The sequence below is a fragment of the Xenopus laevis genome, chromosome 2S (assembly GCF_017654675.1).
Source record: "Xenopus laevis strain J_2021 chromosome 2S, Xenopus_laevis_v10.1, whole genome shotgun sequence".
In the NCBI taxonomy this organism is placed as follows: domain Eukaryota; kingdom Metazoa; phylum Chordata; class Amphibia; order Anura; family Pipidae; genus Xenopus; species Xenopus laevis.
Genome location: NC_054374.1, coordinates 67,694,569 through 67,766,657, shown reverse-complemented (window position 1 = coordinate 67,766,657; position 72,089 = coordinate 67,694,569). Strand labels below are relative to the sequence as shown.

Genomic DNA, 72,089 nt, shown 5'->3' with positions numbered 1-72,089 from the left:
ACGTCCAGTGCTTTGATTTTGACTTTAGCTGAAACTTTAAATTGATTAAATGAAATAAATCTTGAAAAACTAAAGTCCTGTACTTTTAAAGGAGAGCTAAAGCTTAACTAAAAAAAGCAGGCCATAAATCTTGTACATTATGATTTGTGCTTCTCTACCAGCCCAAGGCAACCACAGCCCTTTAGCAGTAAAGATCTGTGTCTCCAAAGATGCCCCAGTAGCTCCCCATCTTCTTTTCTGCTGATTCACTGCACATGCTCTGTGCTGCTGTCACTTAGGGACCCACTCACAATATACAGAACACATAGAATAGAAATTTTACAATAAAAGGCCGATTAGTAATTAATACAGATAATTACTACATGGCAGCACAGAAACCAGTGCAACTAGCATCAGAATTTAAAAATCAACCTTTTGCAGAAGCTTATATGACAGGCAAACTAATTTTCTCCTGAATGATTTGCAATAACCCCTAAGCTTAGCTTCTCAGCAGCTGCTCAGAGCCCACTGAGCATGTGAGTGTCACAGACACTCCTAGCACAATCCAAGATTGGAAACTCCTGTGACAACTTTGAAGACCTGGATGATTACTACTATGAGATTCTAAACCTGTAGGCTGGTTCAATAAGTTCAATATATAAAATCTAGCATACAGTATCTAGCCATATTCATTTTTAGGGTTTAGTTCTCCTTTAATGTAAAAAAATTGAGAAAAGTTGTTCGAGTCATATTCAACAGTTCATCGAATCTTATGTATTAAAAGAAATAACACAGCTCATTTACGTAAAAAAATACCGAAATATGTGTGCAACAACATTTTCTGGTGTTAGATAAAATACGCTTATAAAAGTGTGCAGTGGTTTAAAATCCCAGACTAATGCAGACTTTTTTTTTTTTTTAATTAATTGTGTACAAATCCACATTTAAATTTAGGAAAATTTCTATTAACTGTAAAACACTTGCCATGGAAAACCATAATGACATAATCTACAGTTTGGTCATTTCCCTATGGGACCAAACTAGTGATGTGCGACCCTAACCCGTCCTCCCTCTGTCCTTGCCCGCCCACAACCGTCTTCCGGGTTCCTTTTATAGACCTGCGCCACCCCACCGATGTCACAAAAGGGGTGGGGCGAGCAGGCGCGTGGCTATAAAGCCAGAGGCCAGAAGTCGGCATTTGAAGGTGGAGAAGAGGGTAAACCCGTGGGTCCTAGACCAAACTGTAAATTATATCCTTATAAACCGTGCATTCCTACGTCTGTGTGTGCCGTTTATAAGACAGACACGACACTTGCAGCTGCTGCTCTCTCCCTGCAGCATTCCCTCCACTCGTAACCCCCTCCCACCTGACTTCCACAAACAGCTCTCTTACTTCACAGGCACGCTGCTTCTGTACCTTTCAGCTATTGGTTACTTTCCTTTTAGGTCTCTCTCCCTCCAGCTCCAGTTTCCCTCCACCCTCCCATGATGCCTCTCCATTCTCTTTCCAGCTTCGCAGGATCTCACTCCGGTCTCCCCCCCCCCACCAAGGCAAAATTTCTTTCTCTCCCCCTGTCATGTTCAGCTCCCCATCCTCCGTATCCACAGTCTCACTCATTATGTTGCTTTTCCTCATCTTCCGTTGGAGCTGATGATCTCCCCTTGGCAGGTAGAATTAAAAGAAGCTAAACAAAATCAGAAGCAATACAAATAAAAGGAACAAACAAGGGAGTACAGGCAAACACAATTTAAAGGGGAACTCCGGCTTCCAAACCAAAATTTGATAAAGAGGCCCACATACCACAGAAACCCCTAATATATCCATCCAGGGGTGCTTCGCCAATGCGGCAGTGCCAGATACGTTTCCAGGGGCGTCAAAAAGCCGCTCCTGGTACTTTTAAGAGCCAAATTTCCAGTTTTGAAACCGGAAATTTGGCTTTACTAGTGCAAGAGGGCGTAGTTTGCTCTCTGCACTAGTGTTCCTCCCTCGGATGGCTCCCCTCCTGATAGGTAAGCCAGCGAAGGGGGGCGGAATTTGAAGAGCCACCTCAGGCGGCTTTTTCATCAGAATCGGCGCTGTATCCATCAGTTACCAGTTTCTTCAAAAAGTATGAATAAATGCAATTTCTATGCTGTAATCCAGCTGTTTAACAGTTCTCTTTCTGTATCAATTGAAATCCTGGCAGGGAAGGAGGGACTAAAACACTGATGTTACAAATTGTAACAACTTCTCCACAGTTTACAGACAGCATGCAGGAACTACATAATCCACAATGCATTTTGATGTTCCTTTCCTTATTGAATTCATGTGTACGGAACGCATTTTAGGACATCATCAGGAAAACACACACTCCTGCATGCGCTCCAGCCGACGGGTGCACGCCTCTGATTGCACGTGAAAAGATGCTATGCACATCGTCGCATGCGTGATGAAATCACGACATGCGCGGTTCTGCATTTTGAAGCGAGCGTCACCGTCTTTGTTTTAGGTTATGTTATATTTTGCCCTTACTTCCTATTTCCTGTCTTTTGGTGCCAAATTTAAACCCGATCACTCATTCATTACCCAAGCTGGCTTCTGGTTATCTCAGATCCTGCTCAAGCGCTATCATGTAATTTGTTCCTGGTTTTTGACCTTGGCCTGCCTTAAGACCTTGTAAATTGCAGCCTGTCCAGACCTCTGCCTGTTTTTGACTCCTCTTTGCCTTACTTGAGACCTGGGCGCTGAAGGAGGGACCCCTCTTTGCTGGTGGCATCAGTAGCGTAACTGGAGGGGGGCGGGCCCTGGTGCGTGACGCGCAGCAGGGCCCGCCCCCCTCCGTACTGCCTGCATTTGTCAGTGGCGCACGGGCTGCCAGGGGTCCCTGGCCCGCTCGCACCCCCTGCTCCCCCCCCCCAGTAGTTCCGCCACTGGGTGGCATTGCAAGACCAAGTTGGTGGTTTAAAACATTTGAAAGAAGGAAACCACTGTCTGGCTCTGCTTATGTTTGTAGGACAGTGGTAGAGATGGCAAGTCAGTATTGTGCACTGCATCTAACCTGTCCTTTCCTAATCCACAATTGACCTGATAGTCCCTTTGTGACTTTTGTACCTGTGGGGGGATATGGGTGGTGGTGTAACAAGTTGAGAGAGGCCAGTGATGTCAACAGAGGGATGGGAAGGTCGGTGGGTGAAGCTGAGCCTGCTTTCTGCATATATAGTATTTTGTTAGCCCCAGTATACCTGATCTCAGGTTTTGCAATGGTCTAGGTTAGAAATTATGTTTGTCACTTTTATTTTATAATAAAGTCATGTGGTTATTTTTCATTATTCTATCATTAATATAGTAGTCAGACAGATTACTAGTCTTGGGGGTATATGAACTTTCACCATTTGATAAATACTCCTTTAAAAATCCCATAGAAATGAATGGAGAGAGGCGGAATTTCACTCTAGCGGACTGTGGTGATCTCTAACTTCACTCTTTGATAAATATACCCCATGGAGTTAACATAACACCTTAATACTATTTAATATCCTTTAATATTAACTATTTATTGGCCTATCCATAAAAGATGTAAACTGTACATCATCCACTACAATTAGCATAGCTTATGTCCTTTTTTTTTTTGAATTACATGGAACTAGTGCATTTGTTAAGAAAGTATTAACATCTAATTAAGTCTTTTTTATGCGACTCCAATATTGTTCCAAATAAACTTTGCCACACAGAGACCAGTTCTCTGGATATTCAAGCAGATTATTGGGCATATTTGCTGAGGTACCAATATTCTCTCCATGGAGTCCTCAGGCATATTTTCACTGGGACGTTGCTTATTTACTAAATATATAAATGATGCTTTTGTGAGTGCAATGTGCTTACATAATGTGCTATTTGTGTGGAACTTTCCTTAAAGGAGAACTAAAGCTTAACTAAAGAAGTAGAGTAGAAATGTTGTACATTATGGTTTGGGCTTCTGTAGCAGCCAATGCATCCACAGCCCTTTAGCAGTAAAGATCTGTGCCTCCAACGATGCCCCAGTAGCTCCTCATCTTCTTTTCTGCTGATTCACTGCACATGCTCTGTGCTGCTGTCACTTACTGAGCTTAGGGACCAACTCACAATATACAGTACACATAGAATAGAAATGTCACAATATAAGGCTGATTAGTAACAAATACATATATGCAGCACAGAAACCAGTGTAACTAACATCAGAATTTAATAATCAGCCTTGTAGCACATCTTATATTACAGACAACCCTCATTTTCTGCTTGATAATTTGTGACAACCCCTAAGCTTAGCTTCTCAACAGCTGCTCAGAGCCCCACTGTCGCAGACACTTTCCAAGATGGTGATCCCCTATGACAAGCAGAAGTCTTTGGTGATTGTTGCTATTAAGAAGCTGACACTTTTGGCTGGTGCAATAAGTTCAGTATATAGAATATGGCATTTTTAGCCATATTCATTTCAAAGGTTTTAGTTCTCCTTTAATATGCTCACATTGAGCAGGACAATATCAAGCTGATCTGATTTTTTGGCCTTCAGGCCAAGCGAGTGGATCACAAGGAAGGTAAAGAAGGCTATTGTGGTGCGTGCCAAATCACACATGAAGCCAGTGTAGTCCTCATCCCACTGAGATTTTTAAATTTGCCAGATATCAGTTAGACAGGTCTGTTTGAGAGCCTCACGTGGGCTAATAAGGTTTGATCAGCCTATGTATGGCTACCTTTAGCCAATTAAAAAAATACATTGTCTCCCATCACTTTTTGTAGCTAGAATCATCACAATAACAGCATACCTGAGAATATGGCCTTCTGTTTTTCAGGTAACAATGCGAGGTTTAAGGCAACCACATTAAGAAATGACTGCAGATAATTCAATGTAATTTATCATTACTTTCTCATTGAAAAGTGTTGGAATTAAATACAGACTCTACTAACTGGCTTAGGATACATATGTAAATGAATAGCCTCAATGACAACAACACAAGAAAGACTCGGAAGAGTGGCAAAATAAGCATTTATTTTAGGCTGGGACAAATACAAATGCCATGTTCATTCCATATAGCGATTGTGTATTCAAAAGTAATTTAAGGCATTACCATCAATATAGCCAGCACTGTGACATTTTTCCTATCCTGACATCAGAAGCAAAGTAAAGGGTACAGAGCAGCAGCCCTGAACACCCAATCCTTTGGGTACCGTATATTGTAAATGCTCCCCCCATAGACAACCAAACAGCACTCTGTACTCATTCCTGTAGCTCCACTCTTTTGACTAGAGCTGAAAAGAGCTGCTTGCTTTAACCCACCTTTCTTGTCAGCTTTAGCCTGTATTTCTGCATCTTTTCCTAGCCTGCAACTTATTGCCAAGATTTTGACCCCTGTCATACACAAAAATACAGACTGCAAAGCTGGTTATTAAATGTTTCAGAGATGCATTGGGCACACTGCACGGCTTAAATTTTTCCTCTAAAAAGGTAATACATGATTTTCACAGTGCATTGATTCCCTACTTTTCTTTTTTTTATACATAAGCAATATTCTCATTTTCCTCCCTCTCATATAAACTATGTGAGGTTGTTACCTAATCTCTTTATAGGTACATGACCATTCTGGCACATCAGCTTTTTGCACACTTTACACAGGGGTGCACCACCAATTAGGCAAGGTGAAAATTATGGCATTTCCCCGGGTTTTAAACTGGAAATGCAATTCCACTCTGGCACTCTCCACTCTCCTCTGGCTTTTTCCCCTTCCTCTCTTCCCTCCGGCGCTCTCCGCATGTGTGAGTTTGAGGGGGGAGGTGTGCGCACGGTGGGGAGCATGGTGGCTGGCCGGGTGGCCTAGGGCACCTGGTCGGCTTGGCCTGGCACTGGTAATAGGCATAAATGCTGTACAAGTATTTGACAGGGCCTTTAGTTTTATATCTCAATTTAATTGAATTGAAAGGCCTGAAATAATGAGTTCAAGTCCTCCTAAGCAAAAGCAGATTAATTTTATCTGCACTAGTCCTTTATTTCTAGAAGGTCTGTAAAAAATATCCAGGCTTAAGCGCTCAAGCAGTTTGGATGGTAGGGAGGACACAGTGTTTTATATATGGTGCTACTACTTTCATTTTCAAGTAACATTAACCTCCTTCCTGCTGATGACATATCCTCTGCATTGTTGGCAGGCAAAGTGACAGCTTCCTAACATCCTAGAACAAATATTTCTGAATTCAAGGTTATGCTATATAAAATCAGACAGATCACAGGAAGATAGGGTTGCCACTTGGCTGGTATTTTACTGGCCTAGCAGGTGAAATAACAGCCAGGGCCAGAACCTGATCTGTGTGTCCCTTTATATATTTGCTATTTGATAGCATTGATCCACCCCTCGCAGTTCTGCAGCCCCTCTATACTGAAGTAGCCAGAATATTACAAGAAGAGATGTAGGGTGGCAACCCTACCAGAAACCCCTGGGGTTTACGACCAGTGCCATTCCTGGGGACAGCTGCCACCTGAGGTACCATCTCCGATGCCACCCCCCCTCTTCTGCTCCACGCTTAAAATTTTAGCATCGGAACGGGTCACCTTGCCTTATGGCAAGATTGGCCCTTTTTTTTTTTTATAACAAATGCCTTTGCCTAGCCAAGCAATATGTTCCCTGTATTTTATTATATATATACAGTATATATTTGCCCCTTATTTTCTCCCCTTCCCTTTCTGTTGTCATTTAATTATGGCCTAATGTTTTTTCTTCTTTCCCATCCCTTTTTCTGTCTCTACTCCACTGTATCTTTCACTCAGTCCTTACTCTCTTAATGCAGAAATGATCTGGGTTATTCTAGGCATATGCATGGTTGCACTCAGTTTTTTTACACCTAATATTAGACAATTTTCTTAAATATTACAGTATTACATAGAAAGTTCAGTTTTAAACCACCATCCCATTCTCTTGGATTTATGCATATTCTTTTGTGAGTGGAAATGCAAATGCAATTCTCACACATCTCCTCTCCCTTTTGTCCTCTGCTTACCCCATATCTTTTAGTGTTCTCTCTACTCTTACATATTGCAATTAGAAGGACTTAAGCAGATAATGAAAGCCCCACAAAAGACATATCATTATTCATTCATCAATTTTCCATGGACAAACACAATGATGCTATTGTGTAAATTTTGCCTGAACTCGTTTGAGAATCATGACCTCAAATAAGGTTATGGCTGACAGATACTATCACAAAAACAAGGCACATTGATATGTAGTGCTGCTAACACAGAAATATCCTCAGCTGCAGCCAACTCAAAGGCAAACTAAATAGTTAAATGCGTTTTTACCCCACAGTGATCAGTCCCGAGGCTGGCACTACACTGAGAAACCGGTTGGGCTGGAGGAATTACTGCATTAATGCCATCTTCTTCTTCTTTCCAGGAATCGTTGCTGCTGCCCTGGTCTGAACAAATGCGCAGCGGAGCAAAACTTCAGCTTTTGGAGTCTTAGTTCCAACTTTGCTCTACTGCACATGGACACGGCCAGGGACAGATGGAAAGATGGCAGTGAAGCACTCACTGGAATTGTAACTCAGGCCAACAATTTTTTAGTGAATTTAGTGCCAGCCCATTGTCTCAGATAAGCATTCATTATCACTAACAAGTTAACACTGAACTGTGATTAACTATTACGACACTTTAAAGTACTGATAATCTATTGCCCAGTATCCAAAAAAAAAAAGGGTTACTTGTGCTGTTTAGGGTCAACATGTTCTCCTTTAATTGTAGGAAATTTCTTCTGACAGCATAAAATAATATATTTGGGTCATGAAGCTGATTTTGATTTAAAATTAAAAAACAGAGACATTTCTGTAACATTAACCCCTTACAGCAGACTCATGTCATGGGAATTACATAGTGCTTGCTTTGGCTAAATTAGATTCCATAGACTTTTACAAAACATCTGTGTCTAATTTTCACTTGGTGTTAAGGTCTATGGAAGATACCCAAACCATTAGCTATGCCCATGGTTTTAGGAAGTATAAATGTGTATTTATCCTAGAAACATAATAAAATATTTGGGCTGCGACAAAATCCCCACACATATACATTCAGGTTGCTAGTAATAATGGCTAATCGAATACATAGGAATTGTTGACTAGATTTGAATATATAAGAGACTTAGCATTCGGTAGTACTATTTCTGTAAATCTTAAACCCTTAACTACATTTTAACTGTTGAACCTATTTTGTTCATAATTTTACCCCAAGCTAGACACCTAAATGCCCATTTAATAGAAACGAATAAGATCTCTTCTGCACATGCAGCAAACGATCGCCAGACATATGTCTGGCGATCGTTTGCTGCATGTGCAGAAGAGATATAGGGAGAACCCTCTCCCTATATGTTGTGCTTCTCTATGAGCAGTTTAATCTACAGCAGTTATTTTCAACATGTTCCCTCCAGTAATAAGGACAAGTAGAACGTTAAAAAAAAACAACTATCTTTACCTAAAAATATAAATTTGCTTTTTTTGGTGTATTGTTATTATATTTGCTATTCTATAAAATCTAATTTTACTTAAATACTTTGCAATTTTTATTTGCAGACCAGGTTAATCCACACTAGAAATGCCACGTGATATGTAAAATAATGGTCAGCCTACATGGAAATATTGGACAGTACTGAACTAGAAAACCCACCATCCTTTGTTTTTTCACAAGTTCTGTGTAGACTGGCCATCCTCATATAGGAGTGGAAACAACTATGACTACAATAGAAGGCATGGCAAAATGTAGGTCTATGGGGGCCTGAACAGCATGCCTTTTTATGCAGTCCTCATCACATGGCAACAGGGCCCTTTTGAGTCTATTTGCCCTGGCCAGTGGGCCCTGACCCTAAGGCTGAGCATACCAGAGCCAAACAGTGCCATTAGACACCTTTATTAAACACTTGTCTTATTTTAGCTATATCAATAAATTCTATGTAACATGCTACCCAGGCTCCCTTTGTGACAGCCCAAGACATTACTAGGGGTAGGCAGATTGGAGAAGGGCTCTCAAATTACTTCTCTGGTAAAGAAGTAAGATATGTTACTTATGTTGCTGAGTAACCATAAAATATGGCTGAGGCTTTCATATTTTAATTATTGACAATAGTATTCCCTTATAGGATTGCTTTGCTGAGCTCAGGTAAGTAACAGATGTGCTAAATGACCTATATACAGTATATATATATTCAGCCACGGTCACCATCAGGCTATTGTCCAAATGCTGCAGGCCCCCCAAAGCATTATATCTCCAGGTTTTGTGGGAAGTGATTTGTTTTGTAATATTTAAAATATGCACCAGTAAGGCCCACAGAATGGCTTTCCATGCTAATAATCAGTCCCTGTATGTCTATATTTTCACACCCTTGGTTATCGTTAATATCTAGCCTGTACTAATCCAATTAATATAGTTCCCATAAATATACATGTTAAAATATCTTAAATAAGTAGTATGTAGATTTACAAAAAATCATGCTCATATATAAGAATCCCATGTTGCTGCATGCTCTCCCACATATTGCAAAAATTTGTGAACTTCTTGTTCCTGATGTACTATTTACCTTGCATGCTCCTCTACCTTCAAAGGAGACAGGGTGGGAATATTACAAAAAGAAAAACACATAAAAATGAAAGTCATACAGGCTGTAGAGGCAAAATGAAAGATTGTAGGGGACAGAATGGAAAAGGCAAGGAGAGATGGGCAAGGAAGAGAAAATAGAATAAAGGGGAAATGATAGAGTAAGATTTGCTAAGTGGTTTGCTGGCATGCAGTACATACTGCAGAAAACAATCATCTATAGTTATAAAAATATGCCTAATGTAAAAAAACATAACAATAATACATATAAAAGAATAATATCCTTTTTCTCACAGCTAGCAGCTTTCACTGATGATTCTGCCTGCATTTCCATTTCCGGAGAAAAATGAATTCTTCTTACATAACGGTTTTCATTATCATCACAAGGTTATTTCTCTGTGTGTGGGTCAGATACATTCATTTCCTAATTTTAGGGGACAAATTCATTTACATTCAGCACCATTAGAAATATAGAAGTGAGTTTAGTGGCAATAAGATGCCATAAAGCTCTGATAGTTCCTTTTCAGTCAATAAACAGTCTTTTACATAAACCATTCAAAATATAGATTTAAAATGGAAAAATACACTTTTCAGTATAAGGCTACGCTGTAAAAGCCATTTGGTTAATGCATAAATACCCAATCACGCCTATAAAGGTGTACATAATATAAATAAATAGATTTAACTTAATCAAGCCTCTTCCTACACTTCATACAGTACTACCTTTCTTTCAGTGCATGCAGATGCCACTTGGCCCTGTTTCACAACAGTTCCAGGTACTTTAAATAAAAACTTACATTTTGTTTTACGGACATCATGAGTAAAAGCAATTTGAGGTGCTCAGGGAAGAATATATTCTTTTAAATGATGACTGAAGTACCTTTTATCATTTTTTTAACTACAGTGACACTGCAGCATCCTCCACCCACAAGAATGATGTTAGGAGAAGCAGATTACAAGGCTGTGGTTAAGCACACAAACTAAGCTTCAGATGATACAGTCTGCTTTTGACTTTCAGACAATCCTGAGCTGCAGGGTTCAAACACCAGACACTAGAAGAACCATATAATAATATTGATCAGACTTTCTTGTGTGGAATACAAAATAACATTCTTTAGTGAGCAAACTTAAACTGAGACTGTATTCCAAAGCAAATGTTAAGGTGAGTTCAGCAGCACACAAATGCCTTTTCTTACTTAGTCTCTTGTGCCTGATTCCTCACAACCCACACAGCCCCTTAGTACCTGACCTCTGCCTTGAAATATAGCACAACGGGTGCGGCGAGGGTGTTGAACTACACGGGTCTCAACTCTGTAAGACCATGGAACACAGAGGGCACAAGCAAGCAGCCTTGGTTTGTGCCGGCGCATGGTCCTTCGTATACGCTGTCCATGAACTGCTGTTTGCACCTCTGCCCGTCCAGCTGCCTCCACCAAGCGTACCAGACCTTCTCTTTGTTTTGCTACCCGCAATTCTGCCTGAAGGAAGACATAGTGAATCTGTTGCACATGCATCTCCAAAGCACAGAGAGCCCGGCGATGGCCCTCCACAGCCATCAGCCTTTTACGAGCTTCTACCAGTTCTGACCATGGAGGGCGTGAGGATACTGGGAGCTTTTGTTCCTGAGCTGAAGCTTTTCTTGGGGAAGCTGGAGTAGATGGAGACTTTAGGGGTGAATGTGCTGGTGATGATTTTTGAGATGATTCTGGAGATGGTTTCCATGAGGGAGACAGTGGGGGGGCAGATTTCAAAGAAACATGTAGGGGACTGGATGGTAAGGATGCATGAGACACAGGGACTTTCTGAGCACTGGAATTCTTGAGTGCTGGTGGCCTAAATGAAAAGGTATTTGGAACATATATGCATTTAAGAGGAGATGATGGAGGAGAAGCATTATTTATTTTCATGCATGGTGTCAAAGAAGGCCTTGCTTTAGGGGTGGTTTTGGGTGCTTGGGATGTGTCACTGGTCTGAGCATTGACCCCATGAGAAGTGTGAGGTTTAGATAAGGAGGTGGAAGGTGAGGTAGGAGGAGTGAGGTAAGAATTTGCACTAACAGGGAATGTGTAGGGTGCTGAACATGACTTATTAAGAATATTTTTAGGAGCAGATGTTTTGCTTTTTGTAGCTGGGTCTGGATTTGAGGATGTACATGGCTCAGAGCAACCCTTTAAAATAATTTCCTGAGGAGCAGAAGCTGATCTCCTCGGTGAAGTACATGGTACATTTGACCGTTTTCTAGAAAAGAGTCGAGGAACATGACTAGGTTTCCAAAAGGAAGTACCTTGGTTAAGAGACACAGGTGTGTCCTCTGTATCCTGTCTCTGTGGTGTTTTTGAAGACCGTGGATTGGTAAAGACTTTCTGTAAATTCCACAAAGCACCGCCCTGGGTTAGGGGCATTGGGGAGCAGATTTGTGTACAGCTAGAGAATGAGATTGTTAGAGTAGAATGTGGAAGACTTGAATATGTACACTCTGGCAGAGTATCCCCTTCACAAGCTCCAGAGAGCTGTTGTACAAATGTCACTGGAGTGAAGTTATCTGTATCTTACGGAGGAAGTATCTGTTATATGTTCCAGTGCCAGAATGGACATCAGTAGATATTCTCTAATACTTTGTACCCGGACAGGCAGGTGGAAAGATGATGTTATAGTTCCAAGGGGATGATGCAATGCTTTCTTGCTGTAGGATTTAAAGGAGACATTTTATAGAATAGTCATCAGTTATATCATTCATCCTTATCTCAAAATATGAAATGATGCAAAGAAATGTTTTGAAAGCATTTTACCTGCTTACAGTGTCATTATATCAGAGCTGCAGAGAGATGCTTTCTCTTCTGAATCTGAAAGCTGTAATTAGGGAGTGGGAGTTTCTCTTCATTCTCCCGCAGGAAATGGTCACGGCACTGACTGACAGGCTGAACTCTGCAGTATAGCAGGGAAAACCCCTCCCATGTTCCTGCCTGTGTCTCTCTCCGTTCCCAGCCTGCACATAGCTGTCTTATGCTGCTGCCGGATCTTTCTTTTCTGAGCTGTGGATTACTTACAAAGGTAAAAAGACATATCTTTTTTTTTTAACCATATCATTCTAAACAGCTTTATTTTTCCCCACTAAATATTTCTATATCAAATCTCAGCAATAATAGACTTTAGAATATTCTGCTATTGATGCAATCTGTGTATCAAATACAGCATGAGGGCTACCTCCAGATACATGTTTTTCAATAGAAATTTCACATTTGAATATTTGTCCATCTAGATGTCAGCAAGCATATTGTAACAGCAGCCAATGGGCAATGCTAGATCTCTTTATATTTTTCAAATGCTACATATTAGCTTGTGTTTTTCTGCAAACAGCTACTGCACTTTCTAATGTTTCTGAATTATGATTTATCGTTATGTTTCAGGACCACCGCCACACATGTGCATTTCTCCTGTCTTCTCACATACCAGAAGGTGTCTCTCCTGCTGTCAGCAACAAACTTAAAAGGGTGGTTCGCCTTTCAATTAACTTTTAGCATACCTCCCAACTGTCCCTTTTTCAGAGGGACAGTCCCTCTTTTGACAGCTCAACCCGCAGTCCCTCATTTGTACTGGAAAGTCCCTCTTTTCTCTGCACCGAACAGCCAGAAAAAGAAACAAAGTTTCTCACTTAATTGGCTTTTAGCAGAGAGCCCAGAATAGTTAACAGGTGCAAATAAGATACTTTGTAACAATTTTGAGACACAAAAACACAGTTTAGGTAAGGAGAAATATTTTCAAACTTTCATAACCTGCCAAATTTTGTAAAACGAACATGGTAATTAGGAGGTGTGGCCACAGAAAGGGGTGGGGTCAAAAAATTTGCTGCGCTACGTGCGGAAAAAATTTTTTTGTCCCTCTTTTTACTTCCAAAATGTTGGGAGGTATGCTTTTAGTATGTTATAGAATGGCCATTTCTACGCAACTTTTCAATTCGTCTTAATTATTTATTTTTTATAGTTTTATTTTTAATCATTTGCCTTTTTCTTGACTCTTTCCTGATTTCAAATGGGGGTCACTGACCCCATATGAAAATAAATGCTCTGTAAAGCTAAACATTTATTGTTGCTGCTACTTTTTATTACTCATATTTCTATTCAGGTGATCAACTGTTCATATTCCTGCCTCTTATTCAAATCAGTGTATGGTTGCTAGGGTAAAATGGACCGTAGTGACTAAATTGCTGAAACTGCAAACTGGTGAGCTGCTGAATGCAAAGCTAAATAACTCAAAAACCACTAATAATAAAAAATGAAAACCAACTGCAAATTTTATCGGAATATCACTCTCTGCATCATACTAAAAGTTAACACAAAGGCGAACAACCCTTTTAAAGCTAGCGTCACACTGGGCCCAGATGCAGGCACACGTGGTGGATGAACCCTAAGAGTTTTTATTTCACCAAAATCCGCAGAGTGTGTCTGCAGGCAAGGTAAGAGGAAAATTGTAGTGTAGGGCTGATTCTTGCCCTGTGCTTTTCTACAGGCTGAATTTCAACCCCTTATGGCCCTAACTATCTACACCCTTGTAAGCAGCCATAGTAACTTGTAGTCAGCAGATCCCCCTTATATCAGCAATTGTAGAAAATATTTACCTTTTTTTATTCATATTTTTTTAGACATGGCAAGTAATGGATCAGAGTCAGAAAGTATTTATTCTGAATAATCAATGTCAATTGACGAAAACCTACTGGTGAGTATATAAAATACGGTTATATAAATATTATTATTGTTACTGTATTGGTGAGGGGCAGGGGCCAGGATTGGCACATAGTGTTCTGTGCTTTATTTAGATGTACTAGTTAGGGAGAAGCATGATGTGCATATTGCAGGGCTTAGGACCTACTCTAAAGCAGGCCATACAGATGGGGCTTGCCTGCATCTCTTGACCTTGCGCTCTGCTCATTGCAATAGATTTTCACTCTGTCACGAAGAGCAGTTTTTTAGGGTGCAAGTGCTTGTTAGAGGAGCACAAATGTTCCAGCTCTTGCACTGCTTAGCACTCTAGCACTTGTGAACTCAAGATCATTAAATGACCCCTTCTATTCAACAAGATTTTTTTTTTTTAGAAAACTGGTGGTGTGCTGAATTCTTATTTGGACAATCTCTACTTATTTTTGTTATTTATCCTTTATACCTGGCACCCTCAGCTTATTCAAGACTAACAGGGGTCTGCTGTCAGTTTATTCTTATGCATGTGAAAAACACAACTTTTATAAAAAGCCTTTAGCTTGAGCATTTGTCACACATACTATACTTATAGTACAATAAAAAATAAAGAATATAGAAAATGGTGGTCATTCAAAATCAACTTGGACTAGTGTGCGCGCAGAGGAAGAAAAACAAAACTAGATAGAATTAGAAAAGTCAGCAACCCTCTCTCCCAAATTCCTTTTGTATTTTCTACATTTACTTTTTCCTCCCTTTCAGTGTCTTCCATTCTACCAAACTACTTCTAATCCCATATCCTTCCTCTTCATTTGGGACTCATCTTTTAACAATTTTTATCTTCCCCATTATCATCTTCACTTTTCCTTCTGTGAACTTGCTGTGCCTGCAATCACAAGAGCCTCTGGTTTTGCACTCAAAAAACAGATTTCTGGGAATTGGATTGGCTGGAGGGAGGATTAAAGTTCCCCCACTGGCCAAACAGATTCCCAGCTCGCACAAAATGAAAATCCACCCATGCATTCTATACAGATTGCTAAATTTTAATACAATAAAAAAATGTTTAAAAAATGATTCTAATGCATATATTTTAAACTTAATATTCAACAAATATTTTTTGCAGTATGACAAATTGGTTACTACAAACAATCCTTAAAGGAGAAGGAAAGGTTAAAATGAATTAAACTTTATCAGAAAGGTCTATAGGAATACACTAGTAAAGCCTCAAAATAATGCTGCTCAGAGTTCTCTGTCAAAGAAACAAGTGTACATGGGCTTCTTATCAGACTTCCTGTTTTCCGCTTAAACCTCCAGGGCTTGGGCATGCTCAGTTTGCTCCTCTCTCCCTCCTTGATGTAATCTGAGCTCAGAGCGAGCGGGTAGAGACTCGGGCAGAAAGTGATGTCACAGCAAGCTAATATGGCAGCTGCTATCCTAAACAAACAGAGACAGTCTAAAGCTGTTTACTCAGGTATGGAAAAGCATTTTAAAGAATAAAATGGCTTTCTATCTTACACTGTTGTGGCTAATCTATTGGCAATAAACTGCCTTGGTAGCTTCCCTTCTCCTTTAAGAAAAAGAGGTGATGGACAAAGAGAAACAGTCATTAATATGATTGACATAATAAATTCCTAAAGTCAAAAATAGGATTCACTGATGCAGGATTCCACATTCCTTTTCTATTGTCTGCTCATCTTCTTAAAGTAGGGTGGGGGTATTAAAATTGGAGTTGGAATAATACATTTTTGATTGGGGGGGTGAGATAAAGAGATATCTGCATTGATTTGTTTAAGAAAGACAGAGAAATATAAAAGATTTTTCAATTTTGGAATACATTTTGTTTGGCAACTATAAGAATATAAATAGGCCATAAGAGTTGCAGATATATAGACCAATGGTAACAGATAAAATCTTGTGTACAAATACAGTACTGACTGCATTAAATGACGCAGTGGGAAGAGGCATGTAAACCCCCCCCCCCACCAGAAGACAGCTTCAGATAACTGAACTGGAGAAAATGTAAGGCCGTGCAGCAAGGCCAACTTGCTTTTCTACACAGGAAGGCACATTTATTAAAGGTTGAATTTTCAAATTATTAAATTCGACCAAACTCGATTCAAGTTTTTTCTCTGAAAAAAACTTGAATTTCAGGAAGCCTACAAACATCTCCAAATTGGTCACTGGACCTCTCCCATTGACTTATACATAAATTCGGCAGGTTTTAGGTGGTAAATAGTCAAATTTGATTTCTTAAAGAGATAAATCTCTAAAATCGAATTCAAATTTTAAACAGTCGATTAACATGGTAAATTGTATGCTTCCATTAATAAAATTGACCTATGAAGCAAGAGGGCTCCCCGATAAATTTGAAAAGATTTGGGGTCAGTGGATGAATGAGTTTCCTTTGTCAACAGATTGAAGTAAAGTGAAAGCTTTAAAGGTATTCGGATTGTGTACTGATATGTGTCCACTGTTTGTAATGGTTCAGAATGATAAACTATATGATCATTATATGTGATTGTAATGTTACACTGATTTGATGTATTGCCAAGTGTTAAATAAAACTTTAAAAAAAAAATCTACGGTAATTTGAATTTTAAAGAAAAAAACTGGAATAAAGTTCAGATATTTCTCTAATAGAATTTGACAGTTTTTACCATAAAACTATTTTTTGAAAATTCGAATTTTCAATTCGAACCTTAATAAATCATTTACTGTAAACATTAAATAAAGAATAGGATTCCAATATGAATTCATGCAGCTTTGTAAGGATTAAGTACTGGGTACTGTTTCCTCATTACAGAGAAAAAGGTAATCATCTTAAAATGTTTAATTATTTGCTTAAAATTCACTTTCTGGGTGATGGCCTTACTGTAATTCAGAGCTTTCTGGATAACAGTTTTCCATAGGGATTCCATACCTGTAGTTAAGTTATGTTGCTCAACTAGTGGGACTACATTACCACAGTGAGGTACTTGACAAAACAAGGAAACACGTACAAAATTCTAACTATTCTTGCTTGGGCAGAAACAAATCTTGATGTTTCTTGAAAGCAACATTCCTACAAGGAAAAGAAAACTGGATTGCAGACAAACTGAGCAGATCAGTTTACCAGTGAGGGGGATGGAAATCTGCTTTCCACATGGCACAAGACGTTAACCTCCCAACATTTTCCAAAGACATACTTACAGAGGTTGCACAATTTGGATGTGGCAAGATGTTTTAATATAAATCTCAACTGAGTGTCAATAATTAGGAAATCTAATTTACTGTTGCTCAGGGTACAAAGTCAGGACCAAAATCATCTAAGAGTATTATGAGCCAACTGGATTAAAGGGATACTGTTAAAGGAAAACTATACCCCCCAAACAATGTAGGTCTCTATTAAAAGATACTGAGTAAAACAGCTCATGTGTAAAACCCTGCTTCATGTAAATGAACCATTATCATAATAATATACTTTTTTAGTAGTATGTGCCATTGGGTAATCATAAATAGAAAATTGCCATTTTAAAAAATAAGGGCCGCCCCCTGAGATCGTAAGATTCACTGTGCACACATACAAACCACATGTAAGGTCACATGAGCCAATTAACAGACAGAGTTGTGCCTTTTGCTTCCTCACTTCTTCCTGTTACAGTTAGTGTTGTAGTATTTCTGGTCAGGTGATCTCTGAGGCAGCACAGATAGAGTCACGAAATGGTGGTTCAAGGCAGGAGATGTAAAAGGGCAATATTTATGTAAATATTTATTCCAGTTTGGTAAGATTCTTTAATATGTCATTCAATTTGATATAAACTATCTGTTGCTTAAGTATTCATTTTGGGGGTATAGTTTTCCTTTAAGGGAAAAAAAAATTCAAAATGAATCAGTTAATAGTGCTGCTCCAGCAGAATTCTGCACTGAAATACATTTCTCAAAAGAGCAAACAGATTTTTCTTATATTCAATTTTGAAATCTGACATGGGGCTAGACATATTGTCAATTTCCCAGCTGCCCCAAGTCATGTGACTTGTGCTGTGATAAACTTCAATCACTCTTTACTGCAAGTTGGAATGATATCACCCCCTCCCTTTTCCCCCCCAGCAGCCTAACAAAAGAACAATGGGAAGGTAACCAGATAACAGCTCCCTAACACACGATAACAGCTGCCTGGTAGATCTAAGAACAACACTCAATAGTAAAAACCCATGTCTCACTGAGACACATTCAGTTACATTGAGAAGGAAAAACAGCAGCCTGCCAGAAAGCATTTCTCTCCTAAAGTGCAGGCACAAGTCACATGACCAGGGTCAGCTGGGAAATTGACAAAATGTCTAGTCCCATGTCAGATTTCAAAATTGAATATAAAAAAATCTGTTTGCTCTATTGAGAAATGGATTTCAGTGCAGAATTCTGCTGGAGTAGCACTATTAACTGATGCGTTTTGAAAAAAACATGTTTTCTGATGACAGGATCCCTTTAAGTATTGCATTCACCTAGATTATTTACACCAGTCAGAACAGGTACCTTCTAATATAAAGGCAGGTTCAACAGAGTGCAGGTGCATCTTGGGGTCAACAGACTCAAGCTTCTACAGGAAATCTACAGAATAGGATTGCAAAGGTGAAAGTTAATTTTTATTCAGAAAATCTGCAAGTCTTTCTCTGTTTAGCTATCTGTACCACATTTTTCTATACACAGATGTGTAAGTGATGCACAGCAAGTTGAAGGACCTCACAGCAGCGCCAATGAAGAAAGATATAAATTTTTTGATCAAGCAGTTCAGAAGAAGGGGCAATAAAAATGTTACTGCAAGACTTATTTTCATTCTCATTTAAAGGGGATGTAAAGGCAAAAAAGGGGATGTAAAAGCAAAAAAATAAAGAAAATTTTACTTTCTTTAATAAAAAATAAGTCTATCTCCAATATACTTCAATTAAAAAATGTGTACCGTTTATAAGAAACCTGATTGTATGCAGTGAGATTCCCCTTTCGTTATTTACTTCTGACTGCTGCGGATAGGAAACTCCAGACGTTCCCTAACTGCTCTGCAGGGAAACGATCTTTCAAACGGCGGGGGGCACCTTACGAGGCCCCACTTTACTTCCCAGAACTCGAGCAGCTTTGTTTGTTTTTCTGTAGACCGTGTAGAGATTTGTATCCACAGACCCAGTGCAGTCTGCATATTCTGATTTTAATCAGTCTTGCTGTATAGGTGTCTATGGCAGTGCTGTTTTGATAATTTATGACGATCCCTAAGCTTAACCTCCCAACTGAAGCCCAGACCACACTAAGCATGTGCATGGTCTTGAAAGATGTTTAACATAATTACAAGATAACAGCCGCCTGCGGCCAAATTTGAAAACATAAATCATGTTTTATTAGGCTTCTGGTGCAATACTTTCATGTTGATGTTTAGTATACAAAATACAGCATTTCTAGCATTATTCTATTTTAGCCTTTAGTTTCCCTTTAAGTCCAAGGGCACACATTTGCTCTGCTGCTTTCAGCCAGCGTTTTATTCTGCAAGGTAGATCTCCACTTCGTCTACCTGCACTCAGATGAAAACTGTACTTTTCAGGACAGATAAACGTACAAGTGGAAGAGAGTGGATCCACTTCTCTTTGCTTGTAGGAAAAAATGCAGATAAGCCAATGCTCTGTCTGGCTGGGGGACACAAGTCAGGACTGTCCCAGCAAAAGCAGGACAATTGGTTTAAGGGGTGTGGTGTGTAGTCTATCAATTTGTTGCTGTTAAAGGACCAGTAACATCAAATTTTTTAAAAAAAAATTTGTTAGTATACATCATAAAAAAACACCAAGACAAATGAAACTTTGAAATTGCAAAGTCTTTATTAAGAAATAACTTACTGAAACTACACTTCCTGTCCTCTTTAGAAAAGGCAACAAGGCGACCGATCCATCGTGCTGCGCTGGACCATGGCTCACATGCTGTCAGTAGAATATGGGTTATAGCCAGGTAGAAGAAATCTAGCGCAGCACGATGGATCGGTTGCCCTGTCGCCTTTTCTGAAGAGGACAGGAAGTGGAGTTTCAGTAAGTTATTTCTTAATAAAGACTTTGCAATTTCAAAGTTTCATTTGTCTTGGTGTTTTTTTTTTGATGTATACTAACGATTTTTTTTTTTTTAAAAATTGATGTTTCTGGTCCTTTAAGCCATTAGTTAACAATTTCACTAAATGTTTTTCATTCTTCTGAGGCAGATCTGTTACACCAAGACCATAGAATAAAGATCTGTACTGATGAGCATCTTAATGCCCACCCACTGGCAGCTATACCCGCCTGTTCCTTTATTACAGTGACTGCATAAATCTATAAATGCCCAGAGGGAAAGACAGTCTCTCAAGCTACAGTTATGGTGTAAGTAAATAAGTAAGTGGTTCAGGTCCAAATTACTGAGGTCCGGTGACTGGGCAGTGACTGAGGGTGACCAGGTAAGCATTATTCTGGGTTAATGTGACTCCTGAAAATTCCAGGTGATTTGACATGTCTGAAAACCTAATACCATGGGGCAGATTTAAAAATATTCAAATTCAACTTTTTCAAGGCAAAACTTGTGAATTTTTAGTTTTCGAAACTTAAATATTCATCATTTATGAAGTGCAATGAACTTGACTTCATGTAGAAGTCAATGGGAGTTGTATTTTCAAAATTCAAGCTATTTTTAAATTTGAGTTTTCAAAATTAATTTGAAGTTAGCCAAGATCATTGAAAGTGAAAGGTAAAATGTTAATTCACAGTATTGAGTTTTTTAATGTTTTTAAGCAATGTTCAAGTTTTTGACATTAGCACAATTGGGATTGTTGACTTTTCAATTCAAACATTTGAATTTTGATAACTGCCTCAACAAATGATTTGTTTACTACCACAAAAATGAAGTAAAATGCAGGAATGTACAAAAAAGCACCCCCCCCCATATATTACCCTTTTGATTTTACTCTCTTTTGCTTCTTTAGGAGCAGGCCCGGACTGGCAATCTGTTGATTCTGGCAAATGCCAGAGGGGCTGCTGTAAGATGCCATAGACCATCACTGTTTAGTAGGCTGGTGGGGGCTCTTTGGGCCCCTGTGTACCTGAAACGCCAGGGCCTATTTTGAAACTCAGTCCGGAGCGGTTTAGGAGCAGCCTCACAGCTTGGGAATCTGTATAACATTTTATCAGTTACGGTAAATGTGACCAAATGGTGCCCAGAAAAAGGGGCCTCAATTCAGAAAGTCTACTCAAGTACAAGAGTCAAAATAAAAAAGTGTCTAATGCAGCAGTTTCTTTGAGTATGTAAACTGAGTTGTGTACTTAGAGTGGCAGTTCACCTTTAAGAAAATTTTTTGTATAGGATTCAATGTCCTGTTCTTAGCATCTCGGTCTTCATTTTTTATAACTTATTATTAAATTGCCTTCCTCTTTCACATCTGATCACCCAAAATACTATTCTATTAACTTATCTTTCTATACAGGCCTTCTCCTATTCATCTCCTACTTCTTCTTATTCAAACCACTGCTTAATTGCCAGAGTAAACTGGATCCTAGCATAAAAGATAAATAATTCAAAACCCACAAAAAATGAAAAGAAAGGCCAGTTTCAAATAGTCTTTTGGACAATTTCATCCACTGTCTGAAAATGCGAACTTAGGCATATTTGTATCATCCTCTGCTCCAGTTTGAGTGCCTGGATGCAATCAGAAGCTGTAGTGAGTGCAGATCTACAGAGCTGGGGAAGGGAGTGAATCCGCTTTTCTAAAGGCCCCCATACACGGGCCAATAACAGCTGCTGAGAGACAAGTTGGCAGCTTATTGGCCAATGTGTGGAGCCATCTGACGGGCGTCACAGATCGATATCTGGCCAAAAGTCAGCCAGATGCCAATCGGGCAGGGTAAAAAAATCCTGTTGGATCGCGGCCGCATCTGACCACCGGTATTGCTTCAATTTTGATCCAACATCATCAAACGAGCGGATCTCCCTGTGTATGGCCACCTTAAGTCTGCAAAAAGAAAATGCAAGGCCAACACTTCATGTGCCCTCAGCTTAATACCAAGACCTAATGGTTAATTGATCAGCAACCTGCACATTTCAGAGTTAGGACCAAAGTAACTATGAGTAAAAGATAACTTTAGGTCAATTTCACCCATTGTCTTCTCCTAAATTAGCCTGTTTTGGTCCCTAAATTGTGAAAACTCGGGCCATAGCTTTTACATAAAATACTTTGGACTCTCTGACACCACTGTTGGAAAAAAGAGCCTTAAAACTAAAGATTACTGTTGGTATATTTTATCCATTATAATCTTCTATATTAGCCCTTTTTTGTCCATAAATTGTGAAAAATCTGGCCATATTTTTCACATAAAACAACCGGATTTTCTTTACCAGAGTAAACAGGAAAAGTTACTTTTGGGGCACTTAACTTTTCTGCTGCAGAACTGACAGGGAACCTACACACTTTAGCGTTAGAACTAGAGCAAAGCAAGCGTATAATACTATTTTTGGTGAATTTGCCCATTGTCTTCTCTTAAAGGAACAGCAACACCAAAATATAAAAGCATTTTAAAGTAATTAAAATATAATACATTGTTGCCCTGCATTGGTAAAAGTTATGTGTTTGCTTTAGAAACACTACTATAGTTTGTATAAATAGGCTGTCATGCTGGCAGCCATTTAGGCTGAAAAAGGAGAAAAGGCACAGATTACTTAGCAGATAACAGATAAACTCTTTAATAGAATACTTTAATTTTTTGGTATTTCTGTTCCTTTAATTTAGCCCTTATTCTATCCCTGAATTGTAAAAAATCTGGCCCTCGTTTGTGACCCTCTGATGCCACCTTTAACATAAAATATTATATATACAGTGGTGTGAAAAACTATTTGCCCCTTCCTGATTTCTTATTCTTTTGCATGTTTGTCACACAAAATGTTTCTGATCATCAAACACATTTAACTATTAGTCAAAGATAACACAAGTAAACACAAAATGCAGTTTTTAAATGAGTGTTTTAAATGGGTTTTTATTATTTAGGGAGAAAAGAAATCCAAACCTGTGTGAAAAAGTAATTGCCCCCTGAACCTAATAACTGGTTGGGCCACCCTTAGCAGCAATAACTGCAATCAAGCGTTTGCGATAACTTGCCACGAGTCTTTTACAGCGCTCTGGAGGAATTTTGGCCCACTCATCTTTGCAGAATTGTTGTAATTCAGCTTTATTGAGGGTTTTCTAGCATGAACCGCCTTTTTAAGGTCATGCCACAACATCTCAATAGGATTCAGGTCAGGACTTTGACTAGGCCACTCCAAAGTCTTCATTTTGTTTTTCTTCAGCCATTCAGAGGTGGATTTGCTGGTGTGTTTTGGGTCATTGTCCTGCTGCAGCACCCAAGATCGCTTCAGCTTGAGTTGACGAACAGATGGCCGGACATTCTCCTTCAGGATTTTTTGGTAGACAGTAGAATTCATGGTTCCATCTATCACAGCAAGTCTTCCAGGTCCTGAAGCAGCAAAACAACCCCAGACCATCACACTACCACCACCATATTTTACTGTTGGTATGATGTTCTTTTTCTGAAATGCTGTGTTACTTTTACGCCAGATGTAACGGGACGTGCACCTTCCAAAAAGTTCAACTTTTGTCTCGTCGGTTCACAAGGTATTTTCCCAAAAGTCTTGGCAATCATTGAGATGTTTTTTTAGCAAAATTGAGACGAGCCTTAATGTTCTTTTTGCTTAAAAGTGGTTTGCGCCTTGGAAATCTGCCATGCAGGCCGTTTTTGCCCAGTTTCTTTCTTATGGTGGAGTCGTGAACACTGACCTTAATTGAGGCAAGTGAGGCCTGCAGTTCTTTAGATGTTGTCCTGGGGTCTTTTGTGGCCTCTCGGATGAGTTGTCTCTGCGCTCTTGGGGTAATTTTGGTCGGCCGGCCACTCCTGGGAAGGTTCACCACTGTTCCATGTTTTTGCCATTTGTGGATAATGGCTCTCACTGTGGTTCGCTGGAGTCCCAAAGCTTTAGAAATGGCTTTATAACCTTTGAAATTGAACTCAGGTGTGATAAACCACAGTTAAGTTATTTTTTAACAAGGGGGGCAATCACTTTTTCACACAGGCCCATGTAGATTTGGAGTTTTTTTCTCCCTTAATAACGTAAACCTTCATTTAAAAACTGCATTTTGTGTTCAATTATGTTATCTTTGACTAATAGTTAACGGTTTTTGATGAGCAGAAACATTTAAGTGTGACAAACATGCAAAAGAATAAGAAATCAGGAAGGGGGCAAATAGTTTTTCACACCACTGTATATAGATCAGCACTCCGTTTTCCAAAAAATTCAATAATTTATTTAAATCTCACAGTGTCTCCTATTGAATTCTTTGGAAAACAGAGTGCTGGTCCTTTCTACAATTCTATATACCTATTTTTGACCAAGCACCCGGCAAAACGAGATGTGAAGGAGTGCGGGTATCGTCTGCAATTTCGTTATATATATATATATATATATATATATATATATATATATATATATATATATATATATATATATATATATATGTATATCACCCATTATATTTTCAAAAATTAGCACATATTTTATTCCTAATTGTGAACATATTACCTATCACATAAAACAAAGGACCAGAACTTAAAATAAGTTTATGGGAAATAGGGGGGCCTACAGTTGGAGTGGTCTCTCTCCTTGTTAAACCCAGCCCACCACCGATTTTCATAGAGGCGCTTTCAGGGCCCCGTAATGTGCAGCTGGGGAAAAGACATGGAACCTCAGGGTCAGACTGGCTCACCAGGTTAACAGGAAAAAAACTGTGGGCCCTAGTCCTAGTAGGCTCCACTGCAGGTGGCTTAGGCTTATGTGGGCCTGGAGATGGTCCAGACCCCAAATGCTGCCCACTTGAACTCACCGACTGACTTCACCATAAAAAGATTGCCATGTGCGGACTCATGTTATGTAGCAGGTTAATTTTGTGAACAGTGATGTTGTAGCAGTGTCACTGTGAGGCTCCAGCAGCAAATTCTCTATGCGAAGAAACTGCTCTCTGATTGGACACGATCGACAGAAGATTCAACTTTTGCCCTCCTGTTCAGTGTAGAACGGTTGGTTGGCCTTAAATACGGGGAGAACAGTCATGAAGAGGGGCTAACACATTATGTGCATTTGCAAAGGTCACACGTACAGCACAGTAACATGCACAGCTTACAGGTAATGACTTTTATTCCTCCTTTGCACTATGAATGCACTTTACTTTTGCTCCTTTCATTAGTGTATTTCAGTGTGACACTTCAGGAAAGGAGCTGCTCACAATCTTCCTTCTCTGTTAAGAACCACCCACCATGCGGAGACTTCTAACGTTTTTCAGCAACAGTACATAAAAGCGGTAGGACTGCATGTAGTTAGCCACATTCCAGTGTTCCAATGGCTGTGAATGTTTTCAAGTGCTCAGTAATAACACAGCGCCAATGTCAGGGAGAGGGGAAATGCCATGTAAAGCAGAACACACAGAGGGCAAGGGGCAGTGAAAAGAAAACCCAAAGGGGACTTTACAAATGAGAAACTGTATGAAGGGTGCATACAATGAGAATGTTAATTTGAAAGCAGAATGATGAAGAGTTAATGATAGTAGAAGACAAAAGACTGAAAAATAATAAGTATGAGAGGTTGAGTGAATTAAAGAAAAAACAAAGTAAAGAGGAACAAAGGGTTAAATATATAAATACTTGGGATGAGGGTAAAATGAAAGTTAGAGTGAAGAAGATGGAGCAAATATATAGAAGGTGAGTAGGTTGCTGCAATTTATATGTACTTCTATGAGTTCTATGCATTACATGCAGAGCGGTCAACTCCCCCTATTTTAACGGGAGTTACTAGATTTTGCACTGTGTCCCTGTCCCATTTACATGAAATCCCCCGATTTCTGATGATTTCGCATGATGATGATTGCAGGCAAAAGTCTGATGTGCGCAGCAGCACATACACAGACTACTTCAGTGATGTAAGTGGACTGATTTCTGAGGCTTCAAGAAGGCTCTGCGCATGACGTCACTTCCGACGCCCGGAAAATTTCAGCATATCCCCGAGCTGCTACATTAAAGCGTTGACAACTCTGTTCATGACAATGGGTCTGTGCTTTAAAATGGAACATTAAATGGTGACTCCACTGTACTTTAACTTTTGTTCTATTTTTTTGCAGTGTGGTGCTGTCACTGTCTATCATGCTTTGAGGGCCAGACTGTGCCATGGAATGTGTGGCCTATAGTGTGTCAGTCATAAAATGCTAGTGCACCTTTCAGCTATGTAAACAGGGGTGTGCATTTGTAAATCACAAGTGTTTATTTGGGGGTGTGGCTGCGAATGGGCATGTGCTACCTGGGTCACCCTGTGGCGACGTTCTCTACACTGGAGAACCTGTAAACACAGTTAGGACCAGAGTTGCCAGGTTGGCGGTTTCCAGCCAAATTAGGCTACTAATTTAAAGCCCAGGCAGGTTTTGAAACTACAAGCTAGCCCAGGTACAGATTTGGGCTACCTTTTGGGCGTTTGGCTGGTTGCATGTTGGGTAATGTAGTTTCTGACTGCAAAGTTTAAAGTAAGACTACAATACCAAGCATGTAATGGGACTGACTTGTGTAGAAGTCAGGAGCAGGGCTGGACTGAGAGTCAAAATAGGCCCTGGCATTTCAGGTACAGAGGCCCAAACAGACCCCACCAGCCCACTAAATACTGACTTTCTATGGGACCTTATAGCAGCCCCTCTGGTATTTGCCAGAATCCACAGTCCGGGCCTGGTCAGGAGTTACCAGATTTTAGGCTCTGTACCCCAGTCTCCTGTCCCTCTTAAATATTCATGCATTTTCCAGTGGCTTTCCTCAATTTCAGACAATTTTGGGGCAAAGATCTGCTGGCCACCAAAATGTATAGAGGTTGACCTTTTTTATCAGTATTTATTGAAATTATATATGTTTTAGGGACTTATGAGGACCCTATCCCTCCTGGGCCATCTCTATTTACGCCCCTGGTGAAAGGCAAATCTGTCCCATTTTGCTTCTTGGAAAAATATTCAAACCAGTGAAAATTTGGCACATTTGTTCATATATTCATTTTTTAGACTTTTTTTTCTGCACATATTTTATTTTTGGCCTACTTTTGAAGTGCAGGCACTCTTGGCTAGTTTTGGGCTGGTTTTGTAGCCGACTTTGGCTGGTTTTGAAAATTAGACTTGGCAACCCTGGTTAGGACAACGCTAAATCACTAAATTGCGAAGTTGCGTCCAGTGCGCAGAACGATGGTGAAGTTTCGCTAGCGTTAATTCAAAGCGAAGTTGCGCTAGCATTGGCGGGAAGTTAAAGTTCAATGGACGTATATGTTGCAGAAAATACATTACACTACACAAGCCCAAGGAACCTTAATAAAATAAAGCTGTTTTATTGCCCTACACATGTGCCCAGTGTATAGTTTATGTGCCATATGTATGGAAATGTAGCCGGGTACCCTAAAAAACATTTACGATCTTTTGCAGCCTATCACACAGAAAAACTGAAAAATTGCCAGCGTTTTTTGGGACTTAGAAACATTTTCATTTTTTTTTTTTGAGGAAGTCCTATCTACTTTATTGCACTTCGCCTGGTCTGAGGTGGCGAAGGCAAGTCTGGCGCAGGAGGTAACGTTCAGTAAAATCCGCATCTTAGTGAATTTGCCTAGTTACGTCCATTCGCCTGCCATTAGAGTGCAAAGTAGCGCTAGAGTCTCTTTCGCTAGCGAATTTTCGCCAGCGTTAGTCACTTCGCCCTTTAGTAAATTTTCCCCAAAGTGTAAAAGATTACTTTCGGTCAATTCATCCAGCCTTTTCTTATATGAGCCCTTGTTCTGTCCCTCAATTGTAAAAAAAAAAAAAAAAAGAAAATCTGCCCTTCTCTTGCATAAAAATACTGGAAACCCTCAAATACCACCTTGAACAAAACAGCCTAAAAGCTCGAGATGAATTTTGTCATATTCCATCCACTGTCTTCTCCAAAAATGAGCATGCATGTGAAAACTCTGTCCCTTGTTTAATAAAAAAGCTCCAAAAACTCCCCCTTGATCAAATTGGGAAAATAGTCTCTGAAGGCACAAGTGAGAGAATACATTATAATTAACTACATCAATAATGTGAGCTGAGGGAAAATACGAAGTAGGAGCACAGGAAAAAACGCTGCGAGCGCGGACGCACACACAACAGTCTAACCTACCAGCATCTTATTATTGTGCAACACTGAAGAACTTCGCGTCACTCCCTTAAGGTGTCTCACCTGTACTCGTCGTGACACCAGAGTCTTGCGAGAAGCGAGACGAGACTTGTGACGTCGGGGGGTTACCTGTCTGGCAGGAATCAAGGAGCGGGGTGTAAACGGCTATGCAGGACGTTTAAGCAGCGATCCGGGACTGCGGCCTGTGTTAAGAAAAGCAGCACAGTCGAGCGGTAGGCGATAAGATTAAATCGATTCAGCGTGTGAGTGACCCGCGGCACTCCCCCCCCCCCTTCTCCAGGTTGTTCTTTAACCAGGCGTCGGCTCTATAGGGATGATGGGAACGATAGTAGCGACAGGGGCACTGGTTGGGTGTTTTTTTGTATAGTAACTATTCAAGTTCCGACGGAGGCACAAGTTTCCCTCCTCTCTCTTACATGTAAAAATGAAGCTCCAAATAGTTTAGCAGCAGCTGAATAATGTGCATGAGCTGTAGAGCTTTACAGACACTGTTGTTGGTGCTACCCCCAGGGGAGAACTAAAATGAGCGTTTTGTTGCTAAAGTAAAAATAGTGATAAGCTAAATGGAAAACTTCTCATTGCTTGTAAGAACCAAGTAACCATACATAGCAAAACCAGGCTGCTCAGTAACTTGTGAACATTTGAATGCATGCAGAAACTTTCCATATTTTTTTGTGGGGGTCCATTATAAAATAATACAGAATATATTTTGTTTCACTGGCAGGTCCTGCATGTGTAGCAATGTCCCGACCCAACCCGGTGGCTGCCACACGTGGCCGGACATCACCCCTTAATAACCATTCTTCAGCCCATCGAACCTCAGCAACGCCACCGGCAAACAAGTCTACCTCCAGACGAAAGAGCCCCCCAGAAGACATAACGTTCATTTCAGGTTCTGCTGAATCTCCTCCCGAGGAGCCACCCTGCTGCCCTTCACTCTGCGGAGCATGGGCTGCCTATAAAGCTGTTTTGTGTTATGTGGTATCTTGCAGTCGCTGCCTTCAAAAAGACCCTGATATATATATAACATACCCCCTGGAAGTCAGGGATATCGGACCCCACAATGGTCATTCTGCTGGAAGCCCTCATCCGCCCCGTGCTATTGAAAGGGGCAAGAAAGCTGGGCTTGGTAACAGCTTTAGTTATCCAGATGTTAAGCTATTGGGGGTTCCTGTTTACAACAAGCAGCCATGTCCAGTCAAAACAGAAACAGATGCTACAAAAGACTACACCACTTCTGTTTCACAGCTTGCCCCTCGTACCTCCGCAGGTGACTACTATTCATTGCAGGAGTCTGATCCTGAACTTTCAAGGTGGAGCAGCTCCATGTCCAGTGCAGAAATAGATGTGTTGATATGGCACAAGCTGACTGAACTGTTCAGTCTCCATCAAATTGATGAACTAGCAAGGTGTACCTCAGAAACTGTTTTCTTGGAGAAGAGCGGCATGATAACAGATTTGATTAATAGCCTGACACAGGATTACCAACTGGAAGAGCAGGATGCAGAATGTCGGCTGGTGCGAGGAATTATTCGTATCAGCACTCGTAAAGTTCGTCAACGTGGGGGAGAAAAGGGCTATGGAGGCCAGCAGAATAATAGCCGGAATGGTGGCAAGGCACCAGACAGTGGCAATGACACCATGCACGAGTCTGGACTGACAAGCCAGGATGGTGTGTAAAAATGTGTTTTGTTGGTGGGCTTTAGCATCCAAGGACATATATTACAGATTATAGTTGATGCTCTTCCCGTTTTTGATGGACATATATAAAGACCCTTTCAATCTGGCATAAAGTCCTCAAAGTTAGACATTTACAAAACAAACACACAGAAAATTCCACACACTCAGGATCTGCACTTTTGTTTTTGTTAGCAGGGAAGCAGTAGCTACAAATCACAAATTATAACTCCATTTTGTAATACTTCATAGGTACTTCCATATGTGCTTCAAGAAACACCTTATTTACCCCAATACATTTACTCTCTTTATCCAATATTTGCTTCTTACCTCCTAAGAGGTTCCAGGCAACAAGGGACCCACAGATACTTGTTTCAGGTTTATGTGAGTAAGGCTGTATCACCAAAAAATGAATGACTGCTTTTGTACTCATGAGACCTGAGAGGGGCACATACTATGTGAGGGAGCCAAAATGCAATTCCACAAGAAGGGCTGTGATACATGGCTGAATAGTGGAGGTGGGATGAAAAGGCCAGTCATTAAGGTTTCATATAGGATACCATATTTGTTAATTTATACATTATGCATATGATAATTTTTTTTCTTTTTATATAAAAAGTAGCTTTATTTTTTGCTGCCCAAGTCATGAATGTGCATCAACTAAATCTCAGTTGAAAGTCATGGAAGTTTTGGTTGACAGGGCAGTAGTTTATTTTTTGCAACAGATGAGCATACAGGCAAACATCTTTCATATTTTGGTACGGATGTGATAAGAATAAAATATTAAAATTGTTCCGACTCCTAATAACTTTAAATACAAGCAATGGAAATGATAAAATCAGATTTAATAGCTTATGTGGAGGCTATGACAGAAGGTTCAATTAATATATAAGTTGTTTTAGTTCATGTAGTTTGATTTTGGTTTAAAATTAAGGATGTGGCTTATATTTTTGAGCTCTGGCAGGGATAAAATGCCTTGTATGTTGTGCACTTTCAATCAACAGCTATGTACTGACTCCACAGCCCTGCCTATGCTTTCATTTTTTCCATCAACTTCTCCTAGTCTTATCCCTCTCCTGATTTCACTTACAGATCTGGATGTACAGATATCAGAAGAGACAACATCAGACCTCAAAGCAAGAAACATGAGGAGATACAGCACACCAGGTACATAGACGTTCTGTGTTTTTAATTGTGTGTAACACATGTTTTAGAAAACACAATATCCAAAAAATATATCCTTGTGATGTGATATCAAAGACAGATGAATATAGGTTTCAACTACCCACTTCGTTCCAGAAATGAAATTCTGTGCCAATAGTCTTCTACCCAAATTCTTGTCTCACAACTTTCCTCCAAACCTCCATGTGCCCAAACAATTGTCTCCCTGAAATAAGCAAAAGATACAAAAAATATAAGATAAAAATCAGTCTTTTAGATTTCCCTTGACGATCCTCGCACAGTCTTTTCAGCTGCAGTCAAAAAATCTCCAAAAATGATATATTGAACAGAGAAAAAAAAATAGTGCATTATAGCTAATTATTGCTGCAGCACTCAGTGCCAGGGTCTATTTCTAGGTGTAGTTCCCCTGAAATGCTAATTTCTTAAATAATCTGCATTATCTGCATTGCAAATGCCTGTTATTGCTAATAATTCCGCTCTGTTCTATCTATATATTTTGTATTGTAAAAGTAATACACCAGTGCTAAAAAATTTCAAGCTAGCAAAAGTCACTTTTAAGTTCTGTACTTTATATAGTCACAGAACTGCTTGGTGACTTCTAATATGCTCATTTCACAGAAGGATGTGTTTCAATATGTAATCGGTGAATGAAATACATGATAAATGCTTTGTCTTTTGGTAGAGAGAAGTAAAGCTTGCTCTATGCACCATTTGTTCCTAATGATCAGTTTGGACCATTTCCAAACCAAAACAATAACTACAAAAACAAAACAAAAAAAAAAAAAAAGTTCTATACATGTGCAGAATGGGGTTGGTACAGTTTGAGACTGCACATCCATCCACATAGCGATCTGACTCACAGTACTGCCAATTTTTCTTAATAGTCCACATGCTATTATGTTGGGCAGAGCACCACTAGAATCCACACTGGTACAATAGCCTGTCTTAAATTTACAAGATACATAATTTTCCTCAAAGTAGGACAAACTACACATTATGTATTAACAGAATATAACACGTTACATTCTGCAAAGATACTGAATTATTGGCCATAACATTTAGTTGTAATAGCTTTAACTTTAATAGGGATATGTAATAAAAGGTGCAAAGTTTGGTCCAGTCACCCACAGTAAGCTATCGGCAGATAGCATTAACTGGGCACCTGTTTAAAAGAACTTGGTTCTTGGCACTTGGTTGCTATAAGTTTCTACACCTGGACAAACTATGCCCTTTCATTAAATATTGAGGTGAGTGGGGTAATGAGATATAGACTTATACAAAAAGGGTATATTCATTTTTAACACTCGTATAAGCTAAAGCTTGGCTTTTATTTGTCAAAATGCAATTCAGATGCATAGAAGCATTCATAGAAACATTCATAGAAACCTCATCAGTTGAATAATGCAAGTAAAATAAAATTGTTATACGTACTGTGTTCAGGCACGACATTAGATTCCCTTGAATAACTAAACATTAACCCCCCCCCCCATTATTGGTAGACATTACACAAGCTACTAAAAATCAGCATACAGTATGACTTTTCCCTAAACACCTCACAAAAGCAACTGTTACTAAGGCACAGAAGAAAGAGCATAATGTAACATCACACACTTAATTTATATTGCAGCTACTGGGAATAAATAGCTCTTTTGCAATGCCTTATGGGGAAAAACACTGACTAGTAGTGATAGATATAATCTGAAGTTTCAGTAGAAAGCCTTAAAGCCTTTTATACTGTTGATTTTCAGGTCTTATTATTTTGTACAATGCTTTTCAGCTCAGTGGGTGTCTAGAAACCTGTAAATGGAATTCTGATCTGATTTACAGCGTATGTGAAAGGTGATAAAACATCTAAAGAAATGTTCAGTGTGAGGTTAATATAAACCAAAATGGAGCGATTCAATGACTGTTGACATTTTTACCTCTGTTTACTTCAAAGGAAAACTATACCCCCCCCAAACAATGTAGGTCTCTATAAAAAGAAATTGCATAAAACAGCTCATATGTATAACCCTGCTTCATGTAAATAAACAATTTTCATAATAATATACTTTTCTAGTAGTATGTGCCATAGGGTAATCATAAATAGAAAATAGCCATTTTAAAAAATAACTAGTCCAATTGGAGACTTAAGGGGGGGCACAAGGGTCATTACTGTTGATTTTGAATCTGAGCTGCATGCTAAGGATCAAGTGCAAACTCACTGAACCATTCTGTTCCATGTGGCCCCCCTTCTAGTCGCTGATTAAGAGAGCTGAAAAGCAGGAAATAATGTTCTGTTCTGTTACACATCCAGCCACTTCAGCCTTTATACATTACATTTTTGGCTAACTAACTATATATTGGAACATTTTTTTATTTTGCACAGTCTATTTTATTTACCCAGTTTTTATTTTTACACTGAACTGTTCCTTTAAGGACATTAAGGCATTTCTCCATGTGTAATAAAAGGCACACGTTTTTCTAGGTGCAGTAACCCAAACTTGCTGATTGTTTGCTAAAGGTGACAGACTTATTACATATGAAAATACCCCTCCTCCAAAACACCCCTTCCTAAACACACTTCCCATTTTTTGTTTTTCAATAGACCAAAAAAAAAAAATGGTGTAAAATCAAGGAAATGTATTATGCATTATCTATTGGTGGGACCACAAATAAAAGAGCTATAAAATGACGTAAAACTTTTAAAACCAGGGGATGGAAAAATTGAGGTTTCACTGTATAAATGCTGTGTCTCTGGCTACACTGAAGTCAGGGGCACATATATGATTACATTTCATAATACTACAACTACATATTTATAAAAGTGTGTCAAATATGTCATGTAAAAAGGTAAACTTTGCTAAATAAAATGCAGTACTTTGGTTATCCTTACTTGTGACTAAGCACGATGCACTATGAGCATAGAAATCATTTTAAAAAGCTGCTCAGTATATTTTTTTTATTGCCTTAATTCTACAGATAGTGTTCATCAAAATTGGTGTAAAATGTAGCCATGTCACGCACAGCATTTTCATGACCAGCTCAGATAGATCAACAAGGTGGCTTGCTTAAGTAGAGACTTGAATGCTAAAACACGCTTTCTGAAAGGCAGAAGTCACTGTATTGGTGTGTTTTCGGCCAAAATAGAGAATGCTTTGTGTGACGGAGCTTATTTGTTACTTATGTTTTTGTTCAAGCAAATGCCTCTTAATGCCAGAATATGAATATGCCCCTAATTTTCTGTTTGTAGAATGCAGGTAGCAACAGTATTTTATCTGGCACATTTCTGCATTGCAGTAGTAGGCAAGCATTTTTGAGAGCTAAATGCCACAACAGTCACCCATCTGGCTATATAACTTTGCAGTTTTCAGCATCTATTTTGTTTGGGGTATCCACATAAATACTGTGTGGGCATAAACATACAATGCCCATTTTATGAAACTCTGAGGCTGCCTCTGACAAGGTGTGCTTTACAAAAGCAGACATGCATTAAAGGAAAACTATACCCCCTTAACAATGTAGGTCTCTATTAAAAGATACTGAGTAAAACAGCTCATGTGTAAAACCCTGCTTCATGTAAATGAACCATTATCATAATAATATACTTTTTTAGAAGTATGTGCCATTGGGTAATCATAAATAGAAAATTGCCATTTTAAAAAATAAGGGCCGCCCCCTGAGATCGTAAGATTCACTGTGTACACATACAAACCACATGTAAGGTCACATGAGCCAATTAACAGACAAAGTTCTGCCTTTTGCTTCCTCACTTCTTCCTGTTACAGTTAGTGTTGTAGTATTTCTGGTCAGGTGATCTCTGAGGCAGCACAGATAGAGTCACGAAATGGTGGTTCAAGGCAAGAGATGTAAAAGGGCAATATTTATGTAAATATATATTCCAGTTTGGTAAGATTCTTTAATATGTCATTCAATTTGATATAAACTATCTGTTGCTTAAGTATTCATTTTGGGGGTATAGTTTTCCTTTAAAGGAGAAGGAAAGGTTAAAATGAAGTAAGCCTTATCAGAAAGGTCCACTTAAATATACCCGTAAACCCTCAAAGTAGTGCTGCTCCGAGTCCTCTGTCAAAAGAAACACTGCATTTCTTTCCATCTATTGTGTACATATGGACTTCTGCATCAGATTTCCTGCCTTCAGCTTAAACCTCCTTGCCCCGGGCGTGAGCATGCTCAGTTTGCTCCCCCCCCCGCTGTAATCTGAGCCCAGAGCTATAAGTGAGCAGGGAGAGACTCAGGTAGGAAGTGATGTCACACCAAGCTAATACTGCAGCTGCTATCCTAAACAAAAAGAGCTTCTAGAGCTTTTTTACTCAGGTATGGTAAATCATTCTACAGAATAAATATAGCATTCTAGCTTGCACTATTTCAGCTAATCTATTGGCAATAAAATGGTTCCGTAGCTTTCCTTCTGCTTTAAATGGATCCAGAGTGAGGAGGAATGGGCTAAAAAGGAAACTTAAAGGGATCCTGTCATTGGAAAACATGTTTTTTTTCAAAACGCATCAGTTAATTGTGCTACTCCAGCATGCTTCTGCACTGAAATCCATTTCTCAAAGGAACAAACAGATTTTTTTATATTCAATTTTGAAATCTGACATGGGGCTAGACATTTTGTCAATTTCCCAGCTGCCCCTGGTCATGTGACTTGAGCCTGCACTTTAGGAGAGAAATGCTTTCTGGCAGGCTGCTGTTTTTCCTTCTCAATGTAACTGAAGGAGTCTCAGTGGGACATTGGTTTTTACTATTGAGTGTTGTTCTTAGATCTACCAGGCAGCTGTTATCTTGTGTTAGGTGGTTACCTTCCCATTGTTCTTTTGTTTGGCTGCTGGGGGGGGGAAAGGGAGGGGGTGATATCACTCCAACTTGCAGTACAGCAGTAAAGAGTGATTGAAGTTTATCAGAGCACAAGTCACATGACTTGGGGCAGCTGGGAAATTGACAATATGTCTAGCCCCATGTCAGATTTCTAAATTGAATATAAAAAAATCTGTTTGCTCTTTTGAGAAACGGATTTCAGTGCAGAATTCTGCTGGAGCAGCACTATTAACTGATTCATTTTGAAAAAAATATTTTTTCCCATGACAGTATCCCTTTAAAATACCCAACTCTTACATGGTTTAACAGTATCCTTGCGGTTAAGATGCTGTGTTTTAAAGTATGCTTTAATAGAACATGTTAACCCATGTTTATTGTGTTAATGTATATGAGTAGAAATATGCTCAATGTGCAAATACTGGTCTGTCCCTTTTGATTGTGGCATTTCTTGTTCTTTCCAAAAGAAAGGGTTAGGCATTTGTCCTCTGACCGTCCTCAGTGAATATGCTGTATAAAGAAACAGGTGACACAGTTGTTTGTGCACACTCTTTTTTTGTCACATGGATTGTGGATAGGCTCACATATATATTCCTTTTGAGCACAGGGTGATGGGAGTGTCTGTTGCACATTAGAGTCTTAGACAAACACTAAGAAATATACATAAGGGTAATGGCACATTTTTCTGTATACTGAACTTACTGCTAATTGTTCAGCATCTCTATAACCGATAATAGCCGCTCTAGATCTAGTTCTGCGCAGGAGTTCCCCATCTTGGATTATGCAAGGAGGGTCACTGACACTCATATGCTCAGTGTGCTCTGGGTGACAAGTTAAGTTTGGTGAATGTAGCATAAAATACAAAATGAGAAGCTGATAATTTGATTTAATTTACTCTGGCTTCAGAACTGCCATGTGATCTGAATTAATTACGGATAAGCCTTTTATAATGATGTTTATAGTCTATTGGGAGTTGGTCCCTAAGCTCAGGTAACTGAGGGCTGCACAGTAACAGACAGCAGCACAGTAACTGTGCAGTGAATTACGTTGACCCAGTTGCAGACAAGCATGGCGGGTTTCAATTCCAAAATCCTCCCCACATGTGCCTGCTCCTGAGCTAATGCAATGGTTTTGGGTGCAGGCAAGGAAGAAGGCATATGGCAGCAAAGAATCAGCCCTGTGTGGCATTTGCCTTAAAGTGAAGATCCATGCCTTCTATATTGTCATTAGGCTTTTCAGTCTGGCCTCCTATTGGTCAAATAATTGCTCAATTAGCTTGGGCAGTGCTTATGACACTAGGGAGATTATTTTCAGAAAAATGGGGGCAAATAAATTTATTGTAAAATTATTGCTGTACCACTTCACTTCAACATGAAGCCCTCTGGTCAAACGACATTATTTCTAGCATTTCCACCGGTGCCACAAACGAAGTATGTTAGTAATAGCCATTAATTATATACATCTTTTATATTTAAATGTCACATGGTTTCATTTCAGAATGGATAGTAAAAGGAAAATGTTTGATACATTAGTATAAATGAAAGGTGTGAAGTGGCTCTCTTGTTAATTTTTTTTTCTTTTGTGGCTGAGTGATCACAAGAGTCTGCATTACGAATACACTTAAACTGTTTTTTTTATTTTATTTGTTACTCTTTACAGGGACACCTTTGTTGAAAGATGATTCTCTACAAGACACAGAGACCGATTCTTCAGGAACACCTCTGCTAAAAGTATATTGTTAACTACTGAAGACTGTAGAGCAGGATCATCTAAATGGAGGTGCTGATCGAAATAGAGTGCCACTCTGATGTACATAATGGGACTCTTGATGAAGTGCAATATTAAACACAGGATTCAAGTGCCTTTCAAAAGGATAAGGACACAGCCTTTTGTCTCATTGTACTGCAATCCTGCTGCCCAGATTCTGATTTACTGTTCGTGCCGATTGGGGGAACAGGACTGAAATACATAATGTTTGTTGTATGAACGTTTCAGTGGGATTTTTAATGCCATGCTCACGTGGATTTTTTTTTTTATATATAGACACTTTATAGAACTTGCAGATGGATCTATTTTTTCCCATATTACTTTCACCTGCTGAAAGAATATTTTGACTGTACACTTCAAAATTGCACATGATAGCCTTGTTGGTAGTGATGCCGCAAGAAAGGAAGTATGTCTTTATGCAGGAAAAGGAAAGGCCAGGTTTCTACATGACCGGACTGTGGAAAGGTCAGAATGTAGCTTTTGTGCAGTTCTCTTACTGTACAGCCCACCTTCTAATATAGGTTTTGGTATTTCACAAATAGAGGAAATGGTATGTGGAATATGTTAAAGTTTTAATACAATGTATTCAGAAAACATTACAGTGGGTGGAGAAGCAGAATCATTAAATAGATACTTGTAATGAACCTTGTATTTTCATACTTTTGAAAAAGATAAATGAGTAAAGACCTAGCCTTTGGGTATAGTTTCAACTAAACTTTGCCTTTGAGAAGTCCATTTCTGGGTGTTGTTCCATGAACCTGCAATAAAACATAATTATAGACTAAACAAGGACACATACATGAAAAAAGCAAGTTAAATATATTGGAGACACACACACTCTCACTATGAGAAAAGCAACATTATGAATTAATTGGGTCTCCTCATCACACTTTGTCACAGGACACAGCAGGGAGCTACATGAGCTTAAAATGGCAAGTAAAAAGCCTGCAATGTATTTTTGTATAGACTGAAAGGCAACTATCTTTTGTTTCAAGACAATAATCACTTCACTGTCATATAATTGCTTTGTACTGACATTATAGGTCAGTACAAAGCAGTGTCAGTACACTACTTTTTTTCACCTAGATAAGGGGTGCCCAGGACGTTGATCGCGGTCAACCAGTAGATCCCGGTAATGTTCCTGGTAGACCGCGACCTGGGGCCCGGTGTTGGGAGTGAGCTAGGGAGGGCGGTAGGGCTGCATGGGCTCGGCCGTATGAAGGATGAGAGGGAGGGCGGGATCACAACACAAAGGATGGGAGAGAGGGCAGGCTCACAGTACAAAGGATGGGAGAGAGGGTGGGATCACAGGACAGCCCGAAGGATGAGAGGGAGGGCGGGATCACAGCACGACGGATGAGAGGGAGGGTGGAATCACAGCACAGCACAAAGAATGAGAGTAGGGCAGGATCACAGTACAGGACGAAGGATGGGAAGGCGGGCTCACAGCACAAACAATGGGAGAGAGGGCGGGATCACAGGACGAAGTATGGGAAGGTGGGCTTGCAGCACATCACAGCACGAAGGATGGGAGGGAGAACTCAGAATGAAGGGAGGGATGAGCACTGAGGGCTACATTGCAGATTCCCCCCCCCCTGAACTGATAAGTGCAGCAGTACAACGGTAAGCAGTTTTTATTACTTGTACTGCCTGCTGGCACTTCCCCCCCCCCCCACACAACTCATTTATTACACACATTTGTTTAGCTCAAAGTGACTATTAACTCTTTCTTTGCCTTCTGTGAATCTGTCACTGCTGACTTCTGGGGGTATTTATATATGAAATTTTGCTATCACTTCTGGGGGTAAGAATTTGACCTTAATTTGACACTGTGCCATCTGGCTGTGAGTTCTGTGGGTAGTTATACATGAAATTGCTACCCTTCTATGAGTTCTGGGGTATTTGAATGTGAAATTGCACAATACAGGTGAGTCTGCAATCTTCTGCCTTAGGAGAGTGCACTATTTTTATCAAGGTAGATCTGATGGTGGCCAGGTGTCGAGAGTAGATCCCAGGGTAACAAAGTTTGGGCACCCCCTGAAGAGATCTACACCTGTCATTTCATACTTACTTTTTCATTATATCTTGTTTTTTCTGCTCATCTGAAGTTGGAAGTCCCATTGATTTTTGCCTTTGGTCATACATCATCTTTTCCACCATACTGCGGGTCTCCCCATCTAAATCAGAGAGCTGGGGAAGCAAACAGAATATGGGAGATAAAAGTAAAAAATGCTTTTCTTAATTATAGCTATTCTTCTTGAGTTCTCTCAAGTCACTCTCTCCACTAGCAATGTGGTTAGTAAAAAAAAAAAGTTCATACATTAATTCAACTGTCAATGTTCTGAAAATGAAGCTTCATCATTCATCCTTTCAAAATAGTTTGCTGTTGTTAAGGGACCTGACTGGGTCAACTGAGGGCCAGCACCATCAGTGGCAATACTGCATTATATTAACTACTTTAAAACACTTATTTTTTTATGTTACTGTTCCTTTATAGGAACAGTAATGTCAAAAAGGGAAAGCGTTTTAAAGTAAAAATATAATGCAGTATTGCCATGCACTGGTAAGCGTGTGTGATCTGTTGGTATTATAGAATGAAGAGAGTATGTGAGCAAGTGATTTGATTTAAGGGCTCCCTACCTGTTGCTTGCTTATTTAAGTGGTTGATTGAAATGCTTCTGAATATTTTCTAGTACTGGTAAAACGGTTGTGCTTGCTTCACTAGTATTGTTTATATAAAAAAAATATCCAGGGGCAAATAATATGTTCCAGGCCAACATTCCTTAGGGATATGGTCATGGGAAAAAGGGGTTTTGTACTTACTGGAAATGTGGGTTATGTTATCCTTCACCTCTGGAGGCAGGACAGAAAATTGTTGACTTCTAGCCCCTCCTCCTGCTTATATGAGCTGGCTCCACCTTCTCTCCTCAGTTCTTTTGAAAAGCTCAGCTGGTGGAGACATCATAGATAGAAAGAAGAGCAAGAGAGAACAGGTAGAAAGATAGCGAGAAAGATGACCGGTACCCATACTAAAATCAGCCTGGGTGGGACTTACTGCACTGACAGTTCGGCCTTACTAGAAAGGGTTTTTCCGGTAAGGACAAAACCCCTTTTTCTCTAGTCGGCCCTCCTGTTAGTACAGACGTTGTGGGACATCCAGATGCTGCCCCTTTATCAGGGCGGGTATAACTGTGAACTGCGTAGCTGAACTGCGTAGCTTAATTTGCCTACTCATTGTGCTACTGCAGCTTGAAGAACTTTACAGCCAAACACAGCCGATTGAGAAGCAAAAACATTTAACTTGTAAAACTTAATAAAAGTGTTTGGTGAAGCCCAAGTGGCTGCTTTGCAGATTTGTTCTGCAGTTGCCATGTTTTGAAGTGCCCAAGATGTACTCTATGCCTTGTAGAGTGAGCCTTCACTGCAAGCGGTCTGGGCTTTTTTTTTTTTTGATCGTCATGGGTTATGTTTATAGTCTATACAAGCCATCTGGCAATTGTCCTCTTTGAAATTGCTAGTCCTTTGTGTGATACTACATAGGAGACAAACAGATTGTCAGAACGTTAGTAAGCCAATGACTTCTTAATGTAAATCCTAAGGGCTCTGACTACATCAAGTGTGTGTCGTTAGCCGGTTTGGGACAGAAGGAAGGAGACAAACAGATTGTCAGAACGTTAGTAAGCCGATGACTTCTTAATGTAAATCCTAAGGGCTCTGACTACATCAAGTGTGTGTCGTTAGCCGGTTTGGGACAGAAGGAAGGTAATACAATGTCCTGATTTATATGGAAGTCGGACACTACTTTAGGGAGGAACCCTTGCCCAGTCCGAAGTACTACCTTATCAGCATGAAAGGAAATCCAAGGTTCTTTGCAGGAAAAAGCAGCTAATTCTGATACCCGTTTCGCTGATGTGATGGCAACTAGAAACACAACTTTGAGATAACCATTTAAGGTCACAAGATCCAAGTGGCTCAAAGGGTGGCCTTTGTAAAGCATTCAGCACCAGTGGAAGATCCCAGGTTGAACATGGTTGTTTAAGGGAGGGCGTTTTCTTGCTACGCCCTTAAAGAATTGTTGAATTTCTGCCGTGTCCGCCCAACGGTTATGGGTTAAGACTAACAAAGCTGATACTTGTGTTTTAAGTTTGCGTAACTCTAAAACTTTTTGGAAGGCGTCTTTGAGAAACTTAACTACAACGTATGGGGATCTATTTTCCCAGTGAAACCCTTGTTGAAGGCACCAAGCTAGGAAAGTTCTCCATACTCTGTAATATGTTCTTGTTGTGGATTTTGTCCCTGAAGCAAAATGTCTATTGAATTCTGTGAGTACCCTTGTTGGTCCCACCATTCGGACTCAAGAGCCACGCCGTCAAACGGAGTAATTGTTGGGATGGTCCGTCAACCGCCAAGGCTTGGATATGGATAGTCGGATTTAATCTATGTACCACACTCTGTTTGGCCAGTCCGGAGCTAAGAGGATGGTGGTGGTGTTGCTGCTTTGCTTTATTTTCCTGATGACCCTGGGAAGAATAGCAAGGGGTAGGAATGCGTACACGAGGTGAAAATTCCAAGGGATGACTAACGAACGCCGCCCCTGGATCCCTTGTTCTGGCACAGTAAAGTGGCAGTTTGGTGTTTTGTCTTGAGGCTAACATGTCGATCTGTGGCATGCCCCACCTGGGCACTAGTTGGTGAAACACTTCGTCGTTGAGTGCCCACTCTCCCTGGTTGAGTGTTGTTCTACTGAGATAATCTGCTTCCCAGTTCAGTATCCATGGGATGAATACTGCTGACAAATTGGTCACTGTGAGCTTTGCCCATTTTAAGATCCTGGTCACTTCCTGCATGGCTAGTTTGCTTCGTGTGCCCCCTTGTTTGTTGATATATGCCACTGCTGTGGCATTGTCGGATTGTAGTCGGACTGCCAGTGATTGTAAAAGAGGTGTCCAGCCCTCTAGTGCTAAGGCGATCGCTCTGAATTCCAAAATATAGATGGGTAACGACCTTTCGGCTGGCGTCCATGAGCCTTGTAACGTATGGTTGCGGTATACAGCTCCCCAGCCCTTGAGGCTGGCATCTGTGGTCACTATTTCCCAGTGGTCGGGGGCCCAGATTTTGCCTTTGTGGAGATTGGCTGGATCCATCCACCACCTCAAGCTCTGATTGGGCGTGTGGGAGATGGTGATAAGTTGTTGTAAATCCTTGTGGTTCTTGTTCCACTTGCTCAGAAAATTGTTCTGAAGTGGACGCAAATGGAATCTGGAGAAGGGAATTGCTTCTAGAGCGGATACCATAAACCCCAATGGACGCAGAGACTGCCTGTGACCTCTGGAAAACTGTGGTTGCCTGAATTAATCTGTCTATCTTGTCTTGTGGTAAGAATACTCTCTGTAAGAGGGAGTTGAAGTTGAGACCCAAAAATTGGATGGTCTGAGTTGGGTGAAGAGCACTTTTTTGAAAGTTTATCAGCCAACCGTGCTGTGTCAAAACCCGTAGGCAGGTTATAGTGTCTGTGGCTGCCTGAGCTGCAGAGGGTGCCATGATGAGCAGGTCGTCCAGATAGGGTAGAATTTTTATCCCCAGTGCCCTGAGGTAGGCTATCAGTGGTGTTAATACTTTGGTAAAAACACAAAACACGTAGCGCAGTACAAAGGTCCAAAGGGCAAGGCCATAAATTGGTAATGGTGGTCGCCTATGGCGAATCGGAGGTATCTGCGGGATTCGGGCTTTAATGGGCACGTGGAGGTAGGCATCTTGTAGGTCTATGGTTGTCATGAAGCAGTTTGGTTCCATATTCGCTATTATTGACCGAACAGATTCCATTCTGAATTTCTGATTGGATACTAATGTGTTGAGAGACTTGAGGTTTAGCACCGGCCTGAATGTGCCGTCTTTCTTTCTGACAAGAAAAAGATTGGAGTAAAAACCTCGAAACCTCTGGGATTGTGGAACGTCTTGTATAACTTTTGCCCGCAACAGTGATTGGACTAATTGTTGTTGGGCTGAGTCAGGCCGATGTAGTTCTGCCGAGAGTCGTCTTTTTGATATTGGGACAAGTTTGTTGGTGCCAGGTAGGCCTGCTGCGTTTATTTGACTGATCAGTGGAATCCGTTCTGAAACTGGACCGAAAGGGAGGAAAGGGTCTGGTTTGTTATGACCAACTATTTCTATTTGAGAATTTACTGGAATTGTCAAATGTTTGTTTCTTCCCCATGGAAAGAAAAGTACTCTTTCCTCCAGTTACTTCTGCATTGATTTGCTTAAGGTCGGGTCCGAAAAGGGAATCACCTGTAAATCGTAGAGATAGCAGTCTGACTTTTGATGCCGTGTCTCCGGACCAGTGCTTTAGCCATAAGGCTCGTCTTGTGACTTCAGCGTTTGCTGTAGCCTTAGTGGACTCCATGTGGCGATCTAAAGGATCCTTGAAAGCTGCTTCCTCTGCCGGTAATGCTGTATGTCTAGATAGACAGGCAACCGCGGAATCCACTCTTGGGGCCTTGTCCCACCTTTTTTGGTGGTCATCTGGTATAGGCTATGTCTTAAAGAACCTTCGAGTTAAAGCAATGTGCCTCTCCGGTTGGTTCCATTCAGTTTCAATGGCTTGTGTGATCGAATTGAATATCGGATTTCGATTTTTTCTGAACACCTAGTAATTTGTCGGCTTTGGAAAGGGCGACTGCCTCATCTTTAATTTCAAGTGTTTGCAGCATCTCCCGAAGTAGTCTTTTTGACACCTCCGGGTTAGCAGTAACGTTTTTTTCATCCTCTGAATCTGTATCAGTAGTAGATTGTAATTGATCAGATGTATCTTTATCTGGATACAGGGGCTCCTTCTTGTTTGAGTCTGGATACTTCTTCAGACTCTGAAGAGGGCTTGGCTTCACAGGCTGTGCTGCCTTACGCTTCTTTGTATGTTTAACCGTTTGTGTATTAACAGACGGTCCAGTGGGAAATGGCATGGAAATGAGTGGATTTCATTATCCTTTGCAAAAATTCCCCAAACTGTGGTGGTACTTGTGCTGGAGGGCTGGGTTGTGGCAGATTCCATGGAATCATTTGTGCAAGGCTGAGGTGGTGTGTGAATGCTGGTATAATTGGGCCAGGAGATGGCCTTGTCATCTGCATTTGATATAGAAGGGGGATCTTCTATTGATTGGAATAAATTGGCTTGTGGGGATAAAATGGGTGGTCCCTGTACATCTACAGATTTTGTGTTCAGCTTGCAGTCAGAGCAATAAATTCTCTCAGACTTCCTCAAAGAATGCCTGCAGGTTGTGCATTTTGGTATTTTATCTAGCTTCTTTGTCTTTCTAGCCGACTGAATATCTGCCCTTAGTTCTTTTAAAGAGTCAGCCTTTTCCATGATGTCTTGGAATTAAGGTGATTAAATAAAGTCGATGTGCACTCACCCAGTGACTGTATTCTGTGAATTAGCCTGTGCAGTATGTATTGCTTGTATCACCGCTCAGTGCCACGTGTAGATTAGGGCGCATGCAGGATAGCAATGTGTTCAGTTGCGCTGGTACAGCTAATACATGCTGTCTGATGAGCGTGTGTAGATGCCGGTTACTGATGACGTCAGTGCGCTTGTGGAACAACGTGAAAATGGTTACCTAGTTTTGGCGTGTTCTAAAATGAGCGCCACGCGTTGCTAAGCAACCGCTCGAATCCCCTATCAACCCGCCCATGTTCAGCTGCATGGACTGACCGCGCGTACTGGCTAAACAGCGAGCATGCAATGCCTGTAACACTGCGAGTGCCCAATGAAGCTCGGTAATAGCCGACCAAGTATGGGATCCTGCAACTCCCTTGTCATCACGTGCCCTGTAGTTTGCCGTAACAACGACGGTGTAGGCTCACCAGCACACTGCCCATTGATTTCCCAGGTTCTCCTTTCTTAAGTGGGGAAGGGGTGAGATGTTGTCACAGCCTAAATAAAAACTGCAGGTAGCTCTGTGTATCCTAAATGGCTGTGAGCCTGTGATAGCTCGGCATATCACGTGTGGCTAGCTGAGACATCACTGTGCCTATTTCCTCGCTGCCTTGTGAAGCAGGAACGGCTCAGTGAGTCTCTGTTGCAGCTTCTGGACAGCTCTGTGTGTCCCGTAGGTGTTGAAAATCCAACACATGCTGTGAATAAGGAGAATAAAAATAAAGAAATACAGAAAAAAAAAAATAAATAAAACCTCCTGTCCTACACCTCCTGAGGCAGGACAAAGAACTGAGGAGAGAAGGTGGAGCCAGCTCATATAAGCAGGAGGAGGGGCTAGGAGTCAAAAGTTTTCTGTCCTGCCTCCAGAGGTGAAGGATAACATAACCCACAATGTCTGCACTGACAGGAGGGCCAACTAGAGAAAATTGTTTTTTTTCAAAATGCATCAGTTAATAGTGCTGCTCTGTGTAGCACAGTATCAAATGCTTTAGCAAATTCCAAGTAGATAACATCCACTGCCATCACAGAGGCAATTTTCCTGCTTACCGCCTCACAAAAGGTGATTAAATTAGTCTGGCATGATTAGTTACACATAACCATGCTGGTGCAAACTCATAGTATTATGACTTGCAATGAAGTATCATACCCCTTCAAATAGCTTTCCTACCACTGACATCAAACTAACAGGCCTATAGTTTTGAGGCTAAGAACCTGACTATCTATGACACATGGACACATGCTCTAACATTGATTATTACTAATAAAATATAGGTACAGAATTATGCAAGATTTACACAAAAATCTTGCTGGCAGTTTCATCACAAGATAAAAGCAGGTACATCTCTGCATCGGAACCGACAGACACAGGATGAACATAACACTGGCAAGAATTTATTTTGTACTAATTAGTCCCTTGAAGGTTGTCTGCTCCCTTACCCAGTGTTCTGTGAAAATGCTACTAGTATGAGAGACTTTCAGGTTCAACAGGAACAATGTGGCAGCCTCCAAGTGAATGATTTCTACAGATAAAACACTGAACTCTTGCCTGCTAGATGTTATTTTCTCCCTGCAGGGTAAATACAGGAAGAACAAGTCGAGGCATCCTGAACCACAGGTCCTGTTGTTTTTGAAATGGGAACTCTCAACTAAAACCAAATAGTGAAGTTTAAAAACCATGCAAGAAGGGAAATAGTGAACATTTACAGTCTATCTTTAAATTTAAATTCTTACCACATTTTTAATTTTTTTTTGCACAAAAAATTATGTTCAGTCAAGGTTTTTATATTTGGATTTTTTAGTAATAAACATTTGAGGTTTTTTAAAATGTTTTAAAATTTCATATTTATATGTATTTTTTATTCGATATTTATATTTATTTGATAAATAAACAAATTTGATAAATAAGCATACATTTTATGTAAGCATGGAGACATTTTAGGATTTCCGTTAAAATGTTAGTGCATTAATATACTGGTTGATAAAAAATAAATGGCACCCCACAGATTTACACAACTTCTGATCAATAAATATAATGTCCAGGGGATATACAGAGGCCATGTAGTCAGCGTCAGCTCTCTGCCCACAAGTTTACTGCTACAGCCATTACATCATTTTTTTGGTTCTATATCTAGATTTATTCGAAAGAATACACAACATACCTTGGAATTTTCTGGATTGATTTTCTTGGTATTTATTTCAGGATCTGTTAAGACAATGCGGCTCCACCACTCCATTGTGTTGATCTGCAGGGGTAAACACAAAGGATGAACTAGAGCAGAAAAGTAAATGAAATTCCGGTAACACAGGCAAATCCACTCACCTTTTCCAGGTGCACAGTTACAACTTTTCCATCCTCTATTAGCCATGAGCATTCCTCAACCTTAATGTCATTAAACAGTTCACCATCCAGCACTGGCTTTTGTCCCCGAAGGCCAACTGTTAATCTACGCCGTTTGATATCCACTTGCACATCTTTCCCCTTGAGCCGAAAAGAAACTGGGAATGGTACAATCATCTAAAAAGGGAGAATTAGATCATTCAGATATGATTGCCAGCTGAAAAAAAACAATCCTTAAAACCAAATTCTTCCAAAACAGCGACTATTTATTTATATAGTGTGGATATTGTATGAGCCATTTACAGGTATTCTACATAATTAAATTCAATCCCTGCCTCATTTGAGCTTATAATTTAAAGTATCTATTACTTTAGCATACCTCCCAACATGTGAAAAATGTAAACAGGGACAAAACATTTTTTTTACCGTGCCCAATTTATGGCCACACCCACTTATTACCTTGTCCATTCTACAAAATGTGTCAGGTTATTAAAGTTTAACTATATTACTGAAAGTTTTAGGGCCATGTTTTATGTGTATAACAGTCTTGTTAATGAAGCTGAAATTGCCCTTAAGTTGTGAGTCACAGTTTCCCTAAGAGACCTGCTTATCTTAAATGGTCTCTTTGCTTATCTTAAATTCTCACAAATGACTAGAAGTGCAGATTCTCCATGTTCTGGGCTCTCTGCCAAAAAGCCTCTTATTTTAATTAAGTTTCAGAAACTTTGTATCTTTTTCTGGCATCAGTGCAGGAGATCAAAGAGAAACTGGAGATTTCAGGAAAAAACCCAAGACTGTGGGCTGAGCTGTGAAAATCATGACTGTCCCACAGAAAAAGGGACAGTTGGGAGGTATGCTTTAGATAGTTTTGTTTTTTTTAGAAACGCATCAGGCCTTGGTTCTTAATTATGGAAAATAAAATGTACATTTACACCTTTTACAATCGGACTTCAGCTCTACTACTTTGTGGGTCCAGGCTTGTGCAGGCCTCTTCTGATGTCTCCTGGTGTTTGCTACCTCTGCTGAAGGCCTGGGAGTTTGCACCCGGGCCCACCGTACACAGTGGTAAGAATATCTAATGTATTTAATACACTGCATACATTGGTTCCTCTTTCGTATATATTGTAAGCGAAAGGTCACTTTGTGACTTGCAATACCACATTTCACTACTGAGATCTACAAAACTACTTTATAGAATGGAATCACTTGTGAATATGTGCAACAATGATGATACAGCGAAATGTTTAATACATGTAATAAGTGCATTTAGAAAATAAATTATATTCCATTCTTTGCTTTCTGAGAACTATAACGAGATAGCACAAACTACTTTGGCTGTCGCAGAACATGCCAGGTTGCACAGTGCAACCAGGTAAACCAATGATGAAAGCATGAACAGCAGCAAAAAGAAAAGAAAAAAAAAACATTTTATGTGTAATTAACTAAAAATAAAAATCTGGAAGAATGTATTGACTTAACGTGGTTAGCTCTTCTTCTTCATGAAGAGTATATATATATATATGGGGGCAGTATAAAAAAAAAATTATGCTGCTTTTTTTTTTTTTAGGTATTATTTATTTGTTTTATAAACAACAAACTTTTTTAACATACATTTCTGTGACGTGAACATCTGTTACGTGTGTCGCTGGATTTATTTCACTTTTTTTTTTAATAAAAAATGCTTGCTCTTCACAAATTACTGATCCCCATCCCAACAAGATTAGTTGTCCATAACAAATCTCCGATTCTGCAGGCAACTAATTTCCTCCAAATGCTTTCCCACCGTTGGTAAAACATATGTGTGGATTTGTTTTTCTGAAGTTGCCTGAAAGTTTCCTCTTGAGGCAACTTCAGAAAAACAAAGTCTATGTTTTACCACTGGCGATTCACTCAATCACTGGTGGAAAAGAATTAGAGGAGATTAGTCACCCACAGAAGAGGAGATTTGTCGCGGTCAGTCCTTTAGGGCAATGGCAGACCAGGAGATTAATTGCCAAGGATAAATGTCTGCTTCTGCAGGTGATGATTCTCTTTTCCACCAGCAATAATGTGAATCGCTGGTGGTAAAACCCATATGCCGCTTCAGTCTCCAGAAATCTCTTAAAGTTGCCTCAAGAGGAAAGTGGATTTGGCGGTGAAAATGCATATGTCTGGTCAGCGTTAATTTAAATGGACAAAAAAATGGCATGCACTACACACCCAGATAAAAACGGATATGTGATTTCCAGAATATGTTCACAAATCTGGAATATCCAATGTTAATATCCAAATGGATAAAAGCCATATGATTGCAAAAGGCTTATGGCATAACTTACAAAGAATGCCAAACTGTACCAGTTCAGTAAATGAATAAAGATTTTGGCCCCTAGCACATTGCACAGGTATGTATACTGGACTTCCTAGCTAATTAAAAAGGCTGAGGATGGGCTGTAGTCTCCCCAAAAACAAAACAGCATAATAAATGTACAACCATCATGCACAGTATACTGGCAGAAGAGCAATTACTAACCTCCAGCAATATATGCAGGGACCAAAGCACATCGTATGAACAAAGAGTGAGTACTGGCATCCAGCTCTGACTGAACAGTAGTATTCAGTTGGTTGCCTAGTCATGTTTTGTAACTCATCTGTGCCAGTGATTTTGCACACAGAATATGCACACAGACTAATGTTAGGATGTAATTGTCAGGGAAAGCAGCATGGCATCATGAATTAAAGAATAAAAGTTAAACTTAAGGGGTAGAAAAAATTAGGGTTAGAAAATCTAGAAAAGTCCACAAAAAACTGTGAGGTAAATGTTTAGTTCCATGTCTAGGCCTGTTCCATGGGCACCACATACAACTAAATATTCAGTAGCATTTTCACAAACACTTACATCAACCTCTGAGAGGGTTTGTGTCCAGCGGTAATGGGGAAGATCAGCTCCATTTCCTGAATTTGGTTTGAGCTTTCCTTTATCTTTCTCATCTTCCTCCCCCTCCTCTTCTTCCTCTCCATTCTACAGAATACAAAAGCACCAATTACACCCCATTATTTTCTTCAATGTACACTCACATGTGGAGGCCACATTTCTCCATAAAAACATCTGTATTTTTCCATCTCTGATCTTACCTTCTCAGGCTCTGGCTTCTCCTCCGTCTCATTTGTGGCATTTTCTCTCTCTTTGTTCTGCAATTAAAAAAAAAACCCTACAATGAAACTATGCAGTGGTTTGTGGATAAAAATAAAAATTAATTGGTAGATCACATTAATGTTTCAAATGCTAGTTATCTGTACTTTAAGGCTCATGGGACAATATTTTCTCTGCCAGTGTACAAATTTCCAAAAATAGTGTCATATAACACATTATGTTGCAGATTTTCTCTAGAAATTGTATAAAAAAACAGGAAGATTAGTGATATACCATTCCTAGGCCACATCCAAGGTGCTTCCCACTGAAACTGCTAGTTTTCTATCTCCAGAAACACTGCTACATAAAAGCCATATATGATTCTAAACTAAAAAGGATGCATTCCTTATTAAAAGAAAACATACAGCTCCATTTAAGAAAAAATTGTTATTGATGTATATAAATATGCCTGAGAACTAAACAAGGAATATATTACAGAGAAACCTTCATTTCACATACTTATTTACACCAGTTTTTGTGGTCCCACAAAATGTATTTCCCCTATTTTACATTTTCCAGGATTTCCCACAATATTTTTATGGTTCTCGGAAATATGTAAAATGGGGGGTTGTACTGTATACTATAATACCTTTGACTCCTTAAAAGGATTCAGTCATGGTAAAACATGTTTTTACAAAATGCATCAGTTAATTGAGCTCCTCTATCAGAAACCTTCTTTGAAATCCATTCAATCCTTTCAAAAAAAGCAACCAATTTTTTTTTTTAATATTTAAAGGAGAATTCAACCCCCTAGGCGCAAAAATCCCTCCCCTGCATAGGCCCCCCTCCCTCCGGCCTACCCCCCCCCCGGGCAAATGGCCCTAACTTGTTACTTACCTCTCCTTCTAGGCCCTCTCCAGCGGAGTTCACGACAGTCATCTTCGTCAGAGCGCTATTCTTCCTGTAATCCCCGGCGTTTGGTGGCGCATGCACAGTAGCAGGCATTTACTGGTAAGGATCTACTGCGCACAAAGTTTCGGAATCGGAAACTTCGTGACTTTCGGGTGCATGCGCACAGGGGTGATCCTGGCCCCTCCAATGCTTGAGGCAGCAGCAGTTGCTGCTGCCCCCCTCCCCCCGAAACTCACTCTTAAAGTACCAGGAGCAGCATTTTTGCTGCCCCTGGTACCCAGTATGGTGCTGCTGCCTGAGGCGACAGCCTCAACGGCGGAGCACCCCTGCATGCGCAGTTGGAGGCATTTGCCGGTAAGGAGCCGGGGAACACAGGAAGAAGAGTGTTTGAGAGAAGATGGCTGCCGTGAACTCCGCTGGAGAGGACATAGAAGGAGGGGTAAGTAACAAGTTAGAGACATTTGCCGGGGGGGGGGAGTGATTTTTGCGCCTAGGGGGTGGAATTCTCCTTTAAGTTTGAAATTTGACATGGGGTTAGACATGTTCCAAGTTTCCCTCAATCACGTGACTTGTGTTTTGATATACTTCAGTCATTTTTTACTGCTGCACTGCAAATCGGAAAGATATCACCCACCCCCCAACACACACACACAAACACACACCAGCCTATCAGCAGAACAACAGTAAGGTAACCAGATAACAGGCTCATTGACAACTGCATTGCAAACAATGCTATCCTGACCCCACCTAGTGGTAAATATGAGAAAAGAACTCAAAAGTAAAAGTCCGTCTGGCTAACTTCAGTTATATTTAAATTTTAAATGGTAGAATGAATTACTAATAATGTACACAGTGAAATTTAGTAATAAAAACTATACCATAAAATCATGACAGAACCCCTTTAACCAGGTGTGTGGCAGATTAAGTGCCATGATAGCTAGAAATACAGGCATTCAAAGAAATGACAAAGATTTATGGGGAACAGAATAAAAAAAAATTACAAAAAATAGGACTGGCACACAAATGTAATATGCATCCTTTGTTAAGGTGTGATTTTTTTCAATTGGGCATATTATTATGTTAATGTTTATTTTCCAACAATTACCATATACCAAGTCATTACTGAGTTAGCCCACAGTTCTGGTTATGCACAGGTAAGTATGTTCGCTTGGTAAGGTCATCAAATAAGCAGATCTTTGTCCAGTTTTGCCTTCCAAGCGGCTAATCTGATCATATTAAATACATAAAAGATATACCCTGGCCAGGGTACAGAAACCTTTTTGAAAAAGGTATCTTGCTGCAGCAGCGCTCTCAGAGCCACTTATAAAACAAAATGGCATTCAAAGATATGGTTTGTTCAAATGGCATTGTGGGATGAAGAATATGGTTAGCTATCTAATAAATTCTGCTTTTACTTCAATATCAGTTTTCTATTTTTTGTTTTCTATTTTCAAATTGTGTTTTAAAATGTTAGCACTGCAAGAAGTATGATAAAAGTGATGGCAGTGTTAATTTTTTAGTGTTAACCTTGTCAATCTCTTTTTGTAGTCTCTCTGCTTCTTCATCAGTGAGCTCTGTGATTCTGGACTCTCCAACTTCTGCTGCTTTTTTCTTGACTTCACGCTCTCGCCTTGCAGCCTCTCTCTCCTGCCGATCAACATCCTTCTGCTCCTGAGCTGCTAAAGCAAGTTTATTGTGGTGGTTGAAGGCCTGGGTGATGAGCTATAAAAAATAAACTTTGTGAATTCACTCAAGTAAATCTCTGCATTAAAGGGAAAATGTAAGTAATGTAAAACGTAAGTAGAATTTGCTCAGAAAACATAGATGAATATGTAAAGTTGGGCACACATGAAAAAAAAAATCAGACTTCACAGTAACTTTACTGCTTTTATCCAATCAACTGCTCCCCCCATGCCAACAATTAGATCAACTGCTCAATACTGTTCATAGATTTTCTGCCTTCTGCCAATATGTATTGCACAGTGCTTTACAAATAAAGTTAATCATACATAAATACATACAATAGATAACAGGCTGTGGCTCTATACATGAGTTTGCAGCTCACGTCAGCCTGTTTATGAACAGTTTTTTGTTTTGTTTTTCCTTTGTGATGCTGAAAAGCAGCACCACACTTATCCATACACCACAATGTAACCCTGCCCCCTGTGGTGCAATTGTTATAACAAATTGATAATAACAAAAATAAGTAAACAGAATACAGGTATGGTACCTGTTATCCAGAATGCTCGGGACCTGGGGTTTTCCGGATAACAAATCTTTCCATTATTTAGATCTTAATACCTTAAGTCTACTAGAAAATCATGTAAACATTAAGTAAACCCAATAGGATGGGGTTGCCTCCAATAAGGATTAATTATATATTAGGATTAATTATATCTTGGCTCAAGCACAAGGTACTGTTTTATTATTACAGAGAAAAATGCAATCATTTTTAAAAATTTGGATTATTTGGATAAAATGGAGTCTATGGGAGATAGCCTTTCCATAATTCTGAGCTTTCTGCAGAATGGGTTTCCAGATAACGGATCCCATACCGGTCTATGAAACAGAACAACTAACAAATGACAATATATCAAAATGGCTTTCAAAAGTGTGGGTCTGGAAAAGAGGAAATTATAGGTCAACAAACATTATGAAAAAAATAAATAAACACAGTTTAGAAACCATTAATGATTATTTGCCCTTTAATAGATGTGGAGGACAAATAAGAAAATAAAGGAAGAACAGATTAAGACCATTAACATGCTGTTTATTCCTGGAGCATGTTAGCTGGCTTGAATACTTATTTAACCTTGCTTTCAATGCAAACATAATGCAAATTGTGGTCAACACTTAACATGCTTCCTCACCTTTTCAGCTGCATCACTCTCCCCTCCAACAAAGAAGTCAGTCTTCCGCCTCAGAAAACTGAAGAATGTGTTTACCAGCTTCAGAAATAAAAAAATAAAAAAAAAGACAAAATTACATCTGTAATAAAGCAAGATGATGGCAGTGGCACTGTATTTGGAAAGTCAAATTGCAAGTCATTCAATATAAGGAATCTCACACCATACTCAGTCATTTCCATATAAAAAGAGGTTAAAAATTCCCAGCTGTGTGGAAAACAACACAGGAAAGAACAAATAATAAGTAGAAAAATAAGTTGATGGGGTAGCTAAAATATAGCTAAAATATAGCTAAAATATCCTGCACGTCTGAAGTTGCTACATTCCTTCTTAAGTGAAAGGTTTACACTGGTCCCCCTGGCACCAGAAGGAGACAGGACAAATGAATGCTGAGGTCACTTTTGTATTAAGCCACCTATCTGGTACATTCTGTTACTCAGTCCAGACCATAGCACAGCGACCTGCAAGTGCTAAAACCAAGGGCATCCTATGCAAAATGCCAGTGTAACAAACAGAGCTACTCAAAGAACACTGGCTTGTCAGTAATCAACCATCACATTTACATGTTGCATACAAACACTGTGGTTCAGGGGTCCGCAACCTTTTTTACCCAAGAGCCATATTCAAATGTATAAAGAGTTGGGGAGCGACACAAGCATGAAAAAGTCCCCTGGAGTGCTATATAAGGGCTGTGATTGGCTATTTGGTAGCCCTATATGGACCGTCAGTCTACAGGAGGTTCTGTACTTAATTTTTATGCAATTAAAATTTGCTCACAAGCTACTGGTTGGGGATCACTGCTGTAGTCCATAACAGTAGGGTTGCCATCTGCATTTACTGGACAGCGGGGGTATGGGCAATAACGACCACCTGAAGCCCAGATTGCCTCTAGAGAAATGTTTTTTTAGGCTTTGTCGGTAAAAGTGGGTTTACCTGGGTCGGTGGGCTTGCGCTGCCTTTCCACACAGATTTTGCGCCCTTACTCTACTATCTTTAGAATCCGGCAGCCTCCGTTTATAGGTGCATGCCTGCCGCCCCCTTTGGTGACATCAGAGATAGGGGTGTCAGGTTCAGGTCTATAAATGGAGTTGCCAGCCAGGATAGGGTCCAGTGTGGGTCAAATTTGTAGCCTTACAGAGCATTTGTTTTTTAGATGGAGAAAGAGTTAGTAGAAGAAAGCAAATAATTTAGACATTAATAAAAATAAATAATGAAGACCAATTAAAAAATAGTTTAGAATTAGCCACCCCTTGTAAAAAAAATTGCATCTTCATTTGTGCTATGCATTTGGTGTCCTGCGGCACTTAGTAATAGGCACAAAACGCGTATTAGATGCCGATTTTATAAATAGCTTAATAAAAGGTGTTTTTTTACTTTTGTGATCCTTGTGGAATCCTTGAGTGCCTGCCTGTATGTCCTTTTTTGTTAGAGATAGTTTGCAGCTCCCTGTGCTAAGCGTCTTGGGCTGGTGCACCTGGATCACTTTTCTGACTCGGTAAGTGTTTCTATATTTGGTTACTATGTTCCATCCTTTCTTGTGTTACATTACATGAGAGTGGCCCACACTTGGGACAGTTATCAGATGGACGTTTCCCAGTAGCTCAAGAGTGTACAGAATTGCACCTTGAACACTAGATATATTTGGAAGTACCTAAAGAAATTAAGCTGTTGTGCTTTACATTTAGTTTTCAGGTAAACACAGGAGATAAAAGTTTGCATAAGATCTACTAAGTTTTAATCCCTTGGAAAGGCCAGTATAAGAAATAATCAAGCGTGGGGAAATGGGTGAGAGTGGTATTGCCCCCTAAGGCAACCTATGAGTGAAGATGGGCAACTTTTTCTTTAAATACCTCAGTACTTGGATGAAGGCTTTTGTGGAGTGTCAACATGATAGGGAGAGGTCACCAATATTTGTCATTATATGATGGGCAAGGTTCCACAGCACAGTAGCCCACCAAAAAAATAACATTCAATTTATAGAGGTCTGGTGGTAGTACCAGTAGATCTAATTTGAGAGGCAATGTAATAAGGGTAAATATTAGACAGCTGTCAGCTGCCCAGGCAATCCTCAGGACTAACTGGGTCATTGAAAGGTATAAAAAAATGTAGTTGATTCTTCCATATAAGGAGAGAGGGAGTGTAGAAAATGTAGATATTAAAGGATCTCAGTTATCTCTAAAAAATTGTGTAGAACGTATTTAAATGTATGGCTGGAGGATAGTTGGAGCTGGCCCAGCGTTGTATGGCTAGCTATTGATATTGTGAACACAAGACATGTCCCGGTTTATTTTAAGGCCTGATACGCACCATGTTAGGCTAGGAGATGGATGATGAATTTTTATGTGGATATGAAATGTACAATTATGGCACATAAGTATCAACCCAATCTAATTTCCCATATATCTCTCTGTCTAGATAGAAACATTTGAGTAACTGCGATATTTTGCCCCAGGAAGGATGTGCACGAAAGCTAGCCTTGAACAACTTTGTAGCATTTCAACTAAGCGACTTGGACACGTTCTGACGACTGTGATGTGGCAGAACAAAAATACAGTGATTACATGGGCAATAAATACATGGTTCTCACCTCCTGTACACCTCCTTCATGCTGCTGGGCCATAGCCAACAACATCCCGTCAAATTTTTCATCCTCTGCAGATGCCGCCATGCTGCTCAATCCGCCAGATCCTGCACTGCTGCCGGGTCTTACGATATCTCCGCCCCTTCCAGGAGTTTGTGGCCAATCGGCGAAAGGATATGCTACACTGATACGATTGCTATGGTAGCGTCTAGTTCCCATCCTCGGAAAGGACCTGACGTCACGGTCATGTGATCATACCATGTGACCGCTCCATTGCGCATTATCCATTATTGAGCGGTAGATTCAAATAAGCAGAAGCGCTAATGCATTGTACCGGCAGGCAGCGAACATTTCAAAGGACGTGCAGCTTAATCTCTGGAATTGCCAACTTCTGATGTAAATTGTTACAGGCTGCAACCTCTACCCTAGGTTTTAGGGCAGTTAACTGGGTCACTGTGCCTCGATTTCTGTGGGCTATAGGGGTGATCGCTGTGCCTCTGATTTTCTGTGGGCTATAGGGGGGATCACTGTGCCTCTGATTTTCTGTGGGCGATGGGGGAGGGGATTGCTGTGCCTCTGATTTTCTCTGGGCTATAGGGGGGATCGCTGTGCCTCTGATTTTCTGTGGGCGATGGGGGGGGGATCACTGTGCCTCTGATTTTCTGTGGGTGGTGGGGGAGGGGATTGCTGTGCCTCTGATTTTCTGTGGGCGATGGGGGGGGGATCGCTGTGCCTCTGATTTTCTGTGGGCGATGGGGGGGGGATCGCTGTGCCTCTGATTTTCTCTGGGCTATAGGGGGGATCGATGTGCCTCTGATTTTCTGTGGGCTATAGGGGGGATCGCTGTGCCTCTGATTTTCTGTGGGCGATGGGGGGGGATCACTGTGCCTCTGATTTTCTGTGGGCGATGGGGGGGATCGCTGTGCCTCTGATTTTCTGTGGGCGATGGGGGGGGATCGCTGTGCCTCTGATTTTCTCTGGGCTATAGGGGGGATTGCTGTGCCTCTGATTTTCTCTGGGCTATAGGGGGGATCGCTGTGCCTCTGATTTTCTGTGGGCGATAGGGGGGGGGATCACTGTGCCTCTGATTTTCTGTGGGTGGTGGGGGAGGGGATTGCTGTGCCTCTGATTTTCTGTGGGCGATGGGGGGGGATCGCTGTGCCTCTGATTTTCTGTGGGCGATGGGGGGGGGGATCGCTGTGCCTCTGATTTTCTCTGGGCTATAGGGGGGATCGATGTGCCTCTGATTTTCTGTGGGCTATAGGGGGGATCGCTGTGCCTCTGATTTTCTGTGGGCGATGGGGGGGGATCGCTGTGCCTCTGATTTTCTGTGGGCGATGGGGGGGGATCACTGTGCCTCTGATTTTCTGTGGGCGATGGGGGGGATCGCTGTGCCTCTGATTTTCTGTGGGCGATGGGGGGGGATCGCTGTGCCTCTGATTTTCTGTGGGCGATGGGGGGGGATCGCTGTGCCTCTGATTTTCTGTGGGCGATGGGGGGGGGATTGCTGTGCCTCTGATTTTCTGTGGGCAATGGGGGGGATCGCTGTGCCTCTGATTTTCTGTGGGCTATACGGGGGATCACTGTGCCTCTGATTTTCTGTGGGCGATGGGGGAGGGGATTGCTGTGCCTCTGATTTTCTCAGGGCTATAGGGGGGATCGCTGTGCCTCTGATTTTCTGTGGGCGATGGGGGGGGGATCACTGTGCCTCTGATTTTCTGTGGGGGAGGGGATTGCTGTGCCTCTGATTTTCTGTGGGCGATGGGGGGGGATCGCTGTGCCTCTGATTTTCTGTGGGCGATGGGGGGGGATCGCTGTGCCTCTGATTTTCTCTGGGCTATAGGGGGGATCGATGTGCCTCTGATTTTCTGTGGGCTATAGGGGGGATCGCTGTGCCTCTGATTTTCTGTGGGCGATGGGGGGGGGATCACTGTGCCTCTGATTTTCTGTGGGCGATGGGGGGGATCGCTGTGCCTCTGATTTTCTGTGGGCGATGGGGGGGGATCGCTGTGCCTCTGATTTTCTGTGGGCGATGGGGGGGGGATCGCTGTGCCTCTGATTTTCTGTGGGCGATGGGGGGGATCGCTGTGCCTCTGATTTTCTGTGGGCGATGGGGGGGGGGATCGCTGTGCCTCTGATTTTCTGTGGGACGATGGGGGGGGATTCTCTGTACCTCTGATTTTCTGTGGGCGATGGGGGGGATCGCTGTGCCTCTGATTTTCTGTGGGCTATTGGGGGGATTGCTGTGCCTCTGATTTTCTGTGGGCTTTAGAGGGGATCGCTGTGCCTCTGATTTTTTTGTGGGCGATGGGGGGGAATCACTGTGCCTCTGTTTTTCTGTGGGCTATGGGGGGGATCGCTGTGCCTCTGATTTTTTTGTGGGCGATGGGGGGGGGTCACTGCACTGTGCCTCGATTTCTGTGGGCTATGGGGGAGTCGCTGTGCCTCTGATTTTCTGTGGGCGTTGGGGGAGGGGATCACTGTGCCTCTAATTTTCTGTGGGCGTTGGGGGAGGGGATCACTGTGCCTCTAATTTTCTGTGGGCGATGGGGGAGGGGATCACTGTGCCTCTGATTTTCTGTGGGCTTTGGGGGGGATCGCTGTGTTTCGATTTCTGTGGGCGATGGGAAGATCATTGTGCCTCTGATTTTCTGTGGTGTTGGGGATCACTGTGCCTCTGAAATTCTTTGGGGTAAAGGGGGGGGCTGTGCCTCTGAATCAGTGGCATGAGTGGGGTGTCACTGTGCCTCTTCTGTGGGTTGAGGGTGTGTTATTGTGCCCTTTAGCGGGGGGGAAGGGGAGTCACTGTATATTTGAAAGTCGATGGGGTGGGAGTAGGGTTGCCAGCTGGCCTGTATTTCCTGGCCTGGCTGGTAAAAATGTTGCATGATTGCAATGTTAAGTATAGGGAAAAACCATAAAAACATAGGAAGGCCGGTATTTTTTTTTTTTTATAGAAAAGGTGGCAACCCTAGGTGGGGGGTCACTGTGCCAGTCTTGGATATCAGAAATCCCTCATCCTCCTGTAGTGGGATATGGCTTCTTATCCCTTTTTATTATAACTTAAAGGAGAATTCAACCCCCCTTGATGTTAACTGCCCTTCTGCCCCCCCCCCACACACAGTCTTACCGCTGAATCCTTCTCCCTCCAGAAATAGCGACTGGAAAAGCAGTGTGAGTGTAGCGGAGCTTCCAGCCACCATCTTGTTTTCTTCTCTCTCCTCCTCAGCACATCCCGTCTCTTTTCGGCGCATGCGTATTTTTCAAACCCAGAAATTCACTACAACTACGCATGTACCAAAAATCCACTCGATTCATGAGATTTAGAAGATGGTGGCTGGGAGCACTCACTCTGCTTTTCCGGTCGCTATTTCTTGAGCGAGAAGGATTCAGGGGTAAGACTGTGCAGGGGGAAGCAGGGAGGGGTACAAACTGAGTGGGGTCAGATGTGGACTTATCTCCTCCTTTAATTCACAGAACTATTTAATTTTAGTAATTGTTTAATGACATCAGTTTTTTCAATTTATTTAGATAAGAATGTGTTCATTTATTTTTTTTTCTTTATTTTACAGCTGCTGTTGGATTCCTCACATCCTGACTCCTTTTGTCGCCATCATTTTGTGCAGTTTTCTATTGTTTTGCCAGGAATGGAAGTGGTACTCTTTAAAGAAATCTTTGGTTTTATTTATTGTGTCTTAGATTTGTTTTATGATCCTGCTTCATGTTTTCATTTATGTTTTAATAAAATTATAAATAAAATTACTTTTTTGTTTGATGTACAGTTTCTTTGGCCACTTTTTAGAATCGAATAGGAAAATTTGTCTACTTGGCTAGAAATAGACTATGCACGTTACATTTGTCAGAGTCAGCCTTAGTTGATTGCATTGTAAGTCCTGGCTAAAGACTTTCAGGGTATTTGGGAGCTGTAGTTCAGTAATATGTGTGCAATTCATTTTGCACAAACAGAGAAAATGTATTTTCACCACACTTTTGTTTTACTCAGTTAAAATAAAGTAGAACTCTTGTTTAAGCTTTAGTTTTTGAGAACACCAAGAAATGTATCATTCATGTATCCACTATGTCTTTATTGGCTGCTTTCATTTATTCTTGTAGAAATATAATTGAAACCTCCAGTGCCACTGGTTATTTCTTCAATTTGCAACTAACTACTCCTGTTGCTACAGGTGTTTTTCAAAATTTTTTGGCCATAGGAGGATGCCATTAAACTCAATGTCAGATTTGATTATTTCTCGACTAGTACCATTCTGCCACGTTTGAAAGTCTAGGTCAGTGATCCCAACCAGTGGCTCATGAGCAAAATGTTGCACCATGTTGATGTTGCTCCCAGTGGCCTCAAATCAGGTGCTTCTTTTTAAATTCTATTCTTGGAGGCAAGTTTTGGTTGCAGATAAAACAGGTGTACTGCCAAACAGCCTCAAGATTGGTTGACAATCCACATAGGGGCTACCAAATGGCCAATCACGGTGCTTATTTGGCACCCCAAGAACATTTTTCATGCTAGTGTTGGTCCCCAATTACTTTTACTTCTGAATGTTGCTCACAGGTTCCCTGCTCTAGGCAATGACCTGCACTGCTTCTCCACAGCTCTTGGAACCCTGCCTCCATGCAGTGTATATATTCCTGCAGACAACTTCTAAAAAATGCCCCTGTACACCACTGACTGATCTCAATGTTATTTGACTGAAATCATGTGTTTTTAAAGTGATGTTTTCCCGACCACTTTGTACATCAGCACTTTATATTATATAACATTAAAAGTGTGGCAAGACAAATGTGCGTTGACCAATGTTTTCAACAAAAGGCTAATGGTTCCAGATGTGTAGGAAGATGCATGTTCTTCCAATCTGCTCTTTCCTGTATTTCAGGGACAGGTATGGTAGTTGCCTATGTGCAGATACGCAGCCCTTATTTCACATCTGCTCTGTGTGTCTGCACACAGGACAATTCTGTACCTGTCCATAAAAATATAGGAAGGAGCGAATTGGAACCATATTTATCTTTCTATACCTGTGGAGAAAAGCAGATTTAGGGCCCCGTGTACCATTATTATGTCTATTCCATGGTAGCTATTTTTTTTACTGGTGTAGTTACACTGGTAGAGAAAATAATGGTCGACTTCCTTCTGCTCTGACAATCCATGTGCACTGAATGACTTGGTTTGGCATTGCCATAATAAAATTATAAATAAAATTACTTTTTTCTTTGAAGTACTGTCCTCAACTTTTAATTGGTCTTTGCCAATGCCAATTGCTATAGAGTGTAGACGTGTTAGGCTAGATTTACAGATCTGCCTGTGTATGGCTGCTCTCATATGCCCCATCTTTATTCCCAAGTCTATTCTATCAGTAAATTGGAGAAATGGAAAGAGAATATTAGTAAAGTTGTAGAAATGATAGTGTATGTTAGGGTAAATTGACCTGCCGACATGTTTGGTTCCATGTGAATAAATTAGGTTTTTGACATTGCATCCATGAATAAAGTGCATCATAATGATAATTGAGTCTGCCAATATATTTTCATAATGTTGGGGTCAATGGATGAAAGGTGCCATATTGATAAATGCATTGTCAAGTTTGCACAATGCAATAAATAAATCATGTAAATAAATCAATACATCCATTTTTGTAAATGGATGTATTGCCCCATACATATACTATTATGTTTGCACAATGGGGGCTGCAAACCCTTGTTGACCAGTTTGGGATAGTGGTGGGCTGTACAGTGCACAAAAGTACAATATATATATAAAAGTATCCATGGGGGAGACAAATCACATAATAAATAGATACAGAATCATAGAACAAAGAACTTAAGTGCTATGTGGTGAGAGACATAATGGGAAGGAGGTCCCTGCCCTGTAGAGCTTACAGTCTAAATGGATGGGAGACTAACATACAGGTACAAATTGGAGATGAAAAAGTTCACAAGGTAAGGCATAGTCAGTAGAGACAAGACTTTGGGAGAAGATTTCTATAATGTGTAATGCTGTAATACTATGGGTCTCACTTCTCCCTAAAGAGATCAAATCAAAATAGATAGATGGACGGACAGATAGATAGATGATATATTATAGATAGACAGATAAATATACTGCAAAATATATGTAAATTCTGGAGTATAGCTAATGGTTACTGGGTAAAAGCTTCTGGAATCTGGAAATAATAATCTGGGGATTTTTTTCGCTAGCTAAAGCTAAAATCTCTTTTTTTCCAGGTCACAACGTTTTGTGTCCTTGGATTCCTGTCTGAAGAAGGATCCTTCAGAGAGAGGGAGTGCTGAAGAACTCCTGCAGCACCCATTCATCACCCAACTGACACCTAAGAAGATCATCAGGGCTGAGATTGGAGAACATCTCCGGACTCTGCAGAACCGGCCGGCCAAAAAAAGGTGAGGGAATCCATTATATTTGATACGACTGCACCATCACGCAGTGTAACTCAACATCTGCAAGAGTTCGTTTTATTATAATGGCACTGGGAATAATATACATGTTTTAAGGGGTACTTTAGCTTAATATTATATTTTAGTATAATGGTGATAATGGCATTCTAAGACAATTTGCATTTAGTCTTCAGTCTTTGTTTTTTTGTTTATGAATCATATACAAGCTTTAATTAGTATTCATGAATCACAAATATGATTTTTCCCTATACAGGACTGAAGGGAGTAGCTCTCTGGACCCTGAAGCTGCGGCGTGCTTGTGACTTCTGCACACAGACATCGGCAGAACAAGAAGCAGCTCTGCAAGTGGCCCTGGAGGGCTTCTCCTGTTATTGATCTTGTGGCCAATAACATCAACAGCCCAGAATGAGTTTCCTGAATCACAGCCTAGGAAAAAGAAACATCCACAGGGTAAGGTCCCATCTCCATTCAGTATCCCTGTAAGACGGTTCTCAGCTGGTAGACAAATAGCAATCTGATCCCCTGCTGCCTGGAGTGTGTCTACATTGGTAGGACCTGAATCCTCACTGTGCACAAGAGGTGGATTTCGGCTAGAAGATACTCAAGTTTACATTTCTTGGTCACAATCCTCCCCATGTGTGAAGCAGATAAACACACCGGGCAGTAGGGGCTGAATCAAGGTTTTCTGTGTTGATGGACATTAGCCTCACTTCAGCAGCCGCACAATAACACAACAGGGTAGAATGCGATTGAGAAGGCTCAGGCATTATTTCCTATTCCCATTCTAAAAGGAGCATCAGCCTGGGAGAAAAACTCCCTAACATGTTGGAACCCCTAATGAATAAGGCTTGTGCATAAATGCCATGCCTCTGAATGAGAATTAATGATGATCTATTACTGACTGATATTTTTTTCTTATACAGATCCAGTGGCGTCTGCAGCTCCACCAGCAACATCTCCTTTCAAGCTGATGCAAGTAGTAACATCAAGATTCCTGCAACTACACCAGCAGAGACTTTATCTCCATGATCATATTCTTTTCAGACTACCACATCTCCACCAGTGGTGTATTTGCTCCAGTTTACATCACTCCACCCACACACATTTCCAACTGCCATAGTCCATCTTCCTTTTTTTGTAGACTACGACAACTCCAACATCTTGCCTTAAACATCTACAATTCCCAGAACCATAGCAACAACATTCCTATCCACCTCTACAGCTCGACTAGCAGCATTCACTTATCAAACACCATAGCTCCACTATTAGGACTTTAGTTTGCATTAGTATCCAATTATCACATCTCCACCCAAGGACTTTCCATTTAACTTTAGCTCCACCACCAGCCCTTATCCCATATTTTAGCTCTACCCGCAAGCTCTGTCCTTTTGCTAACACACCTCCACCAATATCTTCTTTTATCTAGCTATCATCAAGAGTTTCTCCTCTTTAAAATATCTTTTAGTCCTTGCCCTTCTTCCTGCACCTCCATTGGTTCTTCCATTCCACCAATACCAAGACATTTAGTCACACCACACAGCACACACTAAAATGATGCCCCCTACACAGAGGCTTCTCTTCTCCACTTTTTTCTTTTGCCCCTCTAACACCAATTCCCCAGTGGTTTCTCCTGTTCAAATTCTTTCCTTTCTAAATTCTATCCTTTCAAGCCTTCCACTCAACAACCAGTCACATCTCCTACTCTAAACCCTGACATAAACTCTTAGTACTGATACTGACATAAACTCATAGTACAAGTTGATCCAGGGACTTGTCCGATTGCCCATTGGGAGTCAGGAAGGAATTTTTCCCCCTCTGAGGCAAATTGGCTCTGGCTTCAGATGGGGTTTTTGCCTTCCTCTGGATCAACTACTAAATAGGAAAATCCCTTTTACACTAAAACTTGAACCTAATGGATGTGAGTCATTCCCAAATTAAATTAGTATGAATTAATCTAAAATGCATAAATATAACATCCAATTTATAAATAAATATGTTAATACACATTTCATTGGTGTTCTTGCATTTTTTATAGTTCTATAGTATTGCCAGGCAACATTACAGAGGAGGGAGACCTCTAGTGCAAGGGAAAAGGGTGATTGAAAAGTGAAGGTGGAAATAAGAGGCAAGGGTGGGAGAAATTGGTGAAAGGAGATGCTAAGGAAGAAATTTAACAAGGGATAAGCCATGTCTGGACCCAGTCCTACTGATCTGCACTGATGTCAGAGGTTGGTCAATCAATCACAAACAAATGATATATAGTGTATATAAACATATCAGTGGGATTAGTACATTATGAGACTGGGTTCAGAAGGTGCTGACTTATTAATATATTATTTTGGGCCTAGCAGGGACTTGGATATACCTGTTATTGCCATTAGTATCCTTTGAGCCAAAGAGAAACAGACTCATTGAGTCTAGAAAGAGGTGACCCATAAACATGCCACTGTCATTAGAAGACGTTTGTCCCATGATAAAGTTGCCTTTGGTATTATTTGGGCAGAGGAAGGGCAAGTCTGTGTGATGTTTCATTGGGCATCAGTCCATCCCGTGATTGGTCTACTGATAACAGGTGGGTTATTAATGGCCAATGGAAATTCAAGGAGCCGTGGGCCAAAGTAAGACATACATAATTTACTCTATATTTTGATTCGTAGTGAATATTTTACCATAGTACCCTGCTCCCCAGAGGTTCACTGCACATATCACTCCCTTTGGGAAAATGGGAAGAGGAGGGTCCGTCCAGAGTGACCAGGAAGGTTTGTTCTGCTGAAGTGGGGGGATGTAACTTTACCAATGACACGGCTGAGAGGCAATACAGCAGCCCCCCTGCCCTGATATTAATCCATGCAGTTTATATTTAGTCCTGGATTTACTTGCCCTTTAAGAGACAGTGTGGGGGGGGGTAAACAGAGCAAGGGTTAAGTTTATGTAATTGCAGGGTACAGCCGTATCACGCTTTTCAGTTCTGTTGGGCCCAGGCCTTTAAGGAATCACATGTTGATCTTGCTGGATGGTGTTGCCCCCATGCTTTAAAATAAAGTAGTAAATACCCATGCCCACTGACATACATGAGATGGGGAAATAGGAGACGCTGCTCGTGGGAGTTGGTGCCACCAACAGGTTTTCACAGTCCATTGCACTGATTTAGGCTGGGTGCCAGCACAGTCCAGTCAGCTCGGAAGAAGCATTATACTGGGCTTGTGCTGTGCCAGGGACATTATCAAACATGGGCCCTCAGAAGGTCCTGCCTGACCAATATCTAGGGTTGTCACCATTTTGGAAAAAAAGAAATCTGGCTGTACAGAAAGGGGAGGGACAATGAGGGGGTGGTTCGGGAGAAAATATGGTCGATATGGGAGCAGGGGATTATAGGAAGAAGGGAAAGAAGCGGAGCTGGAGGCAGGGATTGGGGAGGGACAGGACAGGGGTGGTACATCAGGGAATTATAAATGTATAATTGCTGGTTAAATGTGTAACACTGGTCCCAGTCTCGGCTGCTATATTACTGGTTAGGCTGGTGATATGCCAAACCCATTCATGTCTGATTGAAATTCAGCCATATGTATCTGGGCAGGGTTGAAATGGACCCTTGACTGAAGTAGCCACTGATCAGTTCCCTGCTCTGGTACAGTCCATTGGCCAGACTAGTCCACCTCTCAAAGAATGAGCCAGGGAGCAGATTTCAGGTATTTTAGATCTAAGCAGGAAAAAGAATCAAACAGCAAATCCAAACACTGTGTATAGATCTACAGGTATATATTCAGTAGGACATGTGGCAGGGGGTTGGAATCTGATAATGAAACATCCCACAAATGGACACACATAGAAACATCATACAAAATAGTTTATTTATTTATTTATTTTTTTGTACAAAACAGAAAACTAATGACATTATTATGAATTCTACGCTGAATTATAAACACGGGGGCCTGGTTTCCATCTGTATATAACTGAGCTGCTTTACGCCCGTAGCGGCTTCTGCACTAACGTTTTGTAGTCGCTGGTGGTTTCTTCAGCTTCTCAAAATATTCATCCAACTTCCTCTGGAGTTTGCCCAGAATCTGCAGAAATGAACGAAAGAGAGAGAGAGAGAACGGTTTAGTATCAGTCAATAAACCCCTTATACTGTACATCCGTGTGCAAAATAAATACCTAGAAATGTTCTATTAGAGGTAGGGATGCACCCAATCCACTATTTGGGATTCGGCCTTGGTGAAAGATTCGGCCGAATACCGAACCGAATCCTAATTTGCATATGCAAATTAGGGACAGGAAAGGAAAAAGTGGGAAAAATTCTTCTTTTGTGATGAAAAATCACGTGATTTCCCTACCCACCCCTAATTTACATATACAAATTAGGATTTGGATTCGGTTCGGCCAGGCACAAGGATTCGCCCGAATCTGAATCCTGCTGAAAAAGGCTGAATCCTGGCCGAATCCCAAACCGAATCCTGGATTCGGTGCATCCCTAATTAGAGGCAGTTCATTGTGTCTGGTGCAAATGGATATAAGAGGGATGACTGTACTGGGGATCAGTGATTGGAATAACTGGGAGCCTCCAACAACTTGGCACTACCCAGTGATTTTACATTTTCTCCTTTTTAAAGAAAAGTTGAATATAAAAATGCTAGAACTGTTTGAAGCCTGAACAGAAGTGATTAAAGGGGTGGTTCACCTTTAAGATCACTTTTAACATGTTATAGAATGGCCAATTCTAAACAACTTTTCAATTGGTCATTTACATTTATTTCTCATAGTTTTTAAGTTAATTGCCTTCTACTTCTGACTCTTTCTAGTTTTCAAACAGGGGTCACTGACCCCATCCAAAAACAAATGCTCTGTAAGGCTACAAATGTATTGTTATTGCTACTTTTTATTATTAAGGTCCTCTCCTATTCATATTCCAGTCTCTTATTCAATTCAATGCATGGTTGCTATGGGAATTTGGACCAGATGGCTGAAACTGCAAACTGGAGAGCTGCTGAATAAAATGCTAAATAACTCAAAATCCACAAATAATAAAAAATGAAAACCAATTGCAAATTGTCTCAGAATATCTCTCTCTATATCATACTAAAAGTTCATTTAAAGGTGAACAACCCCTTTAACATGAGACAGGGAGGAAAGCAGAGAACTTACAGCCTGGTTACTTTCATTCTCACCCAGAGCCTGCCAGAAATGGTCAATAGCTGAATAAGGGAACCAGATCAACTAAGAGGTTGCAGAGAGAGGAGCCTCTAACCTACCTTAACACTAGGCATCATAGAAAGGTAGCGGCTAGTTCCTATCCTCGGAAAGGACCTGACGTCACAGTCATGTGATCCTACCATGTGACCGCTCCACTGCGGATTACCAATCAGTGAGCGGCAAATTCAAACATGGGAAAGTGTTAGTGGCGGCTGCGGACTCTTGACTGGACCTGCAACTTGTACCCCGGGGTTTGCCAACTTGTATTGTAGGTTTGATACAGGTTGTAACCTCTACCTTAGGTTTTGGGCAGTTCATTGTGTCGCTGGATGTTTGTAGGGGGTGAAGGGATCACTGTGCCTATGAATTTCTGTGGGGTACGGGGTATGGCATCTTAGATGAACCCCAAGCACGTATACTCATTTAATTTAAAGGAGAAGTAAAGCCACCCGAGCCGTTTATTGCCAATAGATTAGCCACAATAGTGCACTATATTTATTCTGTAGAATGCTTTACCATACCTGAGTAAAGAGCTCTAGAAGCTCTGTTTGTTTAGGATAGCAGCTGCCATATTAGCTTGGTGTGACATCACTTCCTGCCTGCGTCTCTCCGTGCTCACTCATAGCTCTGAGCTCATATTACAGCAGGGGGGGGGGAAGGGAAAGGAGCAAACTGAGCATGCCCAAGCCCTGGAGGTTTAAGCTGAAAACAGGAAGTCTGATACAGAAGCCCATGTGTACACAATAGAAGGAAAGAAATGCTGTGTTTCTTTTGACAGAGGGCAGCATTACTTTGAGGGTTTACTGGTGTATTTATATAGACCTTTCTGATAAAGCTTACTTAGTTGTAGACTTTCCTTCTCCTTTAAGGCACTATCCATATGGAGTGTCTGTTTCCCTCTGCAAACCTACTGATGACTTTATAGCCTCCTGAACTGAACCAACTGTGCTTGTGCCACTGTGATAGGAAAATCAGTTATACTGGAGAAGCCATGCGCTGTATAAAGGATAATAATGATGTTTCTTCCCCCCCCCAGGCTCTGCTCTCTGCAACATCTCAGTTGGTCTGGTTCCCTTATTCAGCTATTGACCATCTCTGGAAGGCGCTGGGTGAGAATGAAAGTAACCGGCGCAATCAGGCCTTTAAGTTCTCTGCTTTCCTCCCTAAAGGGTTTGTTCACCTTTAAATTAACTTTTTTTTTTTGATTTGTTCAGGTAAGTTTATTGAGTATAAACAGAATTATACAGCACGATAAAATTTTTCATGATACACATTGGATTTGATACATCATTTTTGTATTACAGTTTTCAATAAAGAGACAGTATTAACACCATTCTACCTGCGTCCTACTTTTTTACCCTGCTATGTTATTCATAGATCATCCGAGTTTAAGTACAGCTGCAGGGGGAATTTCCGTAGACAGGGGCCCCGTATCCTATAAAACTTGACTTGGCAACCCTTTCGTTTCGCCATCAGGAGCTCTATTTTAGCAAGGTCAGTAATCCACTGGGCTATGTCTGGGGGAGCTTCCGCCTTCCAGTTTAGGGCGATAAGTCTACGTAGTTGGAATAGGGCTTTGCTTAGGAATGGTGCCAATTGGGGAGCCTTACCAGTACCAGTCTGTATATTCAAGAGACACAGTTTAGAGTTTAGGGTCAACTAGGTTATCATTCCCTGTTACTTCCTCGAGTATTACAAGAGCCCCTCTCCAGTATACTTGCAATTCAGGGCAGCTCCAAAGGGTATGTAGTAGATCCCCTTCTGCCTGTTTACATCTCGCACATTGCGGCTATAGATTAGGGAACATTTTATTGAGCCTGCTGCTCGTATAATAAGCCCTGTGGAGCAAGTACAATTGTAATAACTATGCCTTGGACTAAAGGATATTTGACTAGGAGCTTTAAGTGCCGCTGTCCACTGTGTGTCAATTAAGGTACCCAGGTCCAACTGCCCCTGCATTTCAGTGGGTTGCCTCTGTGCCTATATTCACAGATAATTTTATATACCTTAGATATTGTGCCCTGGGGCTTTTCCTTATTGAGTATTGTGATGATTGGATGGTCATTTGGTTCTAGTAGTTTCACTTTGTACCATTCCATTAACTTTAACCTGAGCCTCATATAGAATAGCCAGTGAGAAGTAGGGATGGCCCACCTCTCTTTTATTTCAGAGAAGGACAGAGGTTTACCTTGTCTCCAAACATCTGCTATTGTACATACACCATTATCTAACCAACATTGGGGTTGTTTGAGCTCCGCCACCCCACCCAGTTTGGCATTTTCCCATAGTGGAGTGGATGGGTCTATATTGGCAATTCCCATTATCTGGTCAATCTTTTAAAATACCCATTTGGTGTTCCCTAGGACAGGGTTAACCTTTGATCTTTTTGTTTTTGTAGGGACTGTGAGCAGGGCTTGTGAGGGGGTCACTTTCTTGGGAGTTAAGAGTGTTCCATGCTCTATAGAGTGCTGAGCAAGGGCCTTCCGGCTTCAGCACTGACATATGTGAGATCTGCATTGCTAGGTAAATGGTTAGGAAGTCAGGCAACGCCATCCCACCATCCCTTATGGGTCTTTTCAGTGTCTCCATACTCAGCCTGCCCCTGTTGTTGCCCCTGATAAACTTCTTCAACCTTGTGTCAATTTTGGTAAAGAATGTTAGCGGGAGGGGCAATGGAGCGTGCCACAGTGTATACATCAATTTTGGCTGAACAAACATTTTTACCAGCTGAATTTTACCTACTGGTCTGATGGGCAAGGCCTCCCAAGCTGACAGTTTGGTTTCTACCCAGAATAGAAGGGGCGTTACATTCAAGTCACAAAAGCTAGTGTAGGCAAGGCTATCTCTACTCCCAGGTATGTGAATTTGGCTGACACCTGTAGGGGACAGTTACCAAGGTCTTCCTCTACCAGAAATAGGGTAGACTTTGAGGGGTTTACCTTTTAACCAGAGACCTTACAGAATTTTCCAGTTAGCTTAAAGAGTTCACTTAGTGAGTGGTCTCTATCTGCCAGATATACCAGGGTGTCATCGGCATATAGCTGCATTTTATCTTCCCCCTGCACTCAAAACCCAACCTTTTATTTGCGTGTTCTGTCTGACTGCAGCAGCAAAGGGTTCTAGGGCAATAGCAAACAGGAGTGGGGATAGCGGACAAGCCTGCCTAGTGCCTCTGGTGAGTGCAAAAGGAGTTGACATCGCAGTCCTGACTCTCAGTGCAGTCATTGGTTTGGCACATAACAACTGTATAAGTGCGGTGATCTGTGGCC

The 72,089-nt window shown here is 40.8% G+C and overlaps 2 protein-coding genes and 3 long non-coding RNA genes across 8 annotated transcripts; 4 read left to right on the top strand and 1 right to left on the bottom strand.

Annotated features, from left to right (window-relative positions):
• The first annotated feature begins 13,846 nt into the window (after positions 1-13,846).
• Positions 13,847-15,603, top strand: LOC121400574. Its single transcript, XR_005965826.1, has 3 exons — positions 13,847-14,016; positions 14,203-14,276; positions 15,566-15,603. It is a non-coding gene; the product is annotated as an uncharacterized LOC121400574 (long non-coding RNA).
• Positions 15,604-28,502: 12,899 nt separating this feature from the next.
• Positions 28,503-38,573, top strand: kdf1.S (keratinocyte differentiation factor 1 S homeolog). Of its 4 annotated transcripts, none has more exons than XM_018247945.2 (5): positions 28,506-28,700; positions 29,213-30,160; positions 31,258-31,332; positions 36,630-36,688; positions 37,822-38,573. In XM_018247945.2, the coding sequence occupies exons 2-4, from the start codon at positions 29,230-29,232 to the stop codon at positions 36,665-36,667; spliced, it is 1,044 nt and encodes a 347-aa protein (XP_018103434.1). In that variant the 5' UTR covers positions 28,506-28,700; positions 29,213-29,229; the 3' UTR covers positions 36,668-36,688; positions 37,822-38,573.
• Positions 38,485-57,309, bottom strand: nudc.S (nudC nuclear distribution protein S homeolog). The gene is given in 9 exon segments (NM_001094564.1): positions 38,485-38,687; positions 40,001-40,119; positions 47,521-47,604; positions 47,682-47,876; positions 50,575-50,697; positions 50,811-50,867; positions 53,248-53,442; positions 54,591-54,668; positions 57,214-57,309. Coding segments are annotated over 9 exon segments (984 nt in total). The 5' UTR covers positions 57,295-57,309; the 3' UTR covers positions 38,485-38,635.
• Positions 57,310-59,813: 2,504 nt separating this feature from the next.
• On the top strand, positions 59,814-60,982 carry LOC121400573. Its single transcript, XR_005965825.1, has 2 exons — positions 59,814-60,602; positions 60,780-60,982. It is a non-coding gene; the product is annotated as an uncharacterized LOC121400573 (long non-coding RNA).
• A 2,410-nt stretch (positions 60,983-63,392) lies between these two features.
• LOC121400571 lies at positions 63,393-65,634 on the top strand. The gene is made up of 3 exons (XR_005965823.1): positions 63,393-63,615; positions 63,884-64,080; positions 64,554-65,634. It is a non-coding gene; the product is annotated as an uncharacterized LOC121400571 (long non-coding RNA).
• The last annotated feature ends 6,455 nt before the right edge of the window (positions 65,635-72,089 follow it).

What these genes read in the sequence shown, in the direction of transcription:
- kdf1.S (XM_018247943.2), top strand. Translation starts at nt 29,230, where the DNA reads ATGTCCCGACCCAACCCGGTGGCTGCCACACGTGGCCGGACATCACCC. An exon ending in TGGACTGACAAGCCAGGATG is followed by an intron (nt 30,161 to 31,257) that starts GTGTGTAAAAAT and finishes TTTCACTTACAG; the next exon opens with ATCTGGATGTACAGATATCA. An exon ending in GAGGAGATACAGCACACCAG is followed by an intron (nt 31,333 to 37,821) that starts GTACATAGACGT and finishes TACTCTTTACAG; the next exon opens with GGACACCTTTGTTGAAAGAT.